We start from the raw sequence: 72,089 nt of genomic DNA, 5'->3' as shown, positions 1-72,089 counted from the left end.
CTAATTTAGTGGAAAGACATGTTAAAATGGAAGAGGGAGGAAAACACATGTTTGAAGAATTATCATTGTGAACTGCTTTGAAACTGTTAAGCAACCAGCACTGCAGAAAAGAATTCAAGAATGATGATTACATGCACTTTTCTTGGTTTCCCTTTGGCAATTTCTTGCTAGCAATGATGTCAAACAAAAATGTAATTTCTATCTGGACTCATTGTTTTACATATGGCTGCTTGGTACTGCCAAGCAGAGCTAATGACTGAATATCACTGAGAAAGCCACGCTGATTGTTGAAAGCATTCATCCCGAAAGCTTTGCTCTTAAAGCACTGCACTTTCTCCAAACCTGCAGTTCCTTTGCGTCTCAAATACTTACTTCATCTTTTCTCTGTTTCTTCTTACATCTCTAGCCCTATTTTTTTCTTCATTCTGTCTTTTTCTTTGCTACACTTGTTACCTATTTACCACCTGTTTCTTGCCTTGATACTTGACGTATTATCCTCTATGTGTCCTGCTCAGGAGAAGCCTAGTAAGATAATTACACAAGATGGGCAATGAACAGGAGGCCATATACTGTGTCCCTCTGCTACATCCAACCATACCCCCCAACTGTGCTGTCCTAGCTCTCTAGCATCCCTTAGCTTGGGCTAAGGACAAAAAGAGAACAATCAATACCACTCAAATTGTTGAAGGTGGGAAGAATAGAGGTAGAACTTTGCCTACCACCTAGATAAATATACAATTACCCCAGTGTCTATCTCCTTTATTCAACTTTTCTCTCTCTTTGTACACTTTTATTTTCCTCCCTTTTGGAATCATTGTAAAATCTGCCTTTAAAGAAAATCAAAAGTAAGATCATAGCCTTCTCACATATTGCTCCACTTTTGCAGGTCCCCTGACATTAAAGAAAGTGTCAGCACCAATCTTTTTTTCTGGAACCATTGATTTTTTAATCCCATATTCTTTCACCCACAGCTACTAACTGCAGCTGTCTGTCACTCTGGGTTAGACAGGGGAACAAAGGCTATCATTTCAGTCAGTGAATTTGATGATATGCAAGGCTGCAAAGAGGCACCATGATTGAATTCTGCATTCAGCCAATTTTTCCAGTGATCACATTTTAGATTTACATAACCAGCTACATGCCAACCAGTTTAGTTCAATGAAGACACACAAAGCATGCATAACCTTGTTGTATGCCTCCTCCTTTTCCCCTGTTTGTTTTAATCTCTGGGAGTTCTCTGTGTATCATCTTTGTTGTCAGCACTTTAACTCTCCATTTCTTTCAGCTTATGTTTCACACAGGAGATATGAAATAAAAATCAGAATTATTACATAAACAAAGCTTCATTGAAGTTCTTTTGTACACATTTTTCATTTACTGAAAGCAGGGGGTGCTATATGCAAAGAAATCAGCTAGAGTAAGCAGGTAGAATTTCTAAAGACAGGCACCTGAAGACATTTATAGTGTCCCATTATAGAAGTACTTTAAAATGTATCATTTCTTCCAGGTTCTGCCAAATGTACAATGATGCATGTCCTTACTGAGATATACAGACAGCAAATGTCACACACATATTCTTCTCATTGAAGAAGCAATGTGTTGTAACTAATAATGATTTCTCCAAATCACAGATTAATTGGTGTGCAATTAATTTAGCATATCTCAAACACAGCAGAGTATCCTCCACCTGAATTCATCTACAGTAATAAAACATTTTGTAGAGAATATTATTGCTCGGATGTCCAGATATTACCTTTCTCAATAAAGACTCTAATCCTCCCTTAATTAAATAAATAAGAAGTTAGAGAAAATTGACCAGAAAAAAATTTTTAAAAACAATCTCTTTACTTTTCCTTCCAAATAACTGACATCTTTTGGATTTTTTTCTTCAAATGGTTAAATTTTTTTAATATCTCACTATATAATTTGAAACAGATAAAAGGAAAAATAAAGTGCAATAAACACATAATTTACAAGCACAAAAGGTAAAATGTAGTACAGGGTATTACATAATTTCAAAAGCTTCCTAAAAGAGCATAACTACGAACTCTGAAAGGTCAGTAGATATTGAAGTGTTTTGACATGCCATATGGATAAAAAGCCTCAAGGACAGACAATTTGACTTGTTCAAAAAAAGGTATTATTTCTTTAAAACATTCACTTTCAATACTTTCCCATATTACAGTTATCTGCAGATCAAATTGTACAAGATAGATATGTAAGACACTTTAAAAAGCTTCTTTGCAGCAAGCAAAGTCTGACATCCAAAATGAATTATCCAAGATGAAGCATTCATTTTTAAGTGCTATGGTCTTGCCAGACATTCTGAAGATGCCAAAGTAAATTTGGATGTTTGGAGGGAATAAAAGAAGAAAAGTCAGAGCAATGAGAATACATTTTCAGGTCTAGTTCATAGATTCAACAATCTAAATGCAATGGAATATTTTTTCCAAAGTTCAAAATGTCAAGAAATTTGATAATTAAGGTCACCTATTAATAATGATCTAACCAATAATATGGAGTTCATGATAAATAGGAATATGTGCTTATTGGTGCACTTTCTATTTATTAAGTTTCTCTGTCTGGAGAACTACTTTAATACCTAGTGATTAATTCATTCAGTTGCTTACTTACCGAGGGACTGCACTACAGCATAGAGCCACTAGCCTACTGACTCAACACTCCTGGAAAGTTAAAGCAAAACAAAACAAAATATCACAGTAATAAAACAAGAGCAAAGAAAAAAATAATGTTTATTTGTGGTGACTCTTGGCCAGTGTGCAATAAAAAGATGCTGTGTTTGCTGATTTTAATTCCTGAAGTCTTCAGAACAATAATTCCCATCAAGACAAATCAAGAGGTATATAACATGTTATATCTTCAAAATATTTACCTATATGACATAAAATACATTTATTCCTGGATAAATGATAACTGAATGTGTCTACTTTATGAAACATCATGCTCACTCCTCTGAGAGTAGTAAAGAGAAATGGAGAGATAAAGGAGACGCATTTCATATCCTCAAGGGTGTTCATAGTCTGACAGAAGAAACCAAATCATACAAAGGTCCAACCAAATAATAGAACTGCATGACCGAGGAAGAGAAAAGCCAGTTGTTGAATGTGACCTGATTAGAACAATTGTGGCATAGTGGGGAAAAATACACACACACACACACACACACAGAGAGAGAGACTGAAATCATAATTCTCTGGGTTTGATACAGGAGGTAAAAATAAATTATTTAGGCAGAGAGTGAGGGCAACAGAGTTCTTGGCAGAATTTCCCTTCTAACAAAAAGCATCCCCCCAAATAATTTCTTTTCTAACAAAGAGCAGCCTGAAACTTGAGCTGCAAACATAGATAAGCAAGCTGGAAGCTTGTATGGGGGAATGTCGGCAGTTGTGCCAATAGAAAAGGGCTACCTTGGGGCCAGGCATGTCCAACGTGGAGGCTCCATCTTCTCTTTTTTTGTTAGCATGTATACAGTAATAAAGGAATGGGCAACATGGCACAGCTCAAACAGAAAACCCACCTGCATAATAAAAGATTAGGTTGGGGGCTACCAGAGATTTGTACTCTATGCAAATGGCACAACTGGTCTAACCAGTCTTTTGCGTGCTATGTAAATCAGACACTGCCTCCCCACCAGCTCATCTATAAAAGCCCCTGCATTTCACCACAGATCCAGCCACCCATTTTTCCAGGACCCCTCTCTTCAGCAGAGAGCTATTATCTTTCTTTAGCTTATTAAACTTCTGCTCTCAACCTCACTCTTTGTGTGTATGTGTCCTTGTTCTCCGTGGTCACGGGACTACAAACCTTGGGTGTCGTTCCAGACAATGAGGCCGTTTCAGGTTCAAATACCGGCTCAACATCTTAGTCCTGCAATCTTTGTGCTTTTTCTTAATCTCTCCGAGTCTATCTCATCAATAAAATAAAAATAAAGCTACCTTTCATTGTGTCATTATGAAGATGAATAAGAAATGTATGTAACTTCACTTATACAGATTGAGCATCCCTTATCTGAAAATCTGAAATGCTCCAAAATCAAAAAGTATAATATTGACATGATATCACAAGTATCAAGTAACATTGACATGATACCACCAGTGGAAAAATCTACACCTGGACTCATGTGATAGGTTGCAGTTAAAACACAGTCAAAACTTTGTTTCATGCACAAAAATATTTAAAATATTGTATAAAATTACCTTCAGACTATTTATATAAAGACTATATGAAATATAAATAAATTTTGTGTTTAATCTTGGGTCCATTTAGAAAGGAAAAACATTTCCACATATAACTAATACTTATTGACCACCTACTGCTCTAGGTACTGGAGGTATAATAGTGAACAAATAGACCTTCAGTCATGGACCTTACCTTCTAATGGGGCAGGAGGGGAAGTCAAGAATCAAAGCAGCAAGTGTGCTAGATAGTAATAAATAATGAAGAATGAAAGAAGTAAGAAAGGGGAAACAAATGTTTCGTGGAGATGTAAATTCTTATATAGTCTGGACAGGAGAGGATGCAGCGATAATTAACACTAGAATAAAAATGAAAAGAATTTGAGGGAGAGACTTGTGCAGATAACTGGAAGAAGAGAATTCCAAGCACAGAGAATAACAAATGCAAAGCCCCAAGACAGAAGCAGCTGTTTGAGTAGAAGCATAGTTATCAGTGTTGATAGATGAAGCAAGTAAAAGAGACAGAAATAGGAGATAAGGTTAGAGAGTAGCAGGACAAGATGTAAAACATTAGAGACCATCTCACTCTGGGAAAAAACAGGAATGGGGCATTGTTGAGTTTATCAGTCACCTATTGTCATAATAATTCAGTGTAATAAATCATCCCTAAAACTGATTGCTTAAAGCAACAATTGTTGGTTCTTACTCATGCATCTTTGTGTGGCTGGTTGTCAGCGGAATTAAGCTGGGCCCAGATGAGCTTCTTTCAAGATAAAGATTGGGTCCCGATTTATTCTATGTATCTCTTCTACTTCCTGGACGTATGGGCTACTCAGACTATGTTCTTTTCACAGCAATGCTAGATGTAGATAGCAGCAAGTGCAAATTTACAAAGGTAGTTAAAGCTTCTAACTAGTGTTGCATCCACTAACATCTCATTGGCTAATGCAAGTCACATGGCCTAGTTCAAAGTCAAGGACCAGGAACACGCAGTGTACTTCTAGTGAGTGAGGTATGAAGTTATACATCAAAGAGTATGGATACTGAGACTGACTTGACTATTGCAGACTGTAATTCAATCTATCACAGATATTCGAGCAGAGGAATTACATGACCAACTTTCATTTTATCAGGATAATTCTGTCAGCTGTTGAAAATAGACTGAAGAGAAGAAAGAAAACTTGGAGGAATATCTATCCAAGATTGATGATGGTGGCTCAGATCAGGTTGGTAGCAGTGCAGATGGTGTTTGGAGCTCAGGAACTGATATCCCAAAATATGACATTTTGACATCCTGAGCTGAGGAAGCCTCATGGACCCACTGTCCTTCCCCACCTCCCACCATCTTTCCCAAAGCCTAGGACGAAGTTGTTCTCTGAAGTTCCTTTTTCTGCCTGAAGTCTGGACCACCAAGAACAATTCTTTTTATTTCCCTCAATCTTATCTTCTTATCTATTGCAGAAAAGACCAAGAACTTAACCATACCTGAAAAGACCCTTTTACAAGATAATGTCTGTCTCTCAGACTCATTCAAATTCCAGAGAGAACTATTTACCAGTTAAGCTATGTTCTCCATTCATTCATTCTCCCTAGCAATCATTTGTTGCTCATTAACAGAATTTCTCTTCTCCCCACCTCCCACAACCTGTTTTGTCAGGATACAAGCCCCCATTCTTTCACCAAACTCAGGATGGCATATAAACTTGTATACCTCATTGGGGAGTTGTATCTTCATTCTGGAGTTTTCCAAGTATACATGTTACGTATATTTGTAGACTTTTCTCCAGTTAATCAGCCTTTTACAAGTTAATACTTCAGTGAAACTTTGGGGGCCCAAGGGCCTTGGTTCCTAAAATGGTGAAGAATATTTACATTCAGATTATCTTTTGAAATTACAGCATACCAGTTATCAAAGAAAAAATTTCGCCAAATAAATTAAACAGGCAAGGAAGACTTTATTCAAAACTGTTGCAATAGGGAAAAAAGATTGAACTCAATTCCAATGAAACAAAAGGTGAGATAATTTTTAAGCCCTGGAATTAGCTAGCGGAAAAGTGCTGGAGGGTGTTATGGGGAGAGGTTGGTCAATGTGGCTAGATCATCTGTATTTGCTAATTCAGCTTCGGCCCTCTACTACAGTCTGGGGAACAGGGGCACTATCTCCTTTGATGGTTACATTTCAAAAGGATGGCTCCCAATTCCCTGAAAAAGATATTCCTGGGTTGTAAAATTAGCAATTGTCTGGGAGAAGATTTATAAACATTTCAAAGGGGCAGAGAAAAAATTAGCAATTACAAGTTTTATAAAGTGAATATTCTAAGAAAAAGAAGACTAGGAGACTATAATCAAGCAAAAACTTCCTTGAGGTTTAGTCAAGCTGAAGGGAACGTTTTGTTCATCTTGGCCACGGTCACAGTGAGAGCATGGACTTGTCCTAAAACTGCCCAGATTGAATTCTGGCTCCTCTATTTGGTAACTTGTGACCTTGGAACAGTTACTTAACATCTTTGTACCTTAATTTTCTCATCTGTAAAATGGGGATGATGAAGTGCCCAATCCATAAGATTAGGCAGAAATTAAAATAGTTACTATGAATGTACAGGTTTCCTAACAATTGCTGGCACACAATAAACATTAACCAATTATTCTTAAAGCGAAGTCAACAGATTCTCCTGAGTAGTCAGAGATCAAGTATAAGAGAAAAAGAATTAAGGATAACTTCAAGGTTTTTACTCTGAGCTACTGAAAAAATTGAGCTGCCATTTACTGAGTCAGGGAATGTTATAGACACAGGGTTTTATTATATTAGGAAATAGTAAATTCAATGAGGATTCAAGTTTATGAGAGTTCAGAAAAAGGATTAAATTAGGTAGTGTAATCTCTTTCTTCCTTACTAAACTATATATTATATATTGTATTTTTAAAGTTCTTAATAGAGTGTTAGGAGATTTTAATATTTATTTTTTCCTTTAACATGTTCCAAACTAACCATCAGTAATTATAGGCAGAGGGATTTAGATAATAAATCAGTCAAGGATATTAGTAAGCCTTAATTACGAGAAACAAAATGCTATGAGAAACTATTAGAAAAATGTTTGATTGTTAACCCTAACATGAATTTATTTGTGCCATTAAGGAATCACTCTTACTTCAAAAAGCAAACCGTTTTCTTTGAATGAAGAAAGGTAGAACGCTCTACCTACAAAAGCTGTGCCTTGTTTACTACCATATCCCCAGCTCTCAGAGCAATCCCTGCAACACAGAGAATACTCAATAAATATTTATGGAATGAATGAAACTGAGGGAAGAGAGATACCCTCTCATATTGTTTTATATTTTTTTATACTCAGTACCTGTTTTAAGAAAAAACAACAAGGAAGTAAAACCAAAGACAGGCAGCCCAATGCCAGGCCCGAAACCAGGCCTGGGCCTGCCTGGCCTAAACCCAGTAGTTAAAAATCAACTCATAACTTAGAAACCGATGTTATTTGCAGATTCCAGAAATTGCATAGAAGAACATTGTGAAACTCCCTGCCCTGTTCTGTTTCTCTCTGATCACCGGTGCATGCAGCCCCTGTCACGTACCGCCTGCTTGCTCGAATTAATCACAACCCTTTCATGTGAAATCTTTAGTGTTGTGAGCCCTTGAAAGGGACAGAAATTGTGCATTCGGGGAGCTGGGATTTTAAGGCAGTAGGTTGCCGATGATCCCAGCTGAATAAAGCCCTTCCTTCTGCAACTCGGTGTCTGAGAGGTTTTGTCTGCAGCTCGTCCTGCTACAAAACCACAGGATGACAGTTTATGTTTAGAGTAGTTGTGTACAAATGAATATGCCTTTGTAATACAGTGAATTATTTGATTTGCAGCATGTGCAATTTTGCTAACCTGTAATGTGCCAACTGATAGATCAATATATTAAAATCCTCAACTTGAGGTTTGCGTTAGCATTTTTAGGTAAAGGACATGGTCAGCAGGGTAAATTTCATCCAAACCTTTAATAGAATTACAACATAGTAATTGTACATTAATGAATGCATTAAGAACAATTACAAAATAACAGTGGGGTATTACTTCATTTAGATCAAACAGTTTACATAATATAAATGTGGCATGGTTTTCTTTTGGCTAAGGATTAAATAATATGCTTTTGAATAAGACTTTCTTTCCCTAGTAGTAAGCTAATGTTATCAGATTTATCTTTTTGTTTTGTTTTGTTTTTCTCCCTCCTCTTTCTTCCTTTTTTTCTTCCTTCATTTTCTTTTTGTCAAGAGAGAGGTTCGAGACCAGCCCAGCCAATATGGCAAAACCCCATCTTTACTAAAAACACAAAAATTAGCCGGGCATGGTGGTGCATGCATGTAGTCCCAGCTACTTGGGAGGCTGAGGCAGGAGAATCTATTGAGACCAGGAGGTGGAAGTTGCAGTGTACTGAGATTGCGCCGCTGAAATCCAGTCTGGATGACAGAGTGAGACTCTTTCTCAAAAAAATAAATAAATAAAAGAGAGAGAGAGAAACGTTTTGATCTCTGAAATGGGAACCAAAGATACAAAGTTGGAATAGACAAAGGTTTTTAAAGATTCATAAAGTCAGAATTTTATTGTGAATAATGATATGCTTATTTTCTTATCACCTGGATTCATAAATTCTTAGAAGAAACATTGTTAAGATATTTCCTTGAAAAAGGAAAAGCGTGTCCATGAGTATGTTACACATGTGTTATTATCTGAAGAATTATTGCATAGTTGCATCATTATGATGGAATTATTTAATCATTAGGGACTTTGTTAGACCAAGAGTTATTCTGCATTTCTTTTTTTTTTTTGAGACCGAATCTTGCCCTGTCACCCAGGCTGGAGTGCAGTGGCACAATCTCAGCTCACTGCAACCTCCACCTCCCAGATTCAAGTGATTCTCCTGCCGCAGCCTCCTGAGTAGCTAGGATTACAGGCATGAGCCACCACGCCCGGCTAATTTTTTGTATCTTTAGTAGAGACAGGGTTTCACCATGTTGGCAAGGCTGATCTCGAACTCCTGACCTTGTGATCCACCTGCCTCGGCCTCCCAAAGTACTGGGATTACAGATGTGAGCCACCACACCAGGCCTATTCTGCACTTCTTTTAAGACAAGAAATCATATGGAGGAGAAAAACAAGAACAAACACAAACAAAATAGAAGTCCTGCTGAGATCTGAATGTTTGTGTCCCTGCCCACTCCCCAAATTTACATATTGAACTTCTCTTTCCCAAGGCGAAAATATTAGGAGGTGGAGCCTTTGGAAGGTGAATTGGGTGGGGGCAGAGCCCTCTTAAATAGTATTAGTGTCCTTAGAAAAGAAGCCAGAGAAAGATACACTTCTCATCCCTTTTACCATGTGAGGTTTCAATTAGACAGAAGGCTGTCTATGAGGAAGAGAGTGCTCACCAGACACCCAGCATGCCAGACTCTAGGTCGTCTACTTCTCCACCTCTAGAACTGTGAGAAATAAATGTCTGTTGCTTATAAGTTACCCAGTCTTTGGTATTTTGTTATAGCAACCTACACAGAAAAAAACACAGACACACACTACAAACAATTACAAGTCTGTTAGCATTTTGCTTGCTTAATAGATGTTATAAAAGCTTAATTAAAACACTATATGTACTTTATTTCATGATTGAGAGAAGAGAGATATTTTTAAATAAACAAAAATCAGATTTAATATTTTTTCTTTAATATTGGTATAATTTACTTTGTGTTTGCTTCTTGTATTAGTCTGTTCTCACACTGCTGTGAAGAAATACCCAAGACTAGGTAATTTATAAAGAAAAGGGATTTAATTGACTCATAGTTCCTCATGACTGGTGGGGAGGCCTCAGGAAACTTACAATCTGCTGGGAGGCACTTTTTCACAGGGCAGCAGGAGAAAGAATGAGTGCTAGCAGGGGAAATGCCCAATGCTTATAAAATCATCAAATCTCACGAGAAGTCACACATATGAATATGGAGTGACTTTCTATCATGAGAACAGCATGAAGGAAACCACACCTGTGATTCAATTACTTCCCACCAGGTCCTTCCCATGACACATGGGTATTATGGATTACAATTCAAGATGAGATTTGGGTGGGGACACAGCCAAACCATATCACTTCTCAACAAATTCTGCACAAATTGAAGTTTTGTGCTCTAAATTTTATTTTTTATGAGTATACTAGAGCTATTTTGCATTCATTTCTGATTTTTCTTCAGAAGTAATGTATATTCAGTGTTAAGTCCTGCAGTCCTTCAGCCTCTTTGTTAAGTGGTTAATGATTTGTAAACAAACATTTAAATTTAAAAGTGAATTAAGGAAACCTAAAAGCCTTGTGAAAAATTATTTTCTAGTTTGTTCCAATGTTTTGAAAATTTAATCTAGGTAGGGGCCTAGGATTGATATTTTATTCTACAAGCATTTGCATAACATCTTCCAAGAAAAAAACTTTCTTAAAATTTCAGAAATATTGTATTCAATTGGGTTCTGTGGGCCTGATTAGCAAGGTCTATTCCAAGTCAAAACCTTTGATTTGTGGTCAGGGAGAGCTATGACACAATTTTATTCATATTATATACTTTAAATACACTTTAAAGTATAAATTTCAGTTGAAGTCTGATATTGATTACCTAAGGAAAAAAATTAGAATCAATTATGTATTTTTGTTTCTTATGTGATATTAAAATATTATATAATTTTCCTTATATTTGAGGTTTGATAATAAAATATTAATAATATTTGTGATGTGCAAGAAAAGAATTTCTTTTTAATTCATTTAGGCTTATGAAAAAGATATATTAGAAGAAACATAAGAAATTTACATAATTATTTTTATTCTGTCTCCTACTACGCTCCATTGATTACTTCTTTGTCTACACAAAAACTGTGTGCTTTATGAGGGTGAAGATTATGCTTATCCGTCATTCCAAATTAGCAGTTTTGTTATTTGTTTTAATTCTCTAGTTAATCTTTTTGACATCTCATTGCAACACAGCCATGGGTTAAAATATTTAGGAATTCAATTTCTATTATTTTTATAGTTGCAATCAGATTGATTGATATTAGTATTCACCATTCCTTCTTTCTCTACTTTATTATTTGTTGCATATTTTCTGATACACAAACAGTTACAGGATTTACATTAGGCTTTACTGTATTCTCAAACAATTTGGTGAGTTGTTTGGGAATTCTCATGGGTCAATAAGGTTGTTCCAATAGGATCACTCAGCACTTAAACACTCATGAGTTGATGAGCTATTGTTGTAGTAAATACTCCATTCCCATTACTGTTCTAATTAATTTCCACAAGGATATTTAGGTGGCAGTTGGGTGGTATAGGGTTGGGAAATCCTTACTCTTTATTATCTTTGTCTTTTTTAGTTATATTCAGTTGCTTTCAAAAGTTACAGATTTTCTCAGCCTTTTAAAATCAAATTTGTAAAATGGGAATATCCATCTGTGGAAAAACTGTATCTAAATCTTTAACTAATTAATACATCATTAAGACACTTTTCAGAGTAAAATATTGCACTGTAAATACTGTAGATATGCATTAGAGAACAAAGTAAAATGAAGATGTCTTGCCACTCAAATTTAGTTGTTTACGTCTAGTGTAGTGTGTTAAGACACAAGTAATGTATTGACTTCCATGAGTCTTCAGGCACCAGGGCCGAGTTTTAGCCAGTATCTTTATGTTTTCATTAAAACATGTTTCTCTTACAGAAAAGTGCTTTTTTTAAGAGGACGATAAAATCGAAATTTAGTGACCAGATTGGTTAAAGGCCCAGGGGATCATATATCTCAATAGCATTCATGTATTTCAGTAGCATTGATTCTGAAGAAAGAAGTGTTTTACATTCAAAATGTAGAAATTTTTGTTTTAATTAATCAGTTTTTCTTTTTAATTCAACACATTCCTCCTTTAATTTATTCAATGACGGAATGGGATTATATTAATTAGCATACCTTATATGAAATTTGCAAATGATATAATATAAGCTTCTCTCAATATTATTTGATTAATATGCAAGCAATCTGAAAATGGATGCATGGTCATACCTAGCTTCTCAGAATAGGAAAATCTATTAACTGAACAAGCAACCAACCAATCAATGAACCAAAAGTATTTTTAAAACTTTTAAAAGTATTTTTTTAAATTACTGATTCTAACTTGATTTATGGGAATCAATTGAAATAAAGGCAATATGAGATTAGGTAGAGTATGTACAATAGATTATTTCAACGTTTAATCATTCATATTCCTTTTGTGGATGAAATCTTTTGACTACTATCTTGGATGACTATATCTAGACACAGTGCTTTTAATAAAGCTATCAATCTAACTGGAATATAAACATGAACATTACTGATTTTCAGAGTTTGCACAATAGACCTTTTGTGTCAATGGCAACTTTAACCATAACGTGTTGACATGACACGTTATCACCATATATTAAAATGGTGCAAAAGTCATGGCAAAAACCGCAGTCACTTTTGCACCAACCTAATATTTATATTTCTTCATGTGTGACTAATATTTTAGATAAGGAAAGTATAAATAAAATAGTGTCTGATGTGGCAAGTGTGAAAAAATACATCCCAAAAAATTTTAAGTCAATTGATGACTAGTTTTCAGTAAATGGAAGGGTAACTTTTACTCTCATTAGGCATAAGAAATGAACAAAAGCCATTCTTTTCTTAAAATTCACATTTTAGAGTTAGAAATTAAAGACGTGATACTGAAGAGAAAGTTTAAGTCAAATTATGTTTCTAAAAGACTATAAGAAAATGAAAGTCATAATTTAAGAACATCAAGGTGAAGAAAACTCTTTCTACGAAGGAGTATGTTGGCAATAGCGATGTGACTCTGACAACACATGCTATAAATCCTGAGGACACAGTGTTGGCAGCATAAATACAATGTGTTATGAAGCTTTGCATATTATACGTGTGTGTGTGTGTGTGTGTGTGTGTAGGGAAGGGTAATTGTGCCTGCCATTCAAAAGAGTAAAAACTCATTTTTTTCATTTCAAAGTCAAAGTAAAATATATAGAGATTGTTCTGTACATCACTGGTTAAAAACTACCTGAAACTAATAACCCACTACAAAAATTTTTACTGAAAAGTGTTTCTACTTTTATATCTCAGTACTGACAAATATAACTGATCGGTTAACTACTGAAAAGTGCATATACACACGTGAGCATACAACATGTTTATAGATGGTATTAGTTCAGTGTTTTAATGTGTTAAATACTCCTTTTCTATTATTGGATCATTCTCTATATTTTCATACCTATTTTTCTTTATGAAAGAAATTTTTGTGTGGAGTTTTTCAAGTCTGTAATAAAATTCTTGTTCAATAGATTTCATAAGGCTTGGATAAAAGGAATTATAGTTATCTATGTATACCAATCCAGATATGTATGTTTGTTTCATAAAATATGTTTTGAAGGCAGACATTGAATTGGAAATTATCTTTAAAACCAAACTGAAAAGGATACATAGAGGGGTATAGTGACTATCAAACTAACTTTAATGCCCTTTTTTTTTTTTTTTTTTTTTTGAGACAGTATCTCACTCTATTGCCCAGGTTGGAGTATAGTGTCACGATTTCAAATCACTGCAACCTCCCCGTCCCAGGTTCAAGGGATTCTTGTGCCTCAGCCTCCCAAGTAGCTGGAATTACAGGCATGTACCACCACGCCTGGTTAATTCTTGTATTTTTAGTATAAACAGGGTTTCACCATGTTGGCCAGGCTGGCCTTAAACTACTGACCTCAAGTGATCAGCCCTCCTTGGCCTCCCAAAGTGCTGGGATTATAGGCATGAGCCACTGCACTAAGTTTAGTGCCCATTCTTACAAGGAAGTTCTGTTTCGGGAGATTCACTCTTAGAAGTAGCCAATAATTTCTGTGATATAATTTAGTACACAGATAGATATGATCATAGTTAGGTGTAATATTTTCTAACTTCAGGTTTAGTTTTCCACTGATGATTTTTGATGGTTTATTCAAGGTTAATTTGTCCCGTGGAGAACAATACAATATTATTTATTCTGAGGATCAATCCATTTTACATAAAATAGCAGATGTTTAGGATCTAAGTAACTCCCTCAGTATGTGGTTTAGATGATAGCTATCAGAAAATTAAGGCTAATTTCTATGAAAAGAAATAAAGTACTAGGAGTCCCTGGACTCTATTCCTAAGAAATCTTACCCCAGATCTCCAAACCTTTCCCTATAGGTTTGAATTATTTACTTTGCAATAATAAGATGAAGAGTTGCAAGGATTCTAACTGCCTAACTTTAGGGGATAAAATGAATTAAATAATACGAAATGTCAACAACTCTATCTCCAAAGATACATACTTAAGATTAGCCATTGCAGGAGACAATACTGAAGATAAGATTCATTCCTTTCCATTTATTCCACTTGAAATGCCATCTGGTTTTCTTCATTTGCTTTTCAGAATGAGCATTCCTTCCGCATCAGTGTACTGTCTGACCACAGTTTAAAAAATCAAAGTGAAAACTACACTGCATTTCTGTTGAAAATGTTTTTATTGATTAGGTAGTTTGGGAATAGTGTTGACTTACAGAAAGTGTCTGCACTGTCAAGCCCAAGTTTTAATTACACAGTAACTGCTCTGAAGACTAGAATAGTTTTTAATTTTCCCCAATTTCTGAAAGTTAAATTGTCCCTCCCAAGCAACATAATGTGTAGTGAGTTTAAATTTTTCCTACCACAAGATTTTACTTATGTTATTTATTAACTATTAAAATTATAAACAATATCATCAATCTGGACCTTTTAATACAGCATTAATCCTGAATTTCCTAGTAACAAGGAATTTATTAGGTTTGAAGGTCATTTTAGAGTGGATTAAGATTATCTATGTGATTCTAACTCAGATATAGGAGGCTCCTGCTGGGCCATGAATGGAATAAGTTAAATCTTTGCTTTCTACTCAGAGTCTATGTAAACACAGAACAAATATAAGAACTAACCCCAGGCAATGACCTGGTACTGTTTTAAGAAAGCATTCTTCCTTATTTTCTAGAACTCAGAAGTGATTCTCTACTGAAATGATATAGTGTGCCCCAAAGACATTGCATGAGAACAATGGCAATGGCAGGACTCTATGTCCCTGATTTCAGAATACTTTTTCTAGGAATTAACTATATGTAAGTGTCTTTTTTATTGAAAATATTGGACTAGCTACATCGAGATGCCTTTCTGTTTTTTTTTTGCCATTAGCCAATTATATTAGTTTTATGCTTTTGCTTTATTTCATAAGAGAATTTCACATTAAAGCAGATAGAAAAAATAGTACTTGTCATTGAATTTGATCCCCTATTTAGTAATTTCCAATTTGCTTTCCCATAGAAAATCTGGCTTATTATTTTTTCAGAAATAAACTGATTATCCATAATTGATTTTTATAAAACCAGTCATGATTAGAAATTCAAAATTGGGTGTAATATAGTTATTATTAAGTCGAAAATAAAGGGAAAAACTCTGTTTTTTTATTCCCTCATTCAAAGAACACTTCTGACACCAAGTATTTGGGTTTCTTCTTCACCAACCAGCTCCTCAACTTTTCAGACACTCACAGGATGTTTTACCAGTCCAATTCTGGCACTAACTACCTGGTGTTAGTACAGACCCCACAGGTGAAGGTCTCAGCCCCACAAGACTGCCACCTACCTGAGACACCAATTGCAAATAGTGAGTTTCCATACTTCTGCCTGAGTCGGCAACAAACAGGGGATTCCTATGACTCCTTTTTCAGGTTCAATAATTTGCTCTGATAGCTCACAGAACAGAGGGAAAAATTTAAATTTGGCTGCTTTATTATAAATGATATGGATACAGATGAGCAGCCAGATAAAGAGGTACATAAGCAAGGTCTGGAAGGGTCCCAAGCACAGGAGCTTCCATCCCTATGGAGTTGAGGTGTGATATGACTTAGCTGTGTCCCCACCCAAATCTCATCTTAAATTGTAGCTCCCATAATCCCAACGTGTTGTGGGAGGGACCTGGTAGAGGTAATTGAATCATGAGGGTAGGTTTTTCCCATGCTGCTCTTGTGATAGTGAATAAGTCTCGCCAGATCTGATGGTTTTATAAAGGGCAGTTCTTCTGCACACACTCTCTTGCCTACCACCATGTAAGATGTGCCTTTGCTCCTCCTTCACTTTCCACCATGATTGTGAGGCCTTCACAGCCATGTGAAACTGTGAGCCCATTAAACCTCTTTCCTTTATAAATTACTCAGTCTTGGGTATGTCCTTAATAGCAGTGTGAGAATGGACTAATACAGGGTGCACCACCCTCCCAGCACATGGATGTGCTTGCCAACCCAGAGTTTCTTGAAAATCCATACTTTGAGGATTTTTATGGAGGCTTCATCACATAGGAATAGTGTATTATCAACTCAACCTTCAATTCTTCTTCCTTTCACGAAGGATGGAGAGTAGCGCTGAAATTTCCAAGCCTCTAATCATGATGTGGTCTTTCAGGTGACCAGACCCCATCCTGAAGCTATCCAGAAGTTCATCAATAGTCACCTCACTAGAAAAGGCACTCCTATCACATAGAAAATTACAAAATATTTAGAATTTTTCTGCCAGGATCCAAAGACAAAATATTTTTTCAAAAAAAAGGATGCTCCCAGCATGCCTATCACATGGGAAATTATAAGAGTTTTAGGAACTCTGAGCCAGGAAACAAGGATAAAGACCAAATACATATTTCTTATATCACAACTTATAATACAAAACAACCTGTGTTTTATTATTTGATTTTTAAGTGTGAGTAAAGCAAGGCCATTTATACATGCATGTATGTGGTAGACAGCAACTGAGAAGGGTGTTTTTTATTCTTCTGAAGACCTGAAGACAATTAAATACACTAGAGAAAACACACTGACTTCTTTGAAATAAAGTGTGGTAGGCCAAATAATGGCTCCCTCCCAGATGTCCACATCTGTGAATATATGACCTTCACGGCAAAAGGAACTTTTTAGATGTAATTGTAGCTGAACAGTCTAGCCTGGAAATGCATTTTACAATTGTTTTTTCCTTTTTCTCTTTTTCCATAGTCTCAAGATATAACCTTGGAACTTACTGCAGAAACATTATTTTCTTCCCCTTAGTCTTAAAATATAGGCTTGAAGTGTACTTTCCTTGAAACACCACATCCCTCTCTTTCTCACCCCTCTTATACCATGCACATTTTTCTAACTATGCTTGTATCTAATTTTGTTCTTACTTAGAAGTTCCAGAGGCTAATCTTGAGACAGACCAAGCATAGAGGCCCAACTCCAAAATCCCAGAGATTACCTTAAGGCAGCTCATCAACAACCCAGCTATTATTGAGGTGATACCAGCCCATGCTCTCAGTGGACCATGGCTTGAGATAGCCACTGGAACAAGACACACAGACCTTGTACTCCCCAGCCCTCCCTAATGTCTTCCATTCCAGGTTATCCTTTTAAAGTCCCTCTCTCCAGCTAAGGCTTGAAGTGGTTACTTTGGATGTGAATTTGGCCACTTCTTCATTACTAGTTTTGGTAAATAATGTCACTTTCTTTCTACCACACCTCACTCCTGTTATTGGGCTCTGCAAACAGCAAGTAGCCAGACCTGTGTTGAGTTACATGATTATTAAGTATGGACCTTCAAATAGGAAGATTATTCTGGATTATACTGATGGATCCAATCTAATCATGTGAATCCTTAAAAGTAGAGAACCTTTCCAGTTTGGGTCAGATAGAAAGATGTGAAGATGAAAGAAGAATTAGAGAGATGCAGCATTGCTGCTTTTGAAGGTGAAAGAAAAGCACCACAAGCCAAGGAATGTAGGTGGCCTCTAAAAGCTGGTAGAAGCAAAGAAACCGATTCTTGTTTAGAGCCCTGCTGGCATCCTGATTTTAGCCCTAGGAGACCCACATATGACTTCCAACCTACAGAACTGTAAATGATACATTTTGTTTAGATCATTAACTGTAAGATAATACGTTTGTGTTTAGACCACTAAAGGTGTGGTGATTTGTTACAGGAGCAATGGAAAATGAATACAAAAGTATTTTTTTTTTTTTTTTTTAGACGGAGTCTCGCTGTCTCCCAGGCTGGAGTGCAGTGGTGCAATCTCGGCTCACTGCAAGCTCCGCCTCCTGGGTTCACGCCATTCTCCTGCCTCAGCCTCCCCAGTAGCTGGGACTACAGGCACCCGCCACCACGCCCGGCTAATTTTTTTGTATATTTAGTAGAGACGGGGTTTCACTGTGTTAGCCAGGATGGTCTGGATCTCCTGACCTCGTGATCCACCCGCCTCGGCCTCCCAAAGTGCTGGGATTACAGGCGTGAGCCACTGCACCTGGCCAAAAGTATTGTTTTATAAAAAAATAAAAAGACTGCCTTTCTGATTTCTCTCCTAGTTTGGATGAGTTCTCTTATTGTCAAAAGAGATTCATTTAATCAAGTTGTGCTATACTGATGTATGTTGCAGAAAGCTTATGATATTCTAAGTAAAAAGGTGTTTTTGTATATTTCATCAATCCTTCGAACCTTAGGGAGATATAAACACCTCTCTTTTTTCAGTAGTATCTATGTTTTCTTTACTAACAGCATTGTTCTTTTCATTAAATGAAGAATATTATATTATCAGTGACAGAGTCACACATCATTTAGATTTTCCCAGCAGTTATAAAACTCTTCCACCCATCATCTCAGACTGCTGATTCTAACCTTTACCTTAAGCATTATTGGTTAATACTTGAGGCTTTTTTTCCTCAACATGAGATGGAAAAATAAAGGCTACCTAGTAAATTCAGTACCAATATTTCATTTCTTCTTCTTTTTTATTTTTTCTTTCTACAATTGCCTCTATTATTTCATTGGTAGTTAGTAGAAATAAACTATTTAGAAAGACAAAATCGATGCTGCCAGTATGCAGGACCTTCCACTCCACAACAATACAGGAAGGAGCAGTGTAGGCACATAGCAGTGTCTAACATTCTTTAAAGAAACATTCTCATGGCATCCTTAGCCACTGTCAGTTCCACTTGGATCAGAAATGAAGGCTGAGAAGCACCTCAACCCTCTCCCAGATACAGACAGTGTTTCCTAATTGCCTAGGAATCCTTTTCTTGCCTACTTAACACTAATCCACCTAAGTTTCTAAAATGGTTTCATTTTATTTCAAAGGTATAACAGGAAAAAGGTGAGAATATTGTCTGAAATCCATTTTATTGCACAGAATAACACATTCATTTTTGTGTGGCTGATATCACCAAATTCAAGCCTGTAACCTTGGACTTGTCAATATAGGGATACCCTTTCTTCCAAAATGAATGTTAGACTTTTGGTTTATGCTTTCCAGATAATTCTTTTTAAAAAATTATCTCTGATCTTAGTTCTGAAATTACTATCTATGCAGATAAATAAAAATACCAGAACTTATATTTTGAATGTAGTTCAAATATTTGATCTGCTAGTAAAATATGCAAATAATAAGAATCAATGCATGTCAAAAATTTGTGTCTGATTTCTATAAGTCTGCTGTAAAGTGTTCTTATCAGAGCAGTAAAAGCTCTACTATAAAAACAAAATTAACCTAAAAGTATCATGAGTTATGAAATTGACACACACACACACACACACACACACACACACACAAGGTTTAAGGGGAAATGTTTCCAATTCCTTCACAAACTAAATGTTGTATTGACAAGACTGTTCCATGTGTTAAATTACTGTCATCTGTAATTATTATATTATGAGCAACAAGGTAGCTTTTATATCACGTAGAGGATTATGCTAAAAAAAAACCTAAATAAACTTACAGCAATTTTTGTAGTGAGCAGAGATGTATATTGAATACAGATAGCACATTTTACAACATTTTGCTGAGATATTAGCTTAATTTTTCCTTTAGCTTTTTCCAGAATGTGAGTATTTTATCCAGAAAATGATGCATGTTTTTAATTTTGGTGACATGCTATATTGATGCAATGTCATATTATTAAGCATTTATTACTGTTATGTGCTGCAACACTTTAGGTGATGCATAAAAGGAGCCAGCTTGCTTCCAAAATCCACTGCTTCTTTATTCAGATTCCTGACATGATGCTCTGTTGCCAAATGCAAAACATATTGCACTGTCTTGTCAATTTTTTTTCTTTGTTAACAAGGTCACTCAAATGTAGTGTTTACAAATTGTGAATTCTGCTTCATATATTAAATAATGGCTAAAGGCTGAGAAGTCAAAAGGTTGTTCTTTACATTAATCTACCTTTTTAAAAAAATTGTCTTATTTTATTGTTATTACTTTCTATCCAACCACAAAAATGCTGCTATATTTTTATTTTTGCTTTTTTCATTTCAAGATGCTATTGCTATAAAAATGATAATATCACTAGTATCTTCAATAATAATAATCATAGTTCACACTTACATGGCACTTTTTATGGTTGAGGAACTGTTCTAAACACTTTACGTATGTTAATTCAACTTTCATAAGTCCTTTAAGTTCATTACTATTATTATCCCCATTTTGTAGGTGAGTCTGATATACAGAAAATAGAAAAACTTGTTCAGTTTCTGATTGATGGAGCTTGCATTTGAATCCCAGTAGTCTGGTTTCAGAGTCTATGCTTTTAATCGCTATGAAAAACCAGTTAAAAATTTATGTAAATTTTTTCATATGAAAAAGAGTGACAAAAATGCTAATAATTTTTGGATATTTTCTAATGATTGTTTGACAATTTCCATAATAAATAGTAAATAGAACTTATGTGAAATTTTGTGAAAATATAGAGAATCACCATTCTCCTCTTATTCCATACCAATTTTTTTTTTTTTTTTTTTTTTTTTTTTTGAGAAGGAGTCTTGCTCTGTAGCTGAGGCTGGAGTGCGGTGGCACAATCTCAACTCACTGCAAGCTCCGCCTCCCAGGTTCATGCCATTTTCCTGCCTCAGCCTCCCAAGTAGCTGGGACTACAGGCGCCCACCACCACACCTGGCTAATTTTTTTGTATTTTTAGTAGAGATGGGGTTTCACTGTGTTAGCCAGGATGGTCTCGATCTCCTGACCTCGTGATCTGCCCATCTCAGCCTACCAAAGTGCTGGGATTACAGGCATGAGCCACTGCACCCGGCCTCAATACCTATTTTTATAGACCGCTAGTATTTTTTATTCTGCAGATGCTACTTCCTGCTACAGACTACATATTGCTTTCCAAGGAAGGTTATATTTGCTGAAATGTTAAGTAATCTTAAACCATACCAAAGTTTATGTAAATTTCCCATGAAGTGAAATGCATTTGTTATCTGGAGTCCCAATGTTGGATGAGAGTCACATCGACATTTGTACATTTTCTAAAACTCTTTCAGAACTCTAGGATGGACATCATCTAGGTTAGATGACTCACTGTCCACACCTTCCTTACCCTATGAGAAAAATTTTAAATGGGTAAAAATAAATTGGGAAAACTGTCATAATGCAGACAGCTTTGACTCCTTTACTCAGTTTTCAGTCTAACTTAACAAACTGTGGTGGACTCTTGTGTACGGTGACTTTACTGGACTGTGTTGGGGTATTGGTACCATTGAATCAGCTGTGGAACAAGAAGAAAACTGGGCCAAATGGTAACCACCCTGGGCCAAGCAGCATGAGCTGGGATCAGACAACAGTGTTGCAAGGCCTGATCTCACCAAATGCAGCCAAGAAGTCTAATGTCCAATACAAATATTATTGAGCTTAGACATGACTTAGGTATGTATCTATACTGAGAGGGCCTCCCTAGTTAATGGAGCACAGTGACAGAGAATCTGAACAAAGATAATATTATAGGCAATTATAGGCCTGTGACTGTAGTATATACTTACAAAGCTAAAAAATGGACATACAAAAAGCTGAGCATAATATCAATGACCAATTAAATTTTCTGCTCCTGAGGACTAGAGTGTTGACTGAAACATCCTGTAGGATGATTAATCAGAAATTAGAAGGCGGTGAAGCAGACAAGGCCACTCTAATGGGAAAAAAGGGGTGAGGGGGGCACCTGCCCTGTTCAGATGTCTATTTACTCTGACAACCCAAATACCCTATCTTTACCTGTAACATTATCATCCTACTAAATTCTAATCATTCATAATATTAAACTCAGGAAAACAAAATTATAAAATCAAAAGAGGTCTTCCATAAATAACATCTAAAGCAACAGAACCTATTTTCACTATTAATAAGGGTCACAGTATTATACTTTCATTCAAGCCTTTTCAAAAGATTAATGCTCTATTTATGAAATAGCATTGTTAACATTTTTGGTTCTTAATTTATTCTTTTGATAAAAATAAATAAAACATATTTGAATTAAGATTAGATATAGACTCAAGAAAAATTCTAAGAAATTTTATGAATATAAAATGTATCTTTTTTCCCTCTGAAAATAGATTCTAGGGTATCAATTCATTTATAATGGGGCAATCTTGCTGGAGATTATAGAGAAAGGTCAGTTTTCTGCCAAATTACTTTCATTATGTTGTCCAAGAAGGTAAAATACAGGTTAATTTAAAATTGCAATTACATCTTTGCACCAAATATATCTGGATTAGAAATAACAACGAGGTTTTTTTAAGTTAAAATTTTGAACAAGTGAAATTAAGTTAAATGTCTTTAGGGCTGGTCTTTTATTTTAAGTAAGTATGCAGTAGGAGCTTGTTTATCTAAAATTAAAATGTAATGCTTTTCAAATAGCTGTAATTATAAATAACTGATTTTAGTGGCAAATTACAAATTCAGTAAGAATATTTTGATTTCTATTTTTATTAAGTAGCTTTATTTCATGAAACATATTATTTTTTGTTAGGCAGACAATTATATTTACAAAGGAAACAATATTCTTGTTGATTGCTCAGTAGAAGTTTACATTTTATTTTACTAATTTGCCTTTAAATACATTTTTACATGATATCTCATATTAGATCAATTTCTCCGTACTAATAATAGATTTTCATGGAGAGGAGAATATTTGTCGGTCGTATTATATACTGATGCCTTATATATATGTTGTCTCAGTTATCAGAATAGAAACAGAAGTTCAGGGAAGTTTAATTTACTTAAATAACAAAAATAGTAAATGGAATTCTCGGAAAGACTTATAGTTAGATCTGTCAGTCTCCATACATGTGCTCTTCCCCCATGCCCTTCGGAGACATTTTCTCCCAGGTCGCTCCTACTGTCCTGTAGCCAGGGATGCCTGTGTGCTGGCTTCACTACTGCCTGGGCAAGATTCTCAGCCTGTCACCTAGCATTTCTTCTGAAGCTAGTAAGGATGCATGAAATCCCTCCAGCCAGCAGCAGAATTACTTGGTCTGCACTGTGGTGTATTGTTTGGTGAAGCAGTTTACTAATTTTAGAATCAAGATTGTCTACCTGAACCCCGAGGATGGAAACCGTACCTTTCTGTGTGTGATAGCAGGACTTTGCCATTTTACCGTCTTCATTAGCATCACTTTACTTTTGAGGGACCCTCCTGCCCAGACAAATGATTTGTTCATTACAGAAACTTCTCAAAGACCCATCTACCCCCTCAATAGAAAGTATCACCAGACATCAAAGCATCAAAGGTCAGTTTTCTGTAAAATTACTTTTGTTACATTGTCCCTAAAAAAAAAAAAAGACAAGTTAATTTAAAATTACCATTTCAGTTTGAGCCCTAAAATTATTTGAATGCCTCCACCAATTTCTGAATGATTTTATCTTGATTCTTACCTAATCCTAATCAAACCCCATTTTGGAAAGACCTGCCTTAAATCAAATTTCCAATTTTCAAATTTGTGACCTTGCTGTCTCTTTTCTGATACACTGGCAATACTTCGCTTTTCTTTCTGCAATAAGCAATAAATTCAGCTTTGCCTTTTCAATAAGTTATTGGTGATATTTGGGGAGTCAGCTTTTGACAATTTCAAACACACAACTCTTTTCTTACAGGTGTATTCATATATTGCCATCTGAGAAGAGTTCTGTCTCTTCTGACTTGCTGCTCATAGACCCAAGTAGAGTTGCTTGTCTCCATTGCAGAGCCAGCATCTGGAAGGTTCATGTTTACTAGCCATAGCAAGCAATTACCTGGACTGCTATATTGAAAGCTATGAAACATTTCTTGGAAAAGGTCATTTTAAGGGGAGGTATTTGGGGAGAATGATCCACAAGGCAAAAGAAAATTCTGTATGAGCATGTGCAGGTTAGAGGTAATGTAATTTTGGTGCCCATATTAAAGGTTGTGCTTGTGAAGTCAGAGGCTGCTGAAACAGAGACATTTGGAATTTGTATTAGGAAACATTTAGCTTGTCTAACTGTAGTTGCATAAAACAAACTGTGAAATCCCCCTTCTGACACAATGTCTGATTCTTATACTCTTTGTTGTCTGTCACATACATTGAGATCTCTCTGGGTGTGATACAATATTTAGGCCCTTCCTCTTCCTTTCTTAGCTCAGGAACATTTCCTAAACCATGTGCCACAGAACACTCATATATTCTGGGTAATCTTAATTGATATTAAGAAAAATATGCAATATTATATGCCTCTTTTTGAGATTCAAATTGAAAATTCTGTCTCAATTTGAGATTGAGAAATTCTGTCTCAGTTTGAGAAAATTCTGTCTCAAATTTTGAGATTCAAATTAAAAAATCTGTCTCAATTTGAATTACAAAAATAAAAATAAATTTTGTGTAGTCCAGCATGTTTTAGAAGTATTTGAAATGCCTTAAAAAATTTTTTTTCCTAGTGACATTTTGCTGACCTCTTGTGTCTCAAGTGAAACAGTTTGGAAATGCTCCCCTAGTCTGTAAGGACAATATTAACAAGCCTTATCTCGTCTCTCTTTCCACTTTATAACCTGTTAATACTCCCCTAAATTGAAATGCCTTTTCTAACTTCCACCCTCTCTGCCACAAACAAAATGCCAAACGAAAAAACAAACAAAAAACCTAAGGCATACTTATCTTCTTTGCATGTTTTTGCCACCATTTTGCCTTTAACATTTTTAGATTTTTTTGTTTATTTAATCCACCTCCTGGCAAATTACTGTTGTAATCTTAATGAGGTCACTTCCCTAAAACCAACTGCTATTCTTTTGTTGATTCTCCTATGGCCAATAGTTCTCATTTAAATATTGCCCCAAAGATTTGAAATGGTTAAAAACAGGATAATAATTGAAGGCTACTTTGTACCCAAATCCAAAAGTTTACCAATTGTTCTGTTTCCTGTTATCCGTTATATCCAAACACATCGCCCAATACAGCCAATCAAAGATTCTTTAAAGAAATCAAATGACAACATTGAAATTCACTAGTAGAGGCCAACATAGACATTTCTGAAATTTGAATATAAATTTTCTATTATGAAAGAACCGGGAAAAAATATAAATCTAAAAATTATATTTCTTGTCAATTTATAGAAGTTTATAGGCTTCAAAATAAAAAGTCATAAATATTCAAAATTAAATATTTTTATCTTTTAGAGCCTGATGAAACTAAACATTATCTTGTCTTATTATTTGCAATCATAGCTAAAGAGGTTCTGAATATTTACATAGAGATGAGGGTTCCTTTAGCAACTTCGTACCTGGGCTGTCTTTCATGGAAATAACCACAATTCCTTCAAGACCTCAGAAGGTATAGATCAATGTGGAATCTCTGATTTATTTCATTTCCAAGAACAGACAAAGTATTAGAAGGACATTCAGGATTATCGAAATAGTCACAAGCCTGACCACTCAACAAATTTAGGCAACAAACTTTCTGGGGACTGATTCTCAGTTCCTGGAGAAAATTCCCAATCAAAATTATATTCAAAAGCCTCCTACATAGTTTTACCAATGATCATGGCAGAAATGCAATGATAGTTGAGGGAGAAAGAGGACTGAGATGTCCCTGGTATCAGATGATAGTCAGATATAGAGAGATCACAACCTGTAAATCTGAAATCAATTAAAAGAAACCTCCATAAACAGTTAAATTTGACACTGCCTGGGGAAAATTAATTATACATGGATGAGGGCAGCAAACAACATAGCTCATCATTCTGTCAGATAGTAGCACTAAAATATTGTTGTCTTCTTGCAAAGCTCAGATATTCAGTGTGGTCACTGCTATTGCCAACAGGCATGTTTCTTGACCATCCCACTCTTTAAAATCTTGTAATTTATCTTTCTCCATAGACTTCTGTGACACTTGAACTACAGGACTGGGACATGGAATCTATCAAGTGACATAGCCTTCACAAAATAATATTTTAGGACTCAGTATTTTTCTGTAGTGTAGCACATAGGTATAGCCAGTGCCTGCTAGGATGGAATTTCACAGGTTTCTTTTAGTTATGCTTCTTTGGTCGGCATAATGGTTTTGAGGTTTATTCGTGCAAGTGCATATACCATTACTTTGTTCCTTTTTCTTGTTGAAAACTATTCCATCATATGGATATACCAAATTTTGTTTATCCACTTACCAGTTGATACACATTTGGATTGTTTTCAATTTTGGGCTATTATTAATAATACTGCGCTGAATATTTAAGTACAAATCTTTGTGTGGACGTGTTTTCCTAACCCACCAAAGAGTAAAACTACTGGATCTTACGACTTTTAAAAAATTGAAAAACTGCTTTTCCAAAGTGTCTATACCATGTTACATCCTTGTAATGTATAAAGCTTCTGCTTTTTCTACATTTTCATCAGCATCTATTTCAAAGTATTTTCTATCTGAGCACTGCAGTAGGCACATAGTAGTATCATGCTGTATAATTGCAACAGTTGTTTCTGTAATGACTAATGATTTTTAGGACTTCTTCATGTGCATATTTGCTATTTGTATATCTTATTTGGTTAAGTGTTCATTCAAATATTTTTGTCCATTTTCTAATTAGATTGTCCTCTTATGGTTGAGTTGTAAGAATGTATTATACATTTTGGATAAAAGTCTTTTATCAGAAATATGTTTTGCAGGTGCTTTTTGCTTCTCTGTGGCTTATCTTGTCATTTTCTCAATAGTGTCTTTTGAAAAACAAGACATTTAAATTCTTATGAAGTCTGGTTTATTATTTTTATTTATTTTAGGTATTATGCTTTTTGTCTTATATCCAAGAATTTTTTTCTTAATCCAAAGTCACAAGGATTATCTTCTATGCTTTATCTAAGAAGTTGTACAGTTTTGCACTTAAATTTAGGGCTATGACCTATTACAAGTCATTTTTGTTTGTGGTGTGAGGTAAGGGTCCATGCTTATTCTTGCCATTTCCCTACAACGTGAATCTCCAATTTCTCTAGAACCCTTTTTTTTACTATCTTTTCCCTCATTTAATTATGTTGGCACTTGTGTTGCAAATCGATTAATCCTATATATGTGATTATTTCTGTTCTGTTCCATTGACCTATGTGTCTACCTTTATGCCAGTACCACACTCTTGATTATAGCTTTCAGGGAAGCTGTGGAATCAGGTCATGTGTCTTCTAAATTTATTCTTCTTTCTTCAAAATTGTTTGGCTATTCTAGGTTCTTTGTATTTCTAGCTGGTCAATTTTTATGAAAAAAGATTTATTTTGAAATAATTACCCTCTTAATGGTATTTAGTATTCTAATTCAACATACCTTTTTTGTTTATTTAAGTCTTTAACTTTTCTTGTCAATGCTTTGTAGTTTTCAATACAAAGGTCATTCACTTTTTAATTAAAATTTATTCCTAAGTAGTTTATTTATTGCTATGAAGGTTTTAATATCTGAAAACCAATGAATGTCACATGTCATATTAGTAGAATAAAGAATAAAAAATACGATCATCTCAGTAATCTCAACAGAAGCCAAAAAAATTAAAAAAAAAACATCTATTCATGACAAAAACTCATTTTATATTTTATTTTCTGTATACTATGGTGAATGAAAATGTTTTCTTAAATAAAATTAGTTTTTTATGGATTTGGATTTTTCATTACTAATACATACAAACATAATTTTGTAAAATTTTATTTTGATTTTAAACTTTTGATTTTTGTATACTTATATTGCTACCCACAACCTTGCTACTCACTTCTTTGCTCTAGTATTTTTTTTTTTTTTTGGAAGTGTTAGGAGGTAAATTCTTTGGGATTTTCTACATGTAAGAACACATTTACTGTGAATAAATGCACTATTATTTACGTCTTTTAAAATCTGAATGGCTTTAATTACCTAGAGTTTCAATTGGCTAGAAACTGCAGTACCAGTGCTGAATAGAAGTTGAAAGAGATAGTATTGACTTATCCCTGCTCTTATGGGGAAAGCATTTAGTCATTTACCATTTGTATGATACGTGCTATAGTTCAGTTTTTTTCAAGATGTCTTTTACAAGCTTGGGTAAGTTCCCTTCTATTTCTAGTTTCTTGGATTTGTTGAGTTTTTGTCATGAATAGATGTGTGTTTTTATTTTTTTAATTTTTTGGCATCTATTGAGATTATTGAGATGATCATGTCTTTATTCTTTATTCTATTAATATGACATGTAACATTAATCGGATTTCAGACTAAACGGACATTGCATTCCTGAGGCAAAACTCACTTGACCATGTGGTATAATCCTTTTCACAAGTTGCTAGTTTCAATTTTCTAATATTTGTTAAGGACTTTTGTATTTATGTTCATGAAGTATATTCGACTGTGGTTTTCTTGTGATATCTTTGTCTTGCTTTGGTGTCAGGTTAACAAAATGACCTCACAAAATGAGTTGACCTCGTAAAAGTTATTTTTTCCTTCTCTGTTTTTTTGAAAATGTTCGTGTAAAATTGGTATTTTTTTTTCTTAAATGTTTTCTAGGCCGGGCGCGGTGGCTCACGCTTGTAATCTCAGCACTTTGGGAGGCAGAGGCGGGCGGATCACGAGGTCTGGAGATCGAGACCACGGTGAAACCCCGTCTCTACTAAAAATACAAAAAAATTAGCCGGGCGTGGTGGCGGGCGCCTGTAGTCCCAGCTACTCGGAGAGGCTGAGGCAGGAGAATGGCGTGAACCCGGGAGGCGGAGCTTGCAGTGAGCCGAGATTGCGCCACTGCACTCCAGCCTGGGCGACAGAGCGAGACTCTGTCTCAAAAAAAAAAAAAATGTTTTCTAGAATTTACTAGTGAAGCCATCTGAGTCTGAACTTTCTTTGCAGAAAGATTTTTGAGAATCAATTTCTTTGCTTGGTATAGATTTATCTCATTTTTTGTTGCTCGAGTCAATTTTGTTATTTTTTTCATTCTTGAAGTTTGTCATTTTTATCCAACTATTCAAATTCTCAGCATAAAGTTTTTCAGAATGTTCACTTATACTACTTTTAACTTCTATAAGGATTATTGGGAAGACTTCTCTTTTGTTCCTGATTTTGGTAATCTGGATTTTTGCTTGTCTTACTAAATCCTCATTTAGATTTTGTCTTATGAGGCTCTCCTGTAGGATAATAATAAAATCATTATGTCTGTATCTGTCAATAGCATCCATTCATTGTTAAATAATTCTTATTCATCTTCATGCAGGAAATATTCTTTTCTCAGGCCAATATCCAATAAGGCCTGCTTGTATTCAGTCTATTACTGTTCTGCTGGCTCCCCTTTTAATATTTCTACTGTTAGTTATGTTTTACCCTGGAGTCCTAAGTATACAGTATTTGCAGTCTTCTAATATCAACACGCAGGACACCTGCAGGCTCATCTATAAAAATTGTATCACCTTGAAACTCATCCAGTGATTATTTTGATATGTTATGACTCTTGGGCATGGGGCCAACCCACAAAATTGTTTTCTCCTTGATTTGCAAAACAAAATTTGGAGCAGCTGACCCATTACTATTTACTTAGGCCTGATACTAACAATTTATATCCAGACTTACTGGGATATTCTAGTAAACTTATAACTCAGCTGTCTTGGGTTGAAAAGTAGCAAATTATATTCTTCCTACCAAAGCATATGAAGATCCATTCTCATGTAAACACATTTATAATGCCAGGCTACGCTGCCTCATGAAGATCAAGGTCAAACTGTATCAGCCCTTAGATGTAAGGCCTGTGTGTTTCCTGAATCCTGCGTTCAACTCAGAAGATCTCAGCCCTTACAGAGAAGGGGTAGTGTTTTCTGAAATGCATACTCATTAGCTCAAGAATTGGCTAAATATACCAAAGGACAATTACCTTAAGTCAAGGTGACTGATATGGTTTGGATCTGTGTCCCCACACAAATCTCATGTCGAATTGTAATCACCAGTGTTGAAGGTGGGGCTTGGTGGGAGGTGACTGGATCATGGGGGTGAAGTTCTCATGAATATTTTAGCACCACCCACCCTCAGTCCTGTATAGTGAGTGAGTTCCCACAAGATCTTGTTTAAAACTGTGTGGCACCTCCTCTCTAACTCTCTTGTTCCTGCTCCTACCATATAACACTTGCCGACTCCCCCCCCTCACCTTCTGCCACAATCGTAAACTTCCTGAGCCCTCCCTAAAAGCCAAGATGCCAGAATCATGCTTCCTGTATCGTCTACAGAAACATAAGCCAACGAAGCCTCTTTTCTGGGTAAATTACCCAGTTTCAGGTATTTCTTTATAGTAGTACAAGAACAAACTAATACAGTGATGTTCCATGTGGCCTGAAAATTCAAGGAAGACCCAGCTGTTAAACTCACAACTATAAAAATACAGTCACATCATAGAATTACAGGCATATGCCAACTTCCCACATAGCCTGCAATGATAAAGTATCTCCAGCATTTAAAGCCTTTTGATCAAGGCTCTGCCAGATCTCTTCTTCTCATTATATCACTCCCCAAATATCCATCTTACAATTTCCATTTTCAGTGTGCCAAATCTGAACACTTTTTAAAATGTAAACTACTACCTACTCTCACAAACTTTAGAACCTCTTTCCTCCTCTCTTCACTTTTCCAAAGGGGGAAATAATGTCTTCGTAAGTTTCACAGCATGAAAGAGCAAACAGAAAGCATGCAATCCCTATAGGCAGGTAGTCACATGTCTCACTGAAAAAGAGAGAATGGGGCTAGATGAGAATCATATGAATTTAGTCCTCTCTCTCTGAAGAGGAGCAATTGAGCAAAGGAAGCCAAGAAATATTTGCTAAGAAAACTCTCCCTATATGGAAGAAGACATTAGGATTGGGAAAGAAACATTTCCTCCTAAAGTAATTCGTGGTCTCAAATTCTCACAAATAATTTTACTCTTCTCTTTTTGAAAGGTTGCCAATCTTCAATTCTGGGTAAATCCCACTGTTGACATTTTGTGTTCTTGTTTTTAGCCTGGAAAAAAAATCTGTTAGAAAAAAAGAACTAATTAATCTACTGAATCATTAACTACGTTTTTGGGTTTTGTTTCTGTGATAATGTTTTATTCTCTAAAAGATGTCTATACTGTGATTGTTATTATTTGCCTACTGCATTTCAACTGTATTCTTTCCTATTGTGGCTGATTTCCTCAGTAGTACTCAGTATTTATATTATTCATCTCCAGTGTTAGCTTGCTACAGAAATCATTTGAAACATGTTTCATTTTCCTCAAATACCCAGGTACTGAAATACACACCTTAGATGACTTTCATTTCTTCAAAAGTTTTCACACTTGCCCTTTTCCTCCTTTCTCAGAGAAGGGGGTTATTTTCCTCTTTGTAAAGTCAACCCCTTCATGAATGGCTAGATCCCCTTTTAACTTCTTTTAGTCCTTCTACTTCCCTCTAAAAGGACAACCACTCTAATGTGCTAAATTTGTATCTCTTTTTTTGCCTTGTGAATTTTTGACATATGGCATTTTATTACATAATCTCACTTTTTCTTATTTGTTTCCTTTTAGTGCTGCTTGTTGCTGATGTTTCTGCCCAAACATCATCAAATGTGGAGAAGAAAGAACACTCAGATGTGCCCTGGAGACTTTCCTTTTATTTTTAAACATGTACATCCGGAAATTATGTTAGAGTAAGTTTCAACATATTCAAAATCATGTCATAAAATGAATGTGAGAATTATTGACAATTCTGAAAAAGCTTGGGTTGTTACTGGGTTAAGATGTGAAAGAACCCACAGGTTATTTTCCTTTTCTTCTTTTCTGCCTCACTGTAGGTTCATTGTTACCAGCCCTGTAAAAACAAAACAAAAAAAGCAAAAAACTGTTTTTGATAATCAGGTTCAACCATCTCTCCCCTACTGTAATAGTTTGTTAAAAACATGCTTCTGGCAATGTGTAAACCTAAATACTATGCAGAGTTTTCATTATCCTGCAATAGGAGCGACCACCTGAAAATAAAGCCTGCACAAAGGAGGGCAAAGCCAAGTTGTGGAGAGAGAATGAACGTGAAAGCAGCGCTCAGCCAGAGGGACACAGGCAGCCTCTGGGTCAGTGTGACTAGTGGGCCTGAAGCTAGATTCCTTTCTTTATCTTTTTAGTTATATGAGTTAATGAATTTGCCATATTTGCTAAAACTGGCTTGAGTTGGCTATTTAACATCTGAGAATAAAGTGTCCTGGAAAACAGAATAATTGGTAGTAAGAGGGAATGTTTGGAATTTGAAGACCCAAAATGTGGAATCAATTGATTCAAGATAGGGTGGGTGAGAGGGAAAGAATTCCCTCAAATTGGGAATTCTTGACAATCTTTTTGTAAGGAGCAAAGTGTTGATTAGACCAATGACTACTGTGCTTAAAAAACAGACACTTGATTGAGTAACAGTAGGAAGCAGGATGTGTTTTCTAATGCTTAAATCTTATAGTATGGTATTAGAGGAAAGAAGATCTAAGCTTTGGTTTCAGCCATCCTAACTAAAAGAAGACAGGAAAGAGAATGGTACAGTTTGCTGTGGCCAGCAATCCATGATGAGTGAGAATTAGATAATCATGCGTAGTGGGAGGTTGTACTAGGTGAATTTTTTAGGTTATTCTTTCCCTTCCTCCCTTTCTTTCTCTTTCTTTCTTTCTTTCTTTCTTTCTTTCTTTCTTTCTTTCTTTCCTTTCTTTCTTCCTTCTTTCCCTCTTTCTTTCTCTCTTCTCTTTTTCTTTCTTCTTTCTCTCTTTTTCTTTCTTTCTTCCTTTCTTTCTTTCTTTTTTCTTTCTTTTCTTTCTTCTTTCCCTCTTTCTTCTTTCTTTTCTTTCTTTCTTTCTTTCTTTCTTTCTTTCTTTCCCTCTTTCTCTCTTCTCTCTCTTTCTTTCTTTTTCTTTGTTGTTTTATTTTATTTTATATTCAGAGGATACTTGTGCATGTTTGTTACATGAATAGATTTTGTAATGGCGAGATTTAGGCTTCTAGTGACCCAGTCACTCAAATAGTGAACATTGTACGTAATAGGTAATTTTTCAGCCCTCACCCCCTCCAACTTCTCCCATTTCAAAGTCCCAAATGTCTATTATTTCTATTTTTATATTCATGTGTACCCATTGTATAGCTCCCAATTGTAGGTGAGAATGTGCAGTTTTGATTTTCTGCTTCTGAGTCATTTGACTCAGGATAATGGCCCTCAGTTCCGGCTATGATGCTTCAGAGGACGTGATTTCATTCTTCTCTATGGTTATACTAGGTAGATGTTTTGCCTCTGGCAGGGTAAGGAGTAATAACCACAATCATAGATGCCATTGGGAACAGAGGAAGCTTGTTTCCCTAGCTCTGTGTGAAAGCTTCCTATACTATGTAATCTTCCTGACCAAATGAATTGCCACTCACTCTTTAGTCACCCACTATGATTTAGTCTGGTAGCAAAATGCAAAATATACTTACGTCATTATCTAAGCCCAGTAATTTGGAAGCAGATGCCTAGAAGGAGGCTATTAAAGACCAAAGTGGGGAAGAACACCAAAGTCTGTAGCTAAAATACAAGGATGCAGGATCCAGATTAATCAGCTCTAACATAACAAGATTGCTATCTTTAGTTACTTGGTTGGAGAGTTGAGAGATTGCAAACTTGCCAGCATCCTACTGTGGTTTTAAGAAACACTTTATTACTGGAAAAATCCCAAGCTAGGTAAGTAAGAAAGGATTCATATGATATTTACTCCTAAGGTTTGAAACTTGAAACTATCCACACAGGAAGTGAGTTGGGAAAGCAACATAGCTGCTCAATTGCTCTTCCACATAAGAGTAGGAAGAGCAATGAAAGGGTGAATTTTCCAGTGAAGAGAAGCAGTAGAATTCACTTTGGTTGACCAAGAAACATTTCACTTCCTTGGCAGGGAATCCTTGCAAACCATGTCTCGGAAGTATGATAGATGCCTTATACATTGTTTCTCCTTCTTCTCCTTTCTAAATCGGAGTTTTAGTGATAATTTTCCTGTTTTAACTTCATTAGTGTATATTTAGTGTGCGGAGGTGGTTAAATACGTTATTTAGCTATGGCTTTTTGCACCTTGAGGTCATATCTAAACAGACCAGTCTGCAGACTGCCCAGAAAACCTTGACTTAGAGAACAATGTATTAACTAAGATTCAGCTAGTCACCCTCTAGAGGAAAGGATAAGTGAGATTTTGCTTATGAATGGGGCACTTGCATATTGCTGGGCTGAGAGTTTTTGAAATTTTATGAATTGCAGAAAGGGCATTTATGACTACCAGGAAGTGAAAGGATAGAATTACTGAAAGCATCTGCTTTTTTTTTTTTAAGACAGAGTCTCTCTGTGTTGCCCAGGCTGGAGTGCAGTGGTGCAATCTCAGCTCTCTCCAACCTCTGCCTCCTGGGTTCAAGCAATTCTCCTGCCTCAGCCTCCCGAGTAGCTGGGACTACAGGCACTCATCACCATGCCCGGATGATTTTTGTATTTTTAATAGAGACAGGGTTTTCGCCATGTTGGCCAGGCTGGCCTCGAACTCCTGGCCTCAAGAGATGTGCTCAGCTTGGCCTCCCAAAATGCTAGGATTATGAGCCACTGCACCCAGCCCAAAAGCATCTACAATTGTTTTTTCACTCTGCCCTCCACCATTTATTTTCAGAAAAAGTGTCTCTTCTGTTTCATATGATTTCGATAAGCTTGTTAATCAAGATGGTTTGACATTTCTAAATAGAGACAAAAGGATATGGTCTGTTCTGATCATTTTGTTAGAATAAGACATTTACTATGATGTTTATAAGGTAATATAGTGTCCTTGTGCAGTGCACAACCTTTATAATTAAACACTATGACAGTGGTTGTGATATATAGCATTAAGGAGCCTCAGGAACACCAAAATTGAGAAATTGCCCTGGATTGAAGCATAGTGTTCTGAGAACACTAAATAGCTTGGTGCAACAGGGATAAATTATATAGAAAATCTTGTAACATCCTCTTTTCCAGATAACTGAGATCATGGTGTTGAACATCTTGTGGCTGTAATCAGAAGGTTAGACTTTACACTGTAAGCAGTGTTGAGCCACTAAAGAGACAGAGTCTCACTCTGTCACTGAGGCTGGAGTGCAGTGGCACTGTGTCAGCTCACTGCAACCTCTGTCTCCTAGGTTCAAGCAATTCTCCCGCCTCAGCCTCCTGAGTAGCTGGGATTACAGGTGCTCACCACCACGCCCGGCTAGTTTTTATATTTTTAGTAGAGACGGGATGCTGGCCAGGCTGGTCTTGAACTCCTGACCTCAGGTGATCCACCCACCTCGGCCTCCCAAAGTGCTGGGATTACAGGCGTGAGCCACCACGCCCAGCCAACACTAAAGATTTTAAGATGCAAGTTGTATAATCAGAGCTATGATTCATAGAGTGAGGAATATAAAATGAAAACGGGAGAAACTGAGCTAATAAGTATTGTTAAAGGCCTGGGTTATGGGGGACAGTGTTGAAACCTCCATCTTGTTTTGCTAGCGTTGTTAATACCACCAGTAGTGTTTATCTGACATGCATCTTGCTCGGGGTTTTAGGCCTTGGCTCTTGTCTAGAACAGAGAAGTTTTTACAGAGGAGTTTTTAGAGAAAAATATGTTGGTCTCAAATTATTTATCTCCCAGAAGTTTGCTTCTTTTTTTAAAATTTCATTTAATTTATTTAAAAGACAGTAGAAAACAAAAAGTATGAACATAACAGTTTCATATGCTTATTAAAATGGGAGATAAAAGACAACTTATATACAAATAGTTTGGTAGAGGCTTTTGCAGTAGAAAACTGGAAAGAAAAATATAACAATTACATGGAATTGTTAAGTCAAGGATCTTACCCAATATCAGGCTTTATTAAATAATGTCAAAATTATAAGCCATCGAAAAGTGCACATGAAGCAGAGATCTGGGATGTCAAGGACAGCTGACTAGGTCTTGCTACCCACATTGGACATGCACTTTTGGCCCAGAGTAGATGAGGTCTGTAGGTGAGGCTTATGGGATTTCTTATACTATGAGGAATCTTAAAGAGGTACTTTACAGACCAGAGTTGTATAGTTCAGGCAACACTCTTCAGAGAGCCTTATACAATTGACCCCGGGTTTTATTCACTCTAGGTAATTCTTAGCCACAGAAATCTTCCTACAGGCCTTTTAGAGATAAGGAATATGCTTAGCAAATGTCATTAGTTTACTTATTTGAGAAAGTCCATTTGAAAAGGAAATTACTGTCACCTGCCTCCCCTCTTCCCAGTTTCACTGACGTTTTCCACAGGGGAGCAAATGGATTTCTGGCTGCTTGTTGCTTTAACTCCTTACTTTTTTTTCTTTTATCTTTTCTTTTTTTTTTTTTTTTTGAGATGGATTTTCATTCTGTCACCCACGCTGGAGTGCAGTGGCACGATCTCAGCTCACTGAAACCTCCGCGTCCTCAGTTCAAGCGACGCTCCTGCCTCAGCCTCGCGAGTAGCTGGGTAACTGGGATTACAGGTGCCCACCACCATACCCAGCTAAATTTTTTTATTTTTAGTAGTGATGGGGTTTCACCATGTTGGCCAGGCTGGTCTGGAACTGCTGACCTCAGGTGATCTGCCCACCTCAACCTCCCAAATTGCTGGGATTTTAGACATGAGCCACGGCACCCAGCCTCCTTTCTTTCAATAGTATTTCAGAAATATGTTGAATAAATGGACTAAAATGAATTTTATAGTTACAGCAATCTGATAATAAGTATGGAAAAAGTCTGTGAAAGACCAACTGACCTGGGAAATAAGATGGCTTTCCTGGATGAGAATGAAGTGCAAGATTTTCCAGTCCTGAAATAACCAATAGAAGGAATGCCAAGGAATTGGCCCTTCTCTTACTCTTTAGCATATTGACTACAGCTTGATTGACTGGGCTGTAGGTATTAGACAATTTTAGAATCATTACATAAATCAGCATGCCTCTCACGTTAAAAAAAAATTTTCTTTTACATTGATGAATGCTTGTCTTCCTTAAGAAAAAATAAATAAATATCTACATCCTAGCAAACATATGGTGTGTTTTAAAACTGCTAGCAAATAACCTGCATAATTGGACAGCCCATTATCTTGATTATTATTATTACTTAACACAGATATAGCACTTGCTTCAAATGGCATTCACTCAAAGTAACTGACAAGCATTAATTACTTAATGTGTTCATGTTCTTTATGGAGAAGTTAAATATAGTTGAGTGTATATCTGAGGACACCCACATAACACACACACTCCCAGGATTAATAGAGAGTCCAAGGAAATGTCTGTTGATTGCTGAATGTGTATATAATAATGTCTATGTAATTCCCAACAAATGGATATCAGTCTTCATTTCGGGAATATACTTTCAGTAACAATGTTTATAATCACTTAGCCACAGTTTTAGTATAAAAATTATTTTAGTCAGAAAGTTCTTTACATTTAAATTTTTGTGATAATTTTAACCCATTTTTCTTCTGGAATAACATAGTATCCTTATGTTGTCTTCCGTGAACAATGCCTTCACGTGCCCCCATATTGGTATCCTTGGTGTCAGAGCAAATAAATTGAATAAATAAGTAAAAGACAAAAATCCCTTTTCCACTTCCTAAATATACATTCATAAGAGACTAGAGGGCCAGTGTTATCAATTATTTTCTTCTTTCGCTCAATGTATCAGCATATTCTCTAGAATGATGTGCATGTGCTGATGAACAAAGTCAACTTCCTCCTCTGGGTTAGTTACAGTGTGTACCCAATGAGTATCTCGGGTATTTTTCCTATCAACATGGCAGAGCGCCCAAAGACACCTGGATTTAATTGCCCTTACCTTCATTTGTCAATATTTTCTCTAACTTAGGTGGAAGTTGTTATTCTGGGTCACCAAAGGATCTGTCGGGATGTGTAGAGTGAAAATAGTAATAGTTGGTGGTTATTCATTCCTTGCTTATTAGGATCTCTAGATCCAAAGTCCCTAACTTCAAACTCTCAACATAGGCATCGTACATCTAAGCTATTTCTGTCTGAATGTACCATGTAGACCAATCTATGTCACATATATATTTATGACACTTTAACTGAATTATTACTGTCTTACAAGTGATCAACATTGCAGTTTACAAAAGATAATAGAAAAGATGAAACTTTCCCTCCTGAGTCTCATCTATTACACAAATCTGAGCTAGATAGGCAATAAATACTATAGGCTGCCAGAAGGGTGGGAAGTAAAATTATGGTAGTGCAATAAACCAGGGTGGTATGGTCAGTCCCAGAGGAGAGGCTTCTATAACATTGAGAGATAAGGTTTACGTATAAACTAAAGTGTTCCACAATCTATTCTAATATCATGTCTATTTTATTCTGGTGTTCTTTCAGGTAGCTTTTACTCTGTGGTGAATTCTTTTTAATTAAATTCTAGTTATAATTTGAAACCATCTAGGCTTCTTCTTTTCTCTGAAAATCTGATGAAAGACATGGGTCTTCTACACAGATAATGCACACATACAAATAAGTACAGAATTTTAGATATTTATGTATAATGCCTATCCAAAGACTTCGTAAATGATTCATAAAACATATGTTAAAAACCCATTCTTTATACAATGTAAGAAAAAAGAAATTTACTATTTCATCTAATGCTGATAATAGACTAGAAGATTTGTGCCTGAAATCAATTATTCTTTTATGATTTAGTTTATATATAATACCTCTCATTCTCCTAAAGTGTTAAGGATCTACAACTTTAATCCAAGTGTAGTATTCTATAGTTTTATATATTTTATACTATTATTCATTTATCTGCTTATAAAAACTCTGGTAAAAATTTTGTGTTAGAAATAATGCCAACTTCTGAAATGCACTTAATACTTTGTACCAAGAGAACCATTTTTATATTTCACTTTTAATGCTTTTCACATTCTGGAAGTATTGTTAAGATCCTTTGTTTTTAAAATGGACATGATTGAGGGCAACTGTAATCTATGCATGTGAGACTACAAATGCAATAGCAGCCCTTGTGAGAACATCCATGTGTATGAGCTTTGTAGCTCTTACTTTAATTTAGAGAGTCTGTGCTCTACTTTGCCTCCTAAATGTTTGGATTTCTTGAATTTCTTATTTGAAAGAACTACTCCATACATAATGGCTATTCCTTCCTCTGAGCTACGTGATTGTACAAAAATATACCTACTGAAAAAATGGGAATAAAAATGCAGGAGTTATAAAAGGCGTTGGTTAATGTATAATTATATAATAGGTGCTATTAGAGTGGAGAGAAGTATTAATAGCTATTCCATTTATCCATTTATCTATTCCATTTATATATTATTGGTGTTAAACAAGCCATCCCAAAACTGAGTAGCTTGAAACCGCAACTCATTATCTCTTCTGGTTTTGTGGTGTGCCTGCTTTTAGCTAGGTAGTTTCACCTGGGATCACTCAAGTGTTTGTAGACAGTTAGCAGCTGGGACTGAAGTCATCTGAAGGATGGGCTGGGCTGACCATGGACACTCCCTATTGGCTCATTGCTTGGCCGGAGTTGCCAATTGAGCACCTCTGTGTTATCTCACTCTGTGTGATGAGGGAATCCTCGCATCACAGTAGTTGGAATTCTTACATGGGGTCCTAGGGCTCAGAGATAAAAGGTGGAAGGATCCAGGCCTCTTATAAAAGGCTAGCCCATAACTAGAATAGTTTCATTTTGCAATGGATAAAGCAAGCTGTAGGCAAATAAGGCCAACCCAGATTCCAGGAGAGGTAAATAAGACTCCACCTTTTAGTGGAAGGAATTTTTGAAAATGTGCTTTAATATCTTATAGAAGCCATTTAAATAAGTCCCAGAGATGAGCAGCATTGAAAAGCTGTAAGAACAGGGATTTCTAATATTATATTTTAGATTGTTAACCTTGCTGTGATGTGTTCAGTTACCTCTAACTCCCAGAATTTTCCTTAGGTTGCCACACACACATATATAAAAGTTGTGGATAATTAAGGGTGAAAGTATTTAAAGGAAGCATAGCTTGTCTCACATTCACCACTTCGTTACTGAAAAAAGAATGGCGTCCTATCAAGAAGACTGTGTCCAGGGCATTCAGATCATGAAAAGCGGCCAAATGAACAATGAGACATGATGGGGTACATAAAGAAGTCCATATAAATCTTCATCATATAGAATCTTAAACACAATATAAAATATTTGGGAGTTTCTGAAGATCCCAGGTAAATCTTGTTCATACCAGTTGTTCCCATACTAATTTAACATAGATTGGTCACACTTTCTCTGTCTCTCTCTATTTCTCTCTCATTTAATTTTTTCCTGACAACTATCAATATCTAACAGCTTCCTAAAGACACCTTGAAAAATGCTGCATAGTAAATATAACAGAGAGTGTGTTGATTTAATAAAGAAAAATATCTTTGGATTACAGCTTCTGAGATAGATTTAATAAAGGAAGTAGGAAACCAGCAGAATCATTAATAAACTTGTTTTAGGAAAGAAGGGGAGAAATTTTGCTAGATGGGATAGAAGAGATTCATCTAGTCCTAGAGTTTTCTTCAGCAGGCCCTAAGATCTTCCTGGAGATATGTCAGAGAGGACCAGGAAGGAAGTGGACAGAAAAGTAAGCAGGACTCTAGATTCTAATTTCCTAGCAAATATCCAAAAAAACTCAGTTTATACCTCTTCGCTGTGAAGAGTTAAATAATAGATTTCATTTGAAATGGTGATGGTGATAAAAGGATGAAGAAGAAAGGAAGGACAGGAGTGGGAGGAGGAGGAGGAGAAAGTTCATTCAAAAATTCAGTAGCACAATCAGAAATAGAACAAAGATCCTCTGTCTTTGAGACGAGGCTGTTCTAGTCTTCTACATGATCTCTAAGGAGGGGAAATTCTGAGATCAACAGAAAGTTAGGTTGTGGTCAGACTGTTGTCAATCTTACATTTTAGGGTAAGAATTTTTGTCATTACTCTTAAAGATTTAAAAAATTTTACAAATATATCTTAGCAGGAAACAGGATTTAATTTTTAAAGGAAGAAAAGGAAGATAAAATGCTAGTAGTTCAAGATAAAATTAAAGATAAAAATATTGCAATTCAGAAGAAAAATATTTAAATAGACTGGTTTATGTAAACAGTTCCAGCAAGAGGTAGTGAGTGATAGGACTCTATTAATTCCAAGCTGATTGACAGGTAAGCAGAAAAAGCAATACATTTTCTGCCTTGAAGTTCTTATGAAACTTTCTTAATGTCATTCTATCTGATCATTAACTCTATATTAAAAACATTCAACAACTTAATTTTAAATCCTGATTGTAGAAATTTGGTTCAGTTGCTGGTATTTATGTGTAAGTACTATATCTCTAAATTAATAATATTTACTGCTCTTTCTTTTTTAAAAATATTTTTTGTTAAGTTAAATTATGGCATCTTCTTAAATGCTTTTTATTAATTAATTGTTTACATTTATAATTGACACATAATAATTGTTCATATTTATACACAGTATGATGTTTCAATGGATGTATACATTGTGTAATAATCAAATCGGGGCAATCACCACATCCATCACTTTAAATACTTATTATTTCTTTGTAGTGACAACATTAAAAACCTCTTCTAGCTATCTTGAAATATACACTACATTGGTATTTGCATAGTCACCCTCCTGTGTTATAGAACAGCAGAACCTATTCTTCCTGTCTGTCTAAATTTGTACCCGTTGACCAACATCTCCCAATCTTCCATCATCCCTATCCTCCCGAGTCTCCAATAACCACTGTTCTACTCTCTATTTCTATGAACTCACTCTTTTGGATTCCACATATAAATGAGGTCATGCAATGTTTGTATTTCTGTGCCTGGTTTACTTCCTGTAACACAATGTCTTTCAAATTCACCCATGTTGCCACAGATGATAGGATTTAAATAATTTTGAGGTAGAGTCAGCCAGTGTTATTGGGTAATTTGCTGAAAAAGTAAATTAATTATACTTAGTACATTTAATTGTGTAGACAGTGTCTGAAACACAACACTTAAAATGTCAATGCCAGCTTTTGTAATGAAGCCAATTCTCTAAGCTCAAGTAGGATGGAGATGTGTCTGTTTTAGTTGGTATAATTTTCTCGGTGTCTGACACCTGGTAGACACTTAAAGTTATTTGTAGAATGAATATATGTTAATGGATGAAGTTGCTCATTTTCATGTTATTACACATTGTGTAATACATTATTACATTTTGAAAGTTTGTGTAATTTCATCATCCTCAATAATATAGGTTCTGTGAATGAATATGATTGGATAAAACAGAAACAGAAATTTATGTAGGATTGATCATATTATAATTGAAAATTACTTAGAAACTCTTCAAAGTAAATAAGTAGGTACACATCATGCTGTACAAGGTCATTTCTCCTTTTCTGCAAGCACATTCCTGTTCAGTCTAAATTAGTTCTTCCAATCAAGCAACTGATGAGGTACTTTTTACCATACTTGAATTTTCTGCACTACTATAAAGAAAGAATAACACATAATTAGAAAGCCTGGAAGAACATTTGCTAAGCCATATCTGTTTTTTAAATGATTTTTGTTCATTCTTACTCCACATAACTGGAAAAAAATATTTTCATGGTGAATTTGTGAATTTAATGCTTGAAATAATATAATCATTTATTATAAAGTACGACTTTATCTCTCTAAATAATTTTTTGAAATTGAGTGTAATTTGAATTTTTTGAATAAATATACCTCTAATATTAGACTATTACAATCAATACAATTATTTCTTGTAAGAAAAACCTGTATCAGGGACTAGGGTAATTTCTTATAATTTTGGCTATGCAGAATCTGACTGCAAATACCCTATCATAAATTCTGATTAGCAGTTGTAGATGTCTTTGATTAATAAGTGATAAAGTCATCGTTAGTTAATAAATGTCATTTATTTCACAGAAAATTTCTCTTTCAAATACAGGACTCATGAGGAGCAGAAGTCTCTGTCTCTTGGGTGACAAAAATATTGGGGCACAATGAACTCAATATGGTTTAGGAATGATTAGTTCTTTGATAGAGAGTTCTCCGAGGTAATTAATGTGCTTTTTCTTCAGGGTTTTAAATATCCAGCATGCTCTTTTGTCCACTTGATTAACCAGTAAATTAAATTTTTATGTAAGTCTTCTGACCTAGTCAATTTGTCACGAGTATACATTAATGGAGGGTAACAGATGAGGTTCTTCCTGACCCTCTGTACAAATCGCTGCACCTCATCTACTTCTACCAGAAGGAGCCTCTGCTTTTACTGACATATGGACCGTGTTGGAAACCAGCAAAAAACTAAACATTAAAACTGAGAAATTTTAAGAGAGTCTGTGAGGTTGCACAGTAAGAGAAGGCAAGACACTGAAAAGAGAAGGAATATGTTAGACGAAACTAACATAATGTCTTTCAAGGCAAGAAGCACTTAGATGTTTATTGAATGAATGAAGTGAATGAATAAATAAATGGCTTATGGGCTGCACCAACTTAATATCTGGATATTTTCTTCTATCCAAAAAAAACTGTTTTATTGTATTTTCTTAAACTTCCAATCATTTTAAAGTCACTGCAATCGTTTTAAAGTCACTGATTTTAAGAATTAGTAGGCCTTGTCTTTTAAAGTTGCATGACCTTAGGATTTAGGAGGAAAACTTGGAGTGGGCCTTGGATACTACTGATTAGAGCAGGTGAGTTACTTAGATATTTGAGAAAATGGACCAAGGAATTAGAAAAGAGGGTAAAGATGACATTTAGAAATAGCCTATGAATTTCTCCTCCACCCCATTCTTTATTTCCTTTCTTTTGCCTCTCAACTTTTCTTTTTCTCCTCCTTCTGTTTCCCCTGTTTGAAAATTGAGATCCTTATTTCCCAGGCTACAAACTCAGGCTAAAATTACGTATTCTATACTTCAAATATGTTACACTTACATAGTTCAGGGACTTCAGACCCTAATCATAATAGTTTCTTTAGAAAATGTTGCTTAGTTACAAAACTTGTCTTTTTATAACAAACACAACAACGTTCCTAGGCTGGAGGTGTTTGTGAAACAGATCGGTGGAATACCTATATGCTTTACCCTTTCTCGTCATTAAAATAAAAATCAAGATGTTCTAGTAAATTCCTTTCACTCATTACATCATTGATGGTTGTATTCTCAAATACCTGTGAAGAAAATTAATGAACTTTTACGGAGTACTAAAACTGTGCCTATCTTTGGAAACTAATGTTGCATTTAGCTTCAGGCATGATGGATTGATCCAGTGCACTGTTACACTGGAAAATGATTTATAAGAAGAAAAACAGGTGTCATTTTCTTTATGATTTATGGGTTTTGATCTTTAATCCTGAATTTTCATATCATTAGTCCTGAGAAAGGGATATTATAAGACAGGTGCAATGAGACTTCAAATATTTTCATACCTATAAATCAGTTTATTATCTATTTTTTGGTCATGGGTTTTATGATGGAACACATAATCATGATGGAGCACACAATACTTAACCCTAGCATAATTTCTCAAATCCATATATTTGCCAAATTGCATAAACATATGTCATGTTCACGACTATGCCAATTGTTATGCTCGAGATTGGTTTCCAGCCCATCCTGAGGTCTGGAGGGAGTGGGCGAATGAGCAGAAAGAACACTCTAGGGGCCGTAGGCAGTGAAAGACGATTTTATTCAGCAGCAGCTCTCATAACAGCTTTTTCTCACATTGTTCGCTACATGGCTGTGATAACAAGTGGAGTTATATGCCTGTGCTCTAAAGTCGCTGATATAAATATCCTACCTCAGCCTATCCTTGACCAAAGTACAGCCATGTCCCTTGTACCATATGTATATTCATATAGATATATATGTGCATGTAAAAAATCAATTTAAGTATAAGTGAAGACAGTAATAGAGAAATAGTTTATTTAAAAGAATTTGATTATTGAATACAAATAATCCCTTTAAATATGGGAGTTCACCTATGCTTTATAAAATGAAAAGGTGTTTAGGAATTTATTGACCTAGGTTCAGGAGAATTATCTTTCTCCTTCCCAGTGCCCAATAGGTTATTTTTTATCAATGAGTGAGTAAAATGTACAGTACTGTATAGAGACATCAGTCAGAAAGATTTTTCAAAAAGTTCTGTAGTTTTCTACTCAAGATAGCATTAAAAAACTATTATACATTACCTAGGCTATTTTTTCAGCTTTTTTCTAGTGTTCTTTCTCCTTGAATAGTTTCAAAGATTAAAGCTAAGCTTGAAGCACCATTTGAGGAGGTAGAATATGGCTTATTAATTATGCCAAGGCCCATAGAAACCACCTGATTGTGGCTTCTTTACATTGAAGTGTCTGGCCTCCTTCTCTACAATCAAGATGATAAGGAGTTGTCAGGGGTTCAATCAGAGAAGCAGAATAAGTAGGATATATACATTAAAATATTTTTGCAAAGAATTGGCTTAAACATTTGTGGGAGTTGGAGATGCTAGTTTGAAATTCATAGGGCAGGCTAGAACACTTGGCCATGGTGGTGTGGGTGGGGGAAAGTCCTGCTCACACTTCTTCTTTGGGAAAACCTTAGCAATGCTTTTAAGGCCTTGCACCTGATTGAGTAAGGCCCATTCACATTATCAAGAATGGTCTCCCTTAGTTAAAGTCAATTATGAACTTTAATCACAGCTACAAAAAAACCTTACTGCAACACCTGGATTTGTATTTGATTGATTACTGCAGTCTATAGCTTAGCTATATTTACACATCCAAAGACCATCACATCACAATATGATACACCTTATAGCTTTTCCTTTCTCACTTGGGGCACTGAAAGGCAAATGATCTATCAGGAGACTGAGAAAAACCTCATGCCTTATGTTTTTTCCTATGTTAGCTGTCTTACCATGAGCATTGTCTTACCATGCAACCCTAATTACAATTCCACCAATTCCACTTATTCACAATTAAAAGAAGCATGCTAAAACTTCTGGCACTGGTACATGAAGATTCATATCAGAAATTTTACTTTTCAATTTTATTGGTAATTTCGTAATTGTGTTGATTGAAATACAGTTTGGGGATTGGGATGTTTTATAATCTATGTAGCAATTATTAATGAGATTAATACAGTTTGGATGTGTCTCCACCTGAAATCTCATCTTGAATTGTAACCCCCATAATCCCCACGTGTCAAGGGAGAGACAGGTGGAGGTAATTTAAGCATGGGGGCAGTTTTCCCCAACCTGTCCACTTGATAGTGAGTGAATTCTCTTGAGATCTGAAGGTTTTATAAGGGCCTCTTTCCCTTCACTAAGCACTTCTTCTTCCTGCCGCCTTGGGAAGAAGATGTCTTGCTTCCCCTTTGCCTTCCACCATGATTGTAAGTCTCCTGTGGCCTCTCCAGCCATGCTGAACTGTGAGTCAATTTAACCTCTATCCTTTATATATCACCCAATCTCAGTTTTTTATAGCAGTATGAAAATGAACTAAGACAGAGGTGAACTATTTATTTATAAAACATTTTTAAATTATAAAACGTGTGCTTTTTCAGAGGATATTTATATTTATTATAACACTTTTACATGGATAGGGTAGAAGTTAATTACTGTTTTCACCAAATATTCTGTCAAATCATAATATCCTTTACTTTTGAATGTAAGGAAATAGTCTATCTATAAAGAAAATAAATGTTTTGATGAAAAGGTATTTTTTGGGAAAAATTTAGTATAAAAATTTTGTAGTGGGACACCGACACTTTAATCACATGCTTGGGATCACTATATATTAAAATACTTATCCTCATGTCACTTGAAACAAAAGTCAGTTTGAATTAGCCTACTTAAAAAATGAAACTTGGCTGGGCACAATGGCTTCCCTCTGCAATTCTAGCACTTTGGGAGGCTGAGGCAGGGGGATCACTTGAGACTAGAAGTTTGAGACCAGCCTGGGCAACATAGCGAGACCCTGTCTCTATGAAAAGTAAAAATAAATAGTTGGGTGTGGTAGCACATACTGGTTGCTCCAGCTACTTGGGAGGCTGAGATGGGAGGGTGGCTTGAAGCCAGGAGGTTGAGGCTGTGGTGAGCCATGATCATGCCACTGCATGCCAGCCTGGGTGACAGAGAGAGAACTTGTCTCACACACACAAAAAAAAAAGAAAGAGAAGAATGAAAAAAAGTGTAAATTAGGAGAGAAAAGTCTCATCATTTTTGTCAGAGCAAAGGTAGCACCAAAACAATGGTAGATTCCTCTAGAAACAGATTTTTCTTCAGAAGCACAGAATACTTCTTTATTCTGTTTTTCACACCATGCCCAATCCCTTTTATTTGTTGCATGGCTACTGCATTAATTAGTTGCTTTATTTGTTTGTGAATATCTGCAGTAAATTGTAAAGCAATTGGGTCTTTTAAATTTTCCTTTCTAAGATCAATGTCCATACCCAAGGCAAATAATTCAAAATTTTAGATTAGTATCCTATCTAGAATTAATTGGTTGTTGTTGTCTTTTCCTTTCTGTGTTATTCTATAGCAAAGTGGGAGCACGAAGATACCTAATAACTGTTCAGTGAATATTTGTTGATTGATGACAGAGGCTAGTTAGAAGAGTTTTAATGACTCATTAGTACTTTAAATTAATAAATCATGACAACAATATTTATGATGGCTTAGCTATTTTTAGACTCTGCATTTATATACACCAATAATCTATTGGTGGCTTTGAGTTCATTGCTTTCCCTAGATAATTAAATGTAATATTCTAAGTTAGTTAGAGATAATAAACTCCCTCAGTAAATATTCAAAATGCATACGTACATGTCTTCCTGTATGCTCATCAAAATATTACATTGGTTCAGGAAAATCTTCAGTCCATTCACCCATGACACATGCACATTTGAATATAATTAATTGTTTATCTAGTAAGCATGACTTCCCCTATAACCACAGCAAACATTTTATCACAACGAAGGAAGTGTCACAAGAGGTGTTTTCTTTTGAAGGAACTGTTTGTCTCCTAATTGACCAGCAATTTTTGCTTCGTCAGCATTTCCAAGTCCTAGATGGGCTTTCCTTACCTGTTTATAATGTATAAAAACTGAACAGGAAAAAACTTTTTTTTTCCCTCAGAAACCATCTAATACTTTTATTATACTGTTTGCACTTTTTAAAAAAGTGGAGTTGTTCCATCTTTTCCATAACCAAAAATCCAGCCAATGATGCTTTAATCATACTTTACTACTTGCTGATGATTGAAGATGGGGTTATTTTATGAGTAAATATCACTGTGAAGAGCCAAATAGTGTTTGAAAACGATTCTGAAGCTGGGCTTTAAATGGCTTTTGGCACTCTGCTGAGAATAGTGATATATGTTGCTGAATAATCATAGGCTTGCCCTATTTTCCCTGTGGTTAGTTTCTACAAGGACAGGCAACTGCGAATGGGAGAGCAATTGGGCAGGTCCAGAGGTTAGTAGGGCTGAAAACCATGGACTCCTGATTAATTAGATGTAATGTATTTCTCTTTTGTGCTTTATGATGGGGTTGAGAAAAATATGGTGCTTTGGAAATAACAATCTTGTGAAATAGGCAGACATTAAACAAGTAATTGTAAAAAAGATAATAGAGCTATAGAACAATGAAGCAGCATTAAAAATGAAAGAATGAAATGTGAAGAGCAGAGTCTAGGTCCTAATCCTAAGAAACCTCAATGTTTAAAGTAACAGAAATCTGCATAGGAGACTGAGAAAGTCACAAGAGAATTTCAGGAAAACAAGGAAAATCATGTCATGGAAATAAAAAAAAAAAAAGGGGAAGACGGTGTTTTGAGAAGAAGTATGTGGGCAACTGAGCCAAATACTGCTGAAGGTCAGAGAAAATCAAGACTGGACCACTATATCATCTCCTAAACTACTGCTTTTCTGCACCATGTGCTGCCATTGATTGAACTGTGATGTTTGGTGCTGGTGCATTTATATCACTCTGTTTATCTCCTACAAATTGCCAATGTTGAGAGCAATGCCAGTAGAGTGATACGTCATGAGTTCAGATTGAAACACATTGGGAGGACAAATAGCAGAGTCCCAAATGGCATGCCGTGAGTTGTTCTGCTTTTGTTTGAGAGCCTACTCTGATGCTGAGTGAATGGGCATGGCTCTGCAGTTCAGTGGTGTTAACCCAGAGATTAAAGGACTCTTAATCTCTGGGTTAGAGGAGCTAGTGGACAAATGCTCTTGCATGCCATTCTTCAGGCACACAGTTCTGAAAAGTATTCTCTTTTCTCTTAGAAGGTCCCATTGTGACGACCAGGATACAGCGCTCCTATGTTGACCTTTTTTCCTTTTCTGTTCATTCATTGCAGCTTTCTGAAATCACCTCAAGATGAGCTTTCTGCAATTGTGCAAGTCTCTCCTTTCAACAGAACTCTTAAAATTAGTATTGATTGGCAGTTGAAGAGAGATTTAGAGTTTCAAGAGTTTTGTTCATTTATTTGATTGTTTTAACATGGAAGTATTATAAACATGTATAAAATCTAACCAGAAAGATCCAGGAATAATGGAAAGAATGAATACAAATGAGATAAAGGGTATAATCAATAGAGTGAGTTATCTCAGAGGTAGATAGTGATGGGATTCACTACACTGCATGATTACCTTAGATGAGAAAAGGGATACACAAATACACATACTCAGAGAGGAAAAAAAAATGGGTGTGGATAAGTGTATTTTTTGTAGATTTTATGATGGGAAATACAAAGAGTTTCTTTTGGTGGCTTCTATATTCTTCATGAAGTTCATTTATTTATTCAGTGTACACTTACTGAGTGCTCACTACAAGGCAGAGACTATGCTGAGCACTCGGTCTAGCAAACAAGATAGTAACCACTTTCCAGGGAAAACTCGGAGTCCTCAATGAAGTCAGCTGCTGTGTACAGGGTGCAGGCTGATTACATATTAAGTTTAACAACATTAAGAGCAACAGGCTACTAGAACACAAAACGGGAAAAAGAATCTGGATAAATTCAGCAAAACTTTCAGGAGAAAGTGATGTGGAAGCTGAGATCTGCATAATTGGAAGATCTTGAGAGTAGAAGGATAAACGGGTACAGATCTCAAGGAGAGTACAGAATATAAGACCAGAGGCCAGAGAATCCAGAATGTTTTTGAACACAAAGATGATCAATGTTCCTCGATTATTGAAAGTGAGGAACAGTGTCCTGCAAGTTTCAGAGACAGGAAGATGCCTGATAGTGCAGAATTTAAATTGACATGGTTAGGGCTTTGGATTTTATTCAAAAGGCAGTAGGAAAGCACAGGGACTGCTTATATGGGGGAATGGCATAATCAAATCTGCAATTGTTAAAGATTATTTTTGTAGCATTTTTGGAAATTTAGAGAACAGATTAGAAAGTGCAAAGCAGAAGCACAGTAGTTAGGACAGTGTTTTTCTGGTCTGTTGTTAATGCTACGCACATAAATAACAATAGTTTTTACAACAAACCACATGTAGCACATAGCACACTTGCAGCTAAAACAAAGTTTTTTATAAAAATGCTTAACAATTTATACAATATTCTCTCCTCTTTGCTATTCTTCTCTTCTATATTATTCCATTCTACTTTATTTTATTTTTGAAATGCTGATCCATGAAACTGATGTTGTGACACATCATGAGGATTAGGAGGTGGTTTTGGTTGTGAGCATAAAAGCTATGTTTGGTTTCAACAAGGCAGATGCAGACAGGTGGCCAAATTGAAGATTTATTTGTGACATAGCATCAACAGGACTTGGTGCTAGAATAAATTTGAAGATGAGATGGAGACAACCTGCTGATTTTTTGATTAAGCAGCTGGGTGGATGACTATATCATTCAGCAATATAAAGGACACCAGGGATGGAGCTTATTAGAAGGGGGCCAATAACAATATTTCAGTTTGCAGATTGTGGTGCAGTACACAGATAGCATCTTAGTGTACATGTTGAGTAGACAGTTGGGTATTTGCAAATGAGGCTAGAGAACTATGTCAGGAATATAAATATGTGAATTTCCAACCTAATTATGATAATTAAAGTGATGGAGATAGATACTGTAATCTCCGCAACAGTATAGAGTGAGAGAAGAATCTGTGACTGACCATTTAATTTTTGCCCATTTGAAGTTTAGACAAAAAAGATTAAGCTGACACATAAGACTAAAAAGTGCCAAACATCAAAGTATGAGAAAAATCATAAGCGTGATGTCATGGAAACTTAATGAAATCCATGTTTCTAGGAGAAGAGAGAGATCAAGTGATAGTACTGAAAAAGTGTTCATTGGATTTAGTGACACTGAAGTAACTCATGACCATACAAGGGTAGAAGAAGTGAGAAGTCAGATTTAAGCAGGTCAGGAAGCTGGAAGCAGATGATAAAATACAGACATGGTGTAGGTGTAGATGATTCTTTGGAGAGTTTTTTTCTGTGAAGGAAGATAGTGGAGAAAAATTAATGGAATAGAGAAATGTCCTTTATTTTAAAAAAATCCTTTTAGAGCTTTAAGAAGACAGAACCTGTACAGAAATCTGCTTATTGTTCCTTTGAGTTTTGTTCAATAGATGCACAACAACCAAAGTAGAAGATTCATTTTGGAAGCTTACATTATGGAAACTGTATAGATTATTCAAGAATATTAAGAAAATGCAAAAAAGTAAAATTTAGGGAAATTCCAGCCATACTTTTACTACTAAAAGATAATCATTAGTTACATTTTCTTTAATGTTTTTCCAGTTTCTCCATGCATACATTTTGATATAGCCATAATGATATTATTCATATACACATGTAAAATATTTTATTCACTTAACATTATAACTACTTTTCTATGTAATTTCACAATATTTTTAAAAAATTGATTTAGAGAGCACAAGTGCAGTTTTGTGACATGGATATTTTGCATAGTGGTGAAGTCTGTGCTTTTAACGTAACCATCACCCTGATAGTGTACATTGTACCCATTAGGTAATTTCTCATTTCTTACCCTCCTCTAACCCTCCCACCTTCCCAAGTATTCAATGGCTATTCCATTCTCTCTGTCCATGTGTATGCTATTTAGCTCCCACTTATAAGTGGGAACTTGGTATTTGATTTTCTGTTTCTCAGTTATTTTCCTTAAGACAATGGCCTCTAGTTCCATCCATGTTCCTGCAAAAGACAATTGTAGCATCATTTCAAATTTTTTATGGCTGAGTTGTATTCCATGGTGGCTCTGAGATTCTTACTTCTGTTTGGTCTAGTGAATTGTTAAAGCTTTTTACTGTATTTTTTAATTCCCTCAATGAACTTTTTATTTCTAGAAGTCATCTTTTAAAAAAATACCTATCGCTTTGGCAAGTTTTTGATCATTTTCCTGAATTGATTTTCTGATATCTTTGTATTTTTTTTTTATTAGCTTACTCTTGGATCTCATTGAACTTCTTTAAAATCAATATTTTGAATTATCTGATATTTCAAAGATTTGATTTTCATTAGGATTTTTTGCTAAAGAGTTAGTATGATCCTTCAGGGGTATCATAACACTCTGTTTTTTCATACTTTCAGAATTGTTCCACTGGTTCCTTCTCACACGGAGAAATTATTTCCCCTTCTTATTTTTGAAATTTTTATTTGGATGGAACTTTTTTCTTCCCTTGAGGATGTGACTATAATGTATGTTACATAGGGTCACTTGGCTTTGGTTCTGAGTGCTTTCTGTGGTAAAGACTCTGTATGTCGAGTCTTGGTTGTAGATATCCTTAATGTAGTGACTTTCTCAAATGCTGGTTGTAGTAGCAACGTACTGGGGCATGGGAGCAGGCTCATGGCCTCCTGCAGGGTCAGAATGGTGGAGGTCTCCAGAAGCTTCTTATCTTGTTCCCATGCACTGTGCACTTGTGTCAGCAGATTTAGTATTGGGTTGTATAGTTTAACCTCCTAGCCAGTAGGTGGTTCTTTCATGTAAGAACCAAGTATGGTGGTAGTGGAAGGATTGATGCTCGTTCTTTGTTTACATGGAGAAGCTCTTTGGTGGCTCAGGCAATGAGTTGGTCTGTGGAATGCTCAGTGGCCTGGGCTCCCACTCAGCTCCACAGAAGCGGATGAATCTAGTTGAAGCTGGACTGCACAAGCTCACCCTTGGATCCCGACTGGCAAGCACAAGCACCAGCCCTGACGGAGGTGCTTGGGAAGCTCATGGCGAAATATGTTGGGATATGCTCCGAGTACGGGTGTGGGGTTGCTCCAGCTCTATTGCCTGGACAAGCAGGAACATGACCCATTTCTCTGTCACACCCTTATCCTGGTACTCAGGACACACAGTTCTGTCAGACACTCCTGTCCATATCTGGGCTGCAATGTTGCCAAGGGCCATAAAAGACACCTGCCTTGTAAACTCATTGTCAAAATGGCTGTGGTACAGAACCTCCCCACACAGCCCCAGACACAAAACACTCTAGCTCTCCACTACAGGAATGCTGGTGCTTTGTGTAGAGAGGGGACAGGGCCCCACCTTTCACATAACTCTGGGCCTAGTGTGAACACTGCCAGTGGGGATGCAGCCACCCCTGGTTACCTCAGAAAGGCTGTCCTCCAGCATGCTTGTGCCAACTTCCTAGGGGAGTGGCCACAGCTATGTTTGTAGCAGTGAGCAGAAGGAGAGTACCCCTCTCTATGCCTGGGCCTGAGCACAGAGGCTGCTTGGCCACCGGAGTGGAACTACAGTCCTCCCTTGCAGAGCCAACCACAGCATCTGTATCTCTGCTGGAAGCAGGACCGTCATTTACAGCTCACAAACGGGGAACACTTGGGCACTGAAAAGCACATGATCTGGTTTTCTTTGTCCCAAGAGGTGCTCCCTTCATGAGCTGCACTCTCCCTTCTTTTAGGAGCAGCACTCCCTCCCCAGGGACAGACTCCCTCCCCAGGGGATAGACCCCTGGAAATTCTGCAGCTTCCTTAGGTCCAGCCGGTCCTTTGCAGCTGACATAATCTGAGCAGGCACTGGGGAATGTCTGCAGGGGTTCCCATGATATGGAGACACAAGGGCTGAGATTCCCTGGGTAAGACACAGTTATCTGATAGCTTCACCACAAGTATGGTGCCTGGTCACCACTGCTCAAGTTAGAGGGAGGGTGAGTAACCTGTAGTGAGTTGGTAGTCTGATAATGCCCTCAAAAAGTCACTAGTTTGCTGTCTATACCAGCCTATACCAGTGTTTTGGCTCACAAAGGTAGAGGAGCTGTCTGACGGTTCAGGTATCAGAAGTCTGCCACAGGGATTAGGGGAGCCAAAACACTCCCATCTATCTTTCTGATGAAATACCAGTCGCTTGGGGTTCCCAGCTGATTTCTATCAGCCTCTTACTTTTCTCTTTTTCTGTGCCCCAGCTTCTTCCTGTGAGTTCTCCACTAGGTTCCAACACTTTCCCCTTGATATTCTATTTGAGTTATGATTACAAGTAAGTAATCTCAGTTCCTCTTATGACAACTGGTGTTAGATGTCTCTAGTCAGCCTTCTTGAACTAGAACCTCATGTCACAATGTTTACAAAATAATTTTACTTTGTATAATATTTGGAATGAAAATATACTATAACATATTTAACCACTTTTTCTTCTTTCCATCTAGATTTTCTGCATGCTGTTTTTAATATCATTTGAATGTCATTCTCATTCCTGAATACATCTAGATTCACATGCTCAAAATCTAAAAGATTCATAAGGATAAACCTTGTAAAGTCTCTCTCCCTCTCAGATACCAGCCGTGACCTACATGCTATTTAAATTAGTCTCTAGTCTTCAGCCCTCACCAGTGCACAAGTGAGTTGGCAACATCTCTCACCCTTATTCCTCCTCCTGTGGCATGATCCAGGCTTTCCTAAATCAGGGCCCTGGAAAGATTGCCTTCAGGAGCCACTAGTGTTGATCTCAACTCTATACTTTAATGCTCCTACTATTGCCCTTGTTGCTATAGGTAACATTGCTAAAGGGTAACCTTGAGGAGACCTTGGTTTTAGCTGTTACATCAGCATCATGCCTGTTACCATGGGTATTCTAGTGGCTGGTGTTGCTGCTCTAGTGTAACTGCCCAGTGGGTTCTTTTTGTCTGCTGTCCAGATAGAGTCAATTTATCAAGGCAGGGGAATTGCAATAAAGTGTTTAATTTGCACAGAGGCAACTGAACAGGAGACCAGAGTTTTATTATCAATCAGATTAGTCTCCCAGAGAATTTGAGGACTAAGATTTTTCCAAGGTAGTTTGGGGGAGGGTGTTTGGGTGGTTAGGCAATGTGTGCTTGCTGCTGATTGGTTGGAGGCATAACCGTGTGGGAAATGGTCCTCTTGCATGCTGAGTCACTTCTCTGTGGGTGCACAGGAGGAGTTGGTAGGTCCAGGCAGAGCCACTGGTGTCCGACATGCAAAAAAATCTGAAAAGATATCTCAAAAGGCTAATTTTAGGTTCCACAATGGTGATGTTATCTGCAGGCATAATTGGGGAAGTTGCATATCTTGTGAACCCTTGTATATAATGGCTGGCAACTGTTTATGTCTACACCTTAGCAGAATTCAGGCTTCTCCATCCACCTAGGCTGATGGTGTCTCATTAACTTTACAAAGGTGATTGAGTTTTGGGGAAGGGTTATTATCATTTAAACTATAAACTAAAGGGCTCCCAAAGTTATCTTGGTCTAAGCCCAGGAATATTTAAAGGCAGCTTGAAGACCAAAGGAAAGATGGGGTTTAGCTATATCAGATCTCCTTCACTGCCATTATTGTAATTTTTGCAAAGGCAGTTACACTAGCAAAGACTATACCTTAAGTGACCATGGAACATCATCTGAAATGACACACTTTTGAGCCAAAGTCGATGCTATCAATATTCATACTGGGCAAACAGGTATCAACTGAGCAAGCTGGCACCTATGGTCACCTTAATTGTAGCAGGGGCTTTCTGTGTACCAACATTAGATTTTATTTCCTTGATTTCTTACAGCCTGCTTTCTTAAAGACTTCAGAAGAAGTTCATCTGAGTGAATGGGAAGAAAATAGGATACTATCAAGGCTAAATCCATCCAAGCCATATTTTAATCGAGACAAAACCTGAACACCTATGGTACACCCTGAGTGGGTGGGAATTAGTGTTTGTTTTCACTCTTGCCAGAGTCTCAATTATAGTTCTATGGTGTTTGGGGTTGCCAGTTTTCTAAATTTCCTTTCTCTTGTCTACTAAGAAGCCCATTAAGTTTGTGTAAGGTGAAACTGGAGACTGCAAAGAATAGCCAAAGGAGCAGCTTCCAAGGGCCTAAGATTGAAACTTCTTTCATGTTCTGTCAAAGAAATCCTACACTTAAGGGAAGGTGTGGTGCCAGACCTTTCCTTTATAGCTTTAGCTATATGTTATAATTGTCTTTTTTTATGGTTTAGTTTTATATTTAGGGATCATAGGAGGAATTTGATTTTGGAGGGCCTTTGATTTTATTAACATTTTATGATATATAAAGAGTGTGAAAAGAAAAACCTTTGGGCCCCCAAATCACTAAGCTAAAGGAAGAAGTCAAGCTGGGAAGTGCTTAGGGCAAACCTGCCTCCCATTTTTTTCTTTTTCTTTTTGTGACTGCTGGAGTGCAGTGGCACGATCTCGACTCACTGCAACCTCTGCTTCCTGGATTCAGGCAATTCTCCTGCCTCAACCTCCCAAGTAGCCAGGATTACAGGTGCCCGCCACCATGACCAGCTAATTTTTTGTATTTTTAGTAAAGACAGGGTTTCACCATGTTGGCCAGGATGGTCTCGAACTCCTGACCTCGTGATCTGCCCACCTCGGCCTCCCAGAGTGCTGGGATTACAGTTGTGAGCCTCCGCACCTGGCCTCCTGCCTCCCATTCTAAAGTCATCCCTCTGATCACTGAGATAAATGTATATCTGATTGCCTCCTTTGGAAAAGCTAAACAGAAACTCAAAAGAATGCAACCATTTGTCTCTCACCTGGAAGCTCCCTCCCTGCTTCGAGTTGTCCCCCATTTCTGGAGAGAACCAATGTACATCTTACATATTTTGATTGATGTCTCACATATTCCTAAAAAGTATAAAACCAAGCTGTGCTCTGACCACCTTGGAAACATGTCATCAGGACCTCCTGAGGCTGTGTCATGGGCACGTGTCGGCAACCTTGGCAAAATAGACTTTCTAAATTAACTGAGAGCTGTCTTGGATATTCGAAGTTCACATTTTGGTAACCATGAAGGGATTCTGAGTGGAGGTGTCCCTGACTTTGGCAAGTCTCCTATCAGTGTTTGGTACCAGCCTGAGCTATCTTTATGGCTCAAACCAATAGGACAATTTGCTGAGTCCTGGAAGCACCCCCTCCAGAGAATTCATGATCTCCCAAAATGTGATTGTGATCTAAAGTTTATTTTGCTGTACAACTCCTTTTTTGGGGAGTTTTAGTTGCTTCCAATACAAAGAAGGCAAGTTTTTCCTGCTTCCATGACGTTGGAAGGCAGGTAACTCCTTTAAGGAGTTTGAGCTAGCATTCAGCAGGGAAAATGAGCTTGAGTTTTTTCCTGCTTCTAGTATGGTAGAGAGCAGTCTTCAACATGATACCCATCCCTAGGTAAGTAACTGAATTGGGGTTTGTCTTGCTGAAGTTAAGCTTAACAACCAGCTGGTCTTAATTTCTCCTTACCATTAGAGCACTCCATAATTGTGTAAGTTGTGCAATTACTTTGCTTAACTTTGGTTTGTTTCTGTTTTTGTTATTGTTTCAGTTTTTTTTCCATTGGGTTTGACCAGCTCTATATTCGACTTGATCAAATCCGAAGGAAAGCTTCCAAGTATGGGGAACAAGTCCTCTGAAGTGGCTAAATTCCCACATACACAAAAGAGAAGGTAGTGTGGTGGGGGGAGAAAAACAGCCAGCAAAAGGAAAAAAAAAAAAGGAAAGATTTTTGATTTTGGCTACTTAAGGGGCTTTATTTACATAACAAGGCCACCTATTTGGTAGCCAGGCCAAACTGAAAGAGCAATGGCTGTCGTCCCATGCTGCAGTTCCATAGCTAAGGTTCTGCTTTCTTTTTTTCACCCCAACAGTCTGGGTTTGGTTTCTAAATCAAGCCCTTTCTGGTTTGATACTTGGTACTTCTGAAATAGCAGCAATTTGTCCTAGCTGAAATATGGTAATGAGATTAAAAAAAATTTGTTTAAAGGACCTCAATGGTTAAAAGTCAGCTTAATTAAAAGCTAACATCCAAGATATGTGTGTGTGTGTGTGTGTGCGCACGTGTATATTTAAAAGGCTTTCATGTTTTTTTTGTTTTGTTTTCCTAATAATTGGTTAGAACAATGAAATTTTCTTAAAAGGTTGATTGACTCTTAATAAATTATAAGATATTTTAATTTTTTTAACCCAAAGTTTAACTTTTATTGCATCTTGGCATTTTCAGTTTTCTCTCCCGTTTTAAAAGGCACAAAATGGTTACTCTCTCCTTCAACTCTGCTTTGAGTAGTCCCACCTTTTTGGACAGAACCAATGTACATCTTATACATATTGACTGATGTCACATGTCTGCCTAAAATATATAAAACCAAGCTGTGCCCAACCACCTTGGGCACATGTCATCAGGACCTCCTGAGGCTGTGTCACGGGCACATGTCCTCAACCTTGGCAAAATCAACTTTCTAAATTAACTGAGACCTGTCTCAGATATTCGGGTTCACAAGAGTAACAAAAATTAACTTGATAAAATAAATTAAAACCTACTTCTGCCAATATTTTGAGACCAGTATATTTTAACAACATTTTTATTTAATGACTTCTGTCTTTCTTGTGTAGTCATACAGAATTCACAAAAAGGACAGGACATAATGTTTGAAGGCTCTACCTGACCTGATTTAGACATCTGAAAACCACTGCTTGAAACACATGGATCAACTAAATCCACATATTTTAAGCATCTAAAAAGTTAAATTGGAAACTGAAAAGACATGCTTGTCTTATGCTTCACAAAGATGCCTAAGCATTGGATTTTTGAATGTGGAATTATTCTACATAGCTCTCCTGAGCTCTCAACATTAGGCAGCCTACCACGTCAAAATGGTATAATCAATCCATAGATGAACACTCCTAAAGAAAACGAATGTTCCCAAATTCCATAAAGATTGATGAGGTCTCTGAAAGGATGGCGTATACTTTGTGACAGAGTAAGATTTCTTCTCTGTCTTGGGAGCCATTGACTGCAGTCACATTGCTATTCAAGTAGTGGTAGTTAGTGATTTAATCTTTATTAATAGGAGAAAAGATTCCATTTGTTTAATATGCAGGTTATTTGTGATGCTAAATGCAATGTAATTGATGTAATTTAAAAGTTTCAGAGATAATGTCATGATTAATTCATCTGTAAACAATCTGGCATCTTTCATTTTATTGAGGGAGGCAAAATTTTTAACTAGCTGAAATGTGAGTAAGAACATTTATGACAACAATTATCATTTAAAAATACAATGCAGTATGAAAGATGAATGTCCTACAGGGCATTGTGCATTTGCTGTAAGATCTTAAGAGCTGTAATTCGGCATGATTCATTGTCTCTGTATGAAAGAAACACGAGGGCAGCATAACTAGCCTTGTGTCTTTGGACTGAATAAGGTTTTAGAATTTCATGAAGGTATATTTCAAGGGTCAATTTCTTGAGAGTTTTGCTGCCCCTGTGCAACTATTCATTCATTGAATCATTTATTCATCCATTCAATGAATATCCTTTTAAAGGACAAGTGCTTTGGAAGAACTGGGGATATGTATATATAGATTGTTTCTGCCATCAAAGAACACCTAAAGTATTAAAGAGTAGAGTTTAAGTAAGATTCAATTAATATCCCACGAAATACATAAAATGGATACCATGGGAGCAATTAAAGAAGGTATTTAAGCCAGGCTTGGGAGACAGGCTGATCAGAAGCTGCTGGAGGAACTGACATGTGAAAACTGTATCTTATTAAAGGATCCTTATTAAAGGATGCAGATAAAGTCACTGAAAAGTTATTCCAGGCAGAGAAGATGACATACAAATGCAAGAGGTTTAAAAACAAAGCAAAACAAAACAATATGTGTTATTTGTGAGCCATACCACATATTTGGTGATGTTGGAGAGCAATGTGCAAGGCAAGAAATGTTGCGGAGCAAGATCAGGGGTAGAAAGATTCTAGAATGTGGAGGGTCATTGGGACTCTATTATACAATTTAGAATTTATTCTATAGATTATATAGACCCATGAGAGCACTATTTGTTTAGGTAGATTACTTTAGGGCTTTGAAAGGGATGAGACTAGAGGTGCAGAGAAACTATTTAGTATCATGATGATGTAATCTGGGGAAAAAATGATACAGGCATAATTGCCACTGGGCTATGGCTGTAATTTGGGAGTGAATAAGAAAGTTGAGCCTAAATTTGCAGTTTCAAAAGCATAGCGATTAAAGGCAGAATAAATAGGGGGATTTCAACATATAGTGAAGTAAGGGCTTAAGTAGGGGGCACAGAAAGAAGAGCCCATAAAGATGACAAAAAAAAAAAATGATGAGAAAAACACTCCAACAATTAAGAGAGTGTTATAAAATCTAAGGAACAAGGAACTAACAAAGTTCTGATGATGTGGTAAAAATAAGAAAGATAGCTTTAACTATTAGATTATCCATCAATAACTTTGGAAAAACAGTTTCAGTGGAATACTATGGATGGAATACAAATTTCTGTGGATACTGTAGTGGATAGAATTGGGAGTTGGAGACATGAAGATGGAGTATTGATAGTTGTGTCCCTGAGAGCACATAGCCTGGACACTGGATGTCCTGGATCCTCAGCTTGCCACTGGCCATGGCCAGTGTTGTAGTGAGATATATAAAAAACTAGCTAAATGGTTACTCATTATTATTGGCTAAAACTTTTACCCCAAACTCCAATGTATTCGTCTACTGAAATAAACCAAATTGATAATGCAACTCCTCAAACGCAGACCTTCCTGTAAAAAGAGTTGGGTCAGTGAGCTGTGGTGAGAAAGTGGGTATTAACTTCAGGAGTTGCACCTGTGATGAAAGAATTAAGTGTGGAATAAAGTCATATATCAACACATTAAGTCCAAGTGTGGAATAAAGTTATATATCAACAGACTAAGACCAAGCAGGTGGGCTTCCTTTTTGTGAAAGGTGGGTTAGGAACGTTTATTTTTTAAATGTAGTGTTTTCTAAGCTATTTACAAATGTTAACTATTTAAGCATTTTTTCATTTAATTTGATGAGATATAAATTATTGTTGTAGATGAGTAAATAGAAACACAGTAAGAGTTAGTAAATTGCCCAAAGTCACTCACACATATTTGAGCAGAAGTGTCAGGATTTGAACTCAGGCAGTGTAGCTTCAGAGTCTCTGCTCTTCCATGCTCTAAATACACTATTTGTATAGGTTTTATATATATATATATTTATTAATAAGGACATAGAGTAGTGAATTAAAGGTATCACTTGGAATCTCCTAAATCCAGTTTTGCTTAATAATAATTAAAGAGGTCCTTTAATTAAGAACTTTAGGCCAGGTGTGGTGTCTCATGCCTGTAATCCCAGTACTTTGGGAGGCCAAGGTGGGAGGATCACTTGAGGTCAGGAATTCAAGACCAGACTGGCTAACATGGTGAAACCTCGTCTCTACTAAAAATGCAAAAATTAGCTGGGTGTAGTGGAGCACGCCTGTAATCCCAGCTACTCTACTCAGGAGGCTGAGGCAGGAGAATTCTTGAGCCCAGGAGGCAGAGGTTGCAGTGAGCCTAGATTGTGCCACTGCACTCCAGCCTGGGCAACAGAGCGAGACTCCATCTCAAAAAAAAAAAAAAAAAAAGAACTTTAGACACACAAGCACAGTTTAATTATAAAAAGCTAAACTCACGTCATATAATGAGTTCCTATATCAAGTTATCTATAATGTCAAAAATAACACACAGGTGCATTATACTATTTATTCAAACCTAGTGCTGAGTTTATAAAATAGATTACCTCGAGAATAAGAAATCCAGGACTGGAAGAGAATGCAAACATTTTGGAATGAGCATTTAGAAAAATGAGACAATGTGATGGAGATTTAACTAGAGATTAGTAAAAGGCATGTTAATCAGCTACGAAGTCTGACTGAGTCTGACCAGCATACATTGGCAGTGGACCAACTGGCCTGGCTTTATGACTCAACTTTCACTAGCAACAGTCAATAGAGCAGGAAGATATGTGCATATGTATCCATGTGTCTGTGTATCAGGGGTTGAGGAAGCAAATGATCCTTTCTACAATCAGGGTTGCTGAAGGGAAAGGCAGTAAGGCAGATGGATAAGGGAGCAATTGGAATTTTAGGAATATATATTTACATAGTTTTGTACAGTTCAGTAATAATCCAGATAAATTGCTTAGGCCAGATGGTTGGTTTATCCAGCCATGCAGTGTGCCTTTTTGTATGCAAATGAAATGTCTACATATCAAGAGAGCCTTGGGAAGAATCCAAAATGAAGCAGCCAATTTGCCCTAAAAGGTGATAAATTTAGGATCCAGAGAGGAGAATACTGGAGGTTGACAATATTGTTTCCTAATATGTCCTAGTGATTTAATTTTAATAAATTGATGTGAACTCGCTGGTCATCTAATTGTTCTCTAATAGATGTAGAGACTTTTTTTCTTTTTTTTTTGCATAAGTATGGCACAGAGGAGGCTAATAAAACTAAAGTTTTCTGCAATTTTTGATTGATTCAAACCATTTCAATTTCAATTTCTCAAAAGCTCATCATTGGGAGAAAATTAAAGAGTCCCTAAATGATTATGAAATTGCAAATTCTCACAATAGCCTCAAAGAAATGCCTATCAGAACAAAGTTGGGGAAGAAAGCACAGTTGAGTAGAATGAGAGAGAATCCTGAAGATCATGATTAAGCCAATGACGGCTACTTCACCTAAAATCTCTGCCACCCTCAATATATGTATGCTTTATCAAGTAATTCTTTCTCCTTTGACTAGGGTGGGATAGGGGAAAGGTGGCTCTCAAGTTGACCCATATCTAGCTTTAAAAGAAGAGCTGGCAATTCAAGTATTTTCTTGATAATTTAGGATTGGGAAGTCACGTTGCTGAGTTTTCTATGATTAGAAACTGAAGAAAAATTTGAAAGAGAGAGAAAGTATAAAACAACATAAATTATGGCTAAACAAAGGATTCCTTCTGGAAAAGAGAAGAGGACAGGGCAGAAATTCCATGACTGACAGATCAAGCAGCCCCTGAAGTTGTTTTAGAAAAAGAAATTAGTGATCTTGGTGAAGTGAGTTGTCTAATCATTTTGGTAAACTCTTCTGTTCCCTCCCTTCTGAGCCCTTGCCACAAAAACTAAACATATGACCCAAGCCTCACCAAATATATTACTTTATTTGCCTGGCAACAATGATTGGTCCAAGGCATAAGCATGTGACCCAAGCAGGACCAATCACATTTTGTCTCCTGGGGTTGTTATTTGGTCATTGTTAGGAGGAAATACTTTTACCCCCGAGGATTGCTAGACTGAGATGCTGGTAGTAATAGTGAGAGGTGACAGCGTGCTGGCAGTCCTCACAGCCCTCGCTTGCTCTCGGCGCCTCCTCTGCCTGGGCTCCCACTTTGGTGGCACTTGAGGAGCCCTTCAGCCCACCACTGCACTGTGGGAGCCCCTTTCTGGGCTGGCCAAGGCAGGAGCTGGCTCCCTCAGCTTGCAGGGAGGTGTGGAGGGAGAGGCACGAGTGGGAACCGGGGCTGCATGCGGTGCTTGCAGGCCAGCTGGAGTTCCTGGTGGGCGTGGGCTTGGTGGGCCCCTCACTCAGAGCAGCTGGCAGGCCCTGCTGGTCCCGGGCAATGAGGGGCTTAGCACCCGGGCCAGCGGCTGCAGAAGGTGTACTGGGTCCCCCAGCAGTGCCAGCCCACTGGCGCTGCACTTGATTTCTCACAGGGCCTTAGCTGCCTTCCCACGGGGCAGGGCTCGGGACCTGCAGCCCACCATACCTGAGCCTCCCACCCCCTCCATGGGCTCCTGTGCCGCCCGAGCCTCCCCAACGAGCTCCACCCCCTGCTCCACAGGGCCCAGTCCCATTGACCACCCAAGGGCTGAGGAGTGCGAGCGCACGGCGCGGGACTGGCAGGCAGCCCCACCCGCAGCCCCGGTGCAGGAATCCACTGGGTGAAGCCAGCTGGGCTCCTGAGTCTGGTGGAGACGTGGAGAACTTTTGTGTCTAGCTCAGGGATGGTAAACGCACCAATCAGCGCCCTGTCAAAACAGACCACTCAGCTCTACCAATCAGCAGGATGTGGGTGGGGCCAGATAAGAGAATAAAAGCAGGCTGCCCAGGCCAGCAGTGGCAACCCGCTCCAGTCCCCTTCCACACTGTGGAAGCTTTGTTCTTTCACTCTTTGCAATAAGTCTTGCTACTGTTCACTCTTTGGGTCCACACTGCTTTTATGAGCTGTAACACTCACCGCGAAGGTCTGCAGCTTCACTCCTGAAGCCAGCAAGACCACGAACCCACCGGGAGGAACGAACAACTTCAGACGTGCTGCCTTAAGAGCTGTAACACTCACTGCGAAGGTCTGCAGCTTCACTCCTGAGCTGGCGAGACCATGAACCCACCAGAAGGAAGAAACTCGGAACACATCCGAACATCAGAAGGAACAAACTCCGGACACGCTGCCTTTAGAACTGTAACACTCACCGCGAGGGTCCGCGGCTTCATTCTTGAAGTCAGTGAGACCAAGAACCCACCAATTCCGGACACAATAGTAATCTTCCCTAGTCACTGTAGGTAGCCTGTGTGCAGTAGGAGAGAAAGAGATCTGTCCCGTGGAAAGAGAAACGAAAGTCAAAATGAGAAAAAAATGGAGAGGGGGTCTTCATTCCTATCCAAGAAGCTCTGACTGTGTAGCCTCAATTCTGTAAGCTACACTTGAAAACGGGTATTCTGACTTGGTTACTGACATCTTTCAGGTCCCAGTTTTAAGTCCTATACTCATCTAAACAAAATTAGCCACCTTAAAATAATGAGTCACTCCCCACCTCCCCAGTCATCCAAGAGTGTGTTCTTTGTAAAAAGAGCACCACTAAGTAAAATGGGAGCTTAAGAAATCAAATCATAGAAGGCTGTGGTCAGAAAGAAGAATTTCTGAATTGAAGAGCTTGATCATGCAGCAATTCTGAGAGATGGTGAGATCTAACAGAAGCAATGAGGTTGTTTAGATATTATCAGTGCATACTTTCTAGGGATCATGAGAATGATATCTCAGAGACACGGGTAGAAGATGTCTTGTTGTTTCATTTAGAAAATCATTCAGAGGAAAAGGAAATTAGAGGTTAATAGGTCCTAGCAATGAGGATTTTTAGACAATGGTATATGAAATCAGAAGGGAAAGGCTGTTGAACCATAATGGAGGAGCAAAATACCAGATGAAGCAGCGATACTGTAATGAAATCTACTAAACACATTGAGTGTCACGTACAGGCAGAACATTAGATTATTTCTATTTTAAATTTTATAGCGCAAGTGAAAAGTTGTTTGTTTTTGTTTTTCATTTTTGCTATTTGGGGTAACAAAGAGAACATTTATGAAGAAGAGAAAGACACTCCATTAGGAATAGAGTCTGCAGAAATAGTACAATTTATGTCCAGAGAGAACTTTGCTTGTGAGGGCTGCCTACTTGATGCGAATGTTGTTTGATGGCTATCACTTTGATTTCCACAGGAACCACAGAGATATTCCAAGACCAAAGGTGTGGCTAAGTATAAAGTAATGGGGTCTCTAAATTAATGTCCACTTGGTGGCAGTAGACTGTGGTTTTTATTAATAACACTAGTCTTTAAATATATTTGTAGTATATGTAATTACCACTGAAATCTTAAGATTTTGCTACGCAAACTGTTATTTCCAATATGTACATATCTTAGAGAATCATTTATTGTAATTGTCTTCTTTTCCAGATGAGTCTATGCCCAGGACCACCAGATAATTGAGTCCTGTACAAAAGCTTCTGACTAATCCATGTGCTCTGGCTCAGCACTATGCAGAGAAAAGACACAGTTTTTAAATTGATCGTTCAAAAGGAAACATATTTATGATATTTGCTCCACGATATGTATCTCTCATCTGTTAGCTCAGGCAGAATTAAAATGCTAGATAATAATGTTCCATGCCACTGTGCTTACTCCGGTCTCTCACATTGGTGTACTTCTGGCACAAAGTCACATGACATTTGAGTAATAGCTGTCTCCCGTGTGGACTTTACACCGCATGATGTCAGGGGCCATTCATTCTATTCCAATTATATAAATCATAGATTAGAACAGGTCTTGGCAAAGACTGGGTACTATATGAATATTTTTGAGTAAATGTATGAGCACAAAATATTTTATGTGGTTATATATCTAGTAAAACACGCAAGGCTAACATATCCTCTTTCATTAGACTTCAAGAAAACTCCAGCAAATATTCATCAGAAAAAGAAAACCAGGAAAAATGAAAGAAGTAATAAAATTAAAATCTCGGATAGACCAAAAATAAATGATACAGAGCATTTAGGTAGTCAGAAGCTGTGCTAACTGGTTTCCAAACATGGTAAAGAACAGCCTGCTAGGAACACACTGTATCTCAAAGGGCAAAACAATAACGTCAAACCTTTCTCCTCTGCATTGCAGATACCATTTGCATTTCAATGACACTACACTCTAAAGAATATGCTCTACTAAGTTTGTTAGATAAACCACATGTGCTCTGTTTCAAATCACATAGTAATAAAAGTGTTCCAGTTCTTTGATAGATTTACATAATTCTCTAACTGGACTACCATTGATTCCCCTTAAGAAAGGTATATAGACTGTCTATGAAAAATAGAGTTTCTTAAATCCAACTTCCTATGTGGAATGTATTATTACTTTATAGGAAAATAATTTCTAGCTGTTTTCCTGTTGTTCCCAAGAGTCTTTCCAATTTCTTTATATATCTGTCCTAGTATGTTCAATTTTCTCAAGCCCCTTAAAAAATCATTCTTGCTTTTCTACTCATTTTCACTTGTTAATCTTGACCCAGTTTTCTCTTGGTTTCATATTTTATCATTCTACTTTTATTCCACTCTCTACCCTCTCCAACTCCCCTAAATAAATTGTTTTTTCAGGTCATCATACCCCTATTTGTTTTTCCTACAAAACAGGGAAGCTCAGATGGAACATTATCAAATGGTGAAAAGTATAAGTTTGTCTTAGGACACAAAGTTTCTAACAAAGATCGATTCTTCTCATATGAAATAACTGCTTCTTTATACTTTTAATGGCATTTTAGAATACAGGGTAGGATTGCAATCCCTGAAATGTACCAATTCTGAATTTAATTAATTAATTAATTAATTTTCTCAGCACACCACAGAGGTTGTGCCATCACTTTTTTGTATCATGCTGCCCCTGATTTTCCTCCTAGTGGGCCCGAAACATCCATCTTTCCACGAGTGTGGTCAGGAAATTAGGACTGTTATAAATGAAGTGCAAAGAGAATTACTATTCCAAGCAGAATTTTGCTGTCAGTAAGATGTTAAAGATTATCTAAAGAATATCAAGTCAAATCCAGAAGTCTCAGCTGAAGGTGTTTCTTCTTTAACATACAGATTTTATACTGCCCATCAATGAGGGTAGGCCTTGGGACAGATTTATTCTAAGAAATGAGGATACAGTAGAGAAAGAAAAAGTCTGAAACTCTTCTTATGGGGCTGCGGAGCTGGGAGACTTTCAGAAATATGAGCAAGGAAATAAGAGAGGCAGATGACACATGAGTTTCCATGTTTACTCTCCAAACAGGCAGTCTGGAAAAGCTAAGGATGTGGGCTTTTGACTAGAATAATGTTTGGGACTCTGAAAGGGGTTTGTCTTGGATGATTGCCCTGCAGAGCTTCAAGGTGGCCACATCAGGTGAAACACAGTGGCACAGTGTGGTGACAGAGGGCTGATGTTCAGTATCTGAGTCATTCTTCCTGTGCGGCATGAATAGAGCTATATGTTCTAAGGAGGAACTTTGGAGGTGGCTAAATGGAGAGTTAGATAGTCTGCCATGTGGCCAATTTTGTTGGTGTTTCTGCAGATGAACTACCTGCACCAGGAGTGTGAGGGAGGATGTTATAGAAATGCAGAGAGGTCTACAGTACAAGTGGGAGTTAAAATGAGGTCAACTCTGAGCCTGGCATGGTGACTCGGGCCTGTAATCCCAGAATTTTGGGAGTCTGAGGTGGGAGGATTGCTTGAGCTCAGGAGTTTGAGGCCAGCCTGGGCAACATAGCCAAACCATCTCTACAAAAAATAGAAAAATGATGTGAGTGTGGTGGCGAGCATCTGTAGATCCAGCTACTTGGGAGGCTGAAGTGGGAGGAGTGCTTGAGCCTGGGAGGCCAAGGCTGCAGTGAGCCATGATTGCATCACTGCACTCTGGCCTGAGTGACAGAGCAAAACTCTGTCTCAAAAAAAAAAAAAAAAAAAAAAAAGGAGGTCAACTCAGCCACTGATTACTGCTAGACCCTGACCAAGTTAGAGAAGACAACCCAGTGGATTAAACCTTTCTCCAAATTAAGCCACATTGCTAGCTAGTCAGTGATGATCAAGAGGTCAAAGTAGTGAGTGAGGGCTAGAGAAGTGAGAGCACACTTAATCTCAGAAGTACTACAATCCATGGGCAAAAGGATATTCTTACCATGGGTAAGAGGAGGAAGTTTGCAGAAATCTGAAACACTGAAACAATTCTCTTAAAGACACTGGGAAAGACTTAAGTGTCCAAACTGTTTTAAACCAAATGAGTCTGTTTTTAATTTTTTCTCCAACTGGAGAAAATTTAAAATTGTTTTGGTTGGGGCCAAGGGTGAAGGAGTCTTAAAGAACATTAGATCAGATATACCAAATGATCAATTTGATAGATTGATTGATTAATCTTTTTTTAAACATCTAAGTTACTATGGGAGTAAATTCATAACTTTGCTACAAATGTTGTGGGAAAGTGGACAAGTCATTTCACTACTGTGAATACTAATTCACGTTCCCATTTGGAAAAATAAAGGAGTTGGGCTGCACAATTCTTAAGGTCTTCTTTAGTTGAGAGAACCTATATGTATTTATAGTCTGTCCTTTTTATGTAGAGAACACCAATGTCTAATTATTTACATTTATTTTTATGATAGAATTAAACCGATGTATTAAGCTGGCCTTTTTCAGACATACTTGCAACCAGAGTCATCGATTTTGAAGACAGCAACCAAGCCAAGCAATGTAAGGTTACAGCTATAAAATAGAACAGAGATGTCTAGACTGTAGACACAGCCTGCCGCTTTGTGCTGGTTGGTAAAGTGTTCCAGCCAACTGGAAGCAAATATTTCTCAGAAGCAGTTTCCTGCTCTCCTCCTCTCCTCACCATGCCCACTGTGCCCAACATGGCTCCAGGTGGGTCACAGAAGACTTCGTCCTGGAATACAGCATTTCCCTATTTAAATCTCTAACTTTGTATGTACTCTTTTCAATAAAAGCATATTTTTCATTACCGTTCTGACCGTACTCCCTTCTTTGCTGGCTCCACAGCTAAGGTTTCTGCACCTGTTCCATAACTTCTGGGATCTGTCTCTGTTGCTGCAAGTATGCATTCCATAGTGTTAATAGGTCCATTCACTCTTCTGAAATCTGGGCAGCTTAAATCATATTACATTCTAACATATTTTTACTAAAATCAGTTCTACCCTCCAACTCTTGAGTGCAAACACAAGCACTTCTCTGTAAATTCCTTGAGGTCAGAAATAGTCCCCTGGTCAGCCTTCTGCTTCTGTAGTTCCTGGTTCATCAAGGTGCAGAGTACATATTCCACAGATAAATAGATAACTATCATTCAATGCTCTGATCTTTCCTTTATCTTGTTTCCCTGGATATTCCTCTTTCACAGCTCTTTTCTATTTAATTTACCCACATACTCTCTAATTCCATTCACTTACTTTCAACCAATTCTTTTCATTGCTTATAAACAGATGTTTAGACAGTTTGTAGACATGATCAATAATATGAGTCAACCTTTTATCACTGCAAGATGATGTTAGAAAATTACATCTTAAATTACTTTGTGACCAAGCTTTTACAAAATTTGCCGTTAGATAGTTATCCATATTGCTTTCTTGTTCAAAGTAGTAAAACTTAATAATTTTACCATATTTATAACTATGATATGCTGTAATTTTACATTTTAAATAGGAAAAGGCAGGAAGATACACAAATCTTGAATGTGCAAAATCTTTCTTCCATAACTGAACCAGGGATAGAACATAAGTCAGTTTTATTCCTCACTTGGGAAAGCTAATATCACTTCCTCTGTATCCACTTTTGTTATATTCAGTAGAATAAATAATAAGAAAGTGACTCTATTTGTAAAGGAGAATGGTCCAGAAAACCTTGAATAGAAATTTCAAATAACATGGTAGTTACAAGCTGAGTGACTTATTTGTCATAGAATCAATAAAGCTATGTGTGAGAGGTGATGGCAGAAAAACTAGACAAAAATTGTATAATATTGCAATGGAAGTACGCCTGGAAATGCTAAGAAATGAATTTGAAACCTATTTCATTGCTTGAATGGAGTCTGTGTTCTGAATGATAAGACGATCCACTGGGGATTTTCCATCTGAATGATCTTTTGTAACTTAAGCCACAAGAACATCATGTGAAACTGCCCAGTGGAGATTATGTTGTGCTGTATGTGTATTCCGAAGCAGACCACAGGCTTGGAATTAGTGAAGTAATTGATGAATATAAAACTTCAGCATGACACATAATTTCATTTTCAAAGGTTGAAACAAAACCTTAGCTTTTCAGAGATGTGCTGCTATCTTAACCGGCATTCCTTCTTGTATCACGGTGCAATTGCAGATTGAGAGGCGATTATTTTCCTTCAAATTAAATAACTTCCTGAAGCTGTTTTCTAAAAGATTCTGTTTTCTGCCAAAGTCATTTTGTGAATGGCCACTTTAGGAATGAGCATCCTGATGGTGTCCCAAATCCTGTAGACAGCTGATTTTCTTTCCAATTTATTTAGAGCAATAGTTTTGTATTCAACCCTTGATGTCAAACCAAAATTTCTACATGTGAAGAAGATTCAACAAATATGTAAAGAGTAAAAGCCCTTGAAAATTTTTATAACTAGTCAGAAATGGACAAAGTTCGCTACTTTGTATTGTAACTTTTCAAACTTCTTAGCTTTTCAAATGCAAATAGGCAAACCTGTCTCTATCCAAATTGTCTCTTTATGTTGTTTAAGGAAGAAGTCTGACAGCATTCTCTACCTCTCTACTATATATATATACACATTCAAACACATAGATGTATGTATATCCACACACATAGATGTCACTCTTTGTATATATTATGCATATAAACACACACATGCATGATACATACATATAGGTGTATGCATATCTATATCACTCTCTGTATAT

At 36.8% G+C, this 72,089-nt stretch overlaps 1 long non-coding RNA gene across 1 annotated transcript; it reads left to right on the top strand.

Moving 5' to 3' along the window:
* The first annotated feature begins 32,075 nt into the window (after positions 1-32,075).
* Positions 32,076-66,776, top strand: LOC115836629. The gene is made up of 3 exons (XR_004031629.1): positions 32,076-32,174; positions 58,336-58,456; positions 66,574-66,776. It is a non-coding gene; the product is annotated as an uncharacterized LOC115836629 (long non-coding RNA).
* Positions 66,777-72,089: the final 5,313 nt, after the last annotated feature.

The sequence above is a fragment of the Nomascus leucogenys genome, chromosome 9, assembly GCF_006542625.1.
Source record: "Nomascus leucogenys isolate Asia chromosome 9, Asia_NLE_v1, whole genome shotgun sequence".
NCBI classification, from domain to species: Eukaryota; Metazoa; Chordata; class Mammalia; order Primates; family Hylobatidae; genus Nomascus; species Nomascus leucogenys.
Note: the sequence above shows the minus strand (reverse complement) of the source record. Positions and strands in the feature narration are given on the sequence as shown.